This window comes from Hemicordylus capensis, chromosome 6 (genome assembly GCF_027244095.1).
Source record: "Hemicordylus capensis ecotype Gifberg chromosome 6, rHemCap1.1.pri, whole genome shotgun sequence".
NCBI classification, from domain to species: Eukaryota; Metazoa; Chordata; class Lepidosauria; order Squamata; family Cordylidae; genus Hemicordylus; species Hemicordylus capensis.
The window spans coordinates 10,694,285-10,757,451 of record NC_069662.1 but is presented as its reverse complement, the minus strand read 5'-3'; the positions used below and the strand labels follow the sequence as shown (position 1 = coordinate 10,757,451).

The following is a 63,167-nucleotide window of genomic DNA, read 5'->3' as shown; positions in this document are numbered from 1 at the left end:
TCACGATCAGAGTGATCAGAATCCATACTATAAAGTTTCCAACATTCTGTTTGCCACAGATACTGACAAAGGTGGTGGGAATGTGCAGGAGCCAGTTTGGCTCATCCTCTTGGAAGCTGTGAACTGGCTCCAACGCTGGCGTTTTAACCGGTTCGATAGGCTGCAGGGGGCTCATTTAAAATGTAGGTGAGGAGCTCCATAGCAGCTCCCCACACCCCACTGCTCCCCCCACTGCTGGTGCTCACTTTAGAAACAGCTGTGCAGGGCTGCTTCCAGAAGTCTCTGCACAGCATAGCACAGAGGCTGAAGCAGCAGCACTGCTGCCTCCTGTGGCCATATGTAGAAGAAATACCGATGGGGGGGAGCAGCGGGATGGGGTGAGTAGGTAAGGCGCTCCTTATCTGAGTTTTAAAGGAACCCCTCCCAGGCCTGTTGTGGAGTGAATGAACAGTTCTTGCACATCCCTTATAGATGGAATAAGTCCTGCTTACAAGATAAACATGCTTTTTACAAGTTTAACCCATGTTCTGGTACAAAATAAATTTGCCAAACTGTGTTTGAGTTTCAAACGTGAATTTTGATGAATCTATTTTTTGCTGCCTCAAGAAAAAAAGGGGGAGGAGATATTAAAGCTTCATAGCATAAAATGATATGAAAATTCTAGGATGATATGGAAATTCAAGCCCATGCTACAAGGTTGAGCAATAAATGTGGTGCAACAATAAATGCCGCAAAATGTTGTGCAATGACGTTGCAGAACAATGTGCAGCAACCATGATTAGAGAGAGTCTAGAGCAATGATGATACAAAAATTCTCCAAAAAGAACATTCTAAGGAAGCAGATTTAAGCTAGACATTAGAAAGAATGTCCCAACTGTAAGAGCTGTTTGGAAAAATTACAAATCGTTTCAGGAAAAACTATCCAAGATAGGAAACTCGCACTGGAGGCCAAGATGGAGAACAATTACACAGCAACCATGTATTTCACCTTTACACTCAGATAGCTTGGACTAACAATAAATGTGGTTCATTGTTTTTTGTCTGGGTGTAAACTGCCTTCAGGTTTTTTGATTGGCAGTGTATAAAACTAAGCAAGCAAGCAAGCAAGCAAGCAAGCAAGGAACCGCATATGAGGATAGATAAACATAATGATATTGAATTAATGTAGGTTAATGCCTATATCCATGCCACTATTTTCAATACATTTTCAATACATTTATATGCAAGTGAAGAAATAGACACATCAGGAGCATATGACAGAAACCACAGGCCAGCTACAATTACTTTAATTAAGACTCATTGGAAACAATGGAATAACAGTCCCACAACTGTCTTCATTCCGATTGTTTACAACATGGATAATGTTGGCTGGGTCAGGACTATAGAGCCATTAGTTCTTTTTCCTTTGGTTCAAATCATAGGAACATTGGAAGCTGCCTTCTACCTATTCAGACCACTGGTCCACCTAGATCAGAAATGTCTACTAGAGATGTGCAAACAGTTTGAAGGCAGTTCGCTTTGAAGTCAAACTGGTTCATTTCAACAGTTCCAGGATCGAATCGACACCCCCTCCCACCCGCCGTTTATTCTGATCCTGGACCATACCTCCACACACCGACTGGGGGCGTTTGCGATTATTTTTTAATTTTTTTTAACCTATCTCCAGTAAGCCCAGCAAGCTCAGCAGAGAATAAAACATGGCAGTGGAGCCTTCATTACATTCCAGGATCATTTCTTTAGTCATGGAGTGCATATCTCAATCTGAGAATGGTGGGGAAGTTGCCAGCCACACTGTACAAATGGTGGTTTGAATGAGAGAGCAGGAAAGAATGATGGAGTGGGCCAATCCTTCCCCCTCCCATAACCTCATGCTGGACCATGATTTGGTGGCCATGAAAGCAAGAACTGCAATGGTGGTTTTGGCTAACACATAAGAAACTGCCACAGTGAAGATGAATGATACCAAAAGCAGCTTGTCGAAGGAAACATGTGATACTCTCAGGCTTGCCAGTGAACAACAAAGCACAAAGGAAGGACAGAAGGAGGGAGAGGAAATGAGGGGAGTTTAGGAGAGGGCCCGGTTGTTGGCTTTGACAATGGGAGTGTCCTTGTGCTTAATGAAGATCCTCAGCACAAAAGCTGTGATGCAAGTAAAGGACAGAGCAAAAATGCTCAAACCTTTGGATCCCCAAAGGTTCTTCATGAGTCAGAAAGGTGATGGTTTTGGGGATGGAACAATCCTGGTAATTATTTGGATAATGGTCCTCTGCACATGGAATACAGCCATCCATATCTCAAAAACAAAATGTGGCTTTATATACGTGCTCATTGAATTTATAGTGTACTTAAATTATAAAATCTCAACATTATAAATCCCTGTGTTGATACACTATTTGCAATTTCTTCATAGAAACATATTTAAAGGCAACCATATTCAGGATGGTCACGTGGCAACACAGGTCAAAGGTCCAAGATCAGTAAAGTTAACTCAGTCCTTTCAATGATGTCATCCTCTACATTTGGCCGGACTACACCCTCCTATATTATCTGGAATTTGTTGCAAGAACAACACAGGAGGGAGAATTCTGTTGAACTTGCATAAAGGGGCATCGCAGTGTTGTATTTTGTGATGACATCATCAATTCAAGATGGTGGATGCATGAATGTTTGAGGTGGGGTTGGGTTAATGTTTGAAGTGCCTAGCTTATTTGTACCAGAGCTTGAGATCTGAGAGGACATTAAACTTTCATATCCCATAAATAAACCTTGACACCCCAGCACAGCATCCCTCCACTGGCTGTTTCTGGTGTCAACCATTTGTTTCTTTTTAGATTGTGAGCCCTTTGGGTTCAGGGAACTAATTTATTTATGTATTGTTTATTTTCCTATGTAAACCGCTTTGAGAACTTTGGTTGAATTAGTATATAAATTCGTAGTAGTAGTAAATGTGTTCCAGAACCCATTTCATGATATCAACTGTGTGTGTTCCCTGCTATCATCTTTGGAATATGGATGAATGAATGATGGAGTGCTTTATAATGACATAATTATCTCAATGCCATCTTCCACCTATGTATGGTGCACCCTGTTCCTCCAGACAAGGCTCTAGTGACTCCTGTTTTACTGTAATCTGCATATTGCATTTGGCGTTTAACAACCAAAACCGCATCCATGTGCTCATGCTAACTCTCAATCAAAATTGTACTGAAAGGAAAGTAAGCTTAAGAGTCCAGAAAAAGGAAGGAGGTCCTTCATTATTGTGAAGGTCCTCCATTATCCCAGAATGCATTGCAGAGGAAGCAGAGCAACAGACCATGCCAATGCTTGAGGGCTCTTTCCCATGGCCTTGCAAGACACAGCACTCTATGGACACTGGCCCCACGAGCTGCAAAACCCACTGTGTGCACCCACACAACCAAAAACAAAGGCAGGGCCGCAGACATTTCTGTCCTACCTAGGTGAAGGACAGAGTAGAACATCTGGGTAACCCAGCTTGACAGGCAGTGGGGAGGAGGGTGTTGCAAGGATCCAGAGGAGTCTTGGTACCCAGGTTAACCCTCTCCTACCAAGAAACAGCTGCTGGTGAGGATGACCTTATTGTGTATTTTCAGCTTTATGCCCGAGAAAGGGATTTAGACTTGGGTTCTCTTTCCTACCAGTACTGATCTTACAATCCTCAAACAACTATACAATACTTCTCAAACCTGCTCATGTATGCAGGTGTGGCTCTGATGACTCTGGACATGCTCAGAATAAACAGAAGAAGAAAGGGGTCTTACAACACGGCAGAAGCGTAGAGGCACTCAGCACATGCTCAGTATCAATGATATTGATGGACAGAAGACATATAAAGCAAATTTCCCAGAGGGAGACATGCAGTCAGCACTTACTGAGGAACAGATCAGGGTGATACTAAATACTGATGCATGAACTGGCATGAGGTCAGTCTTGTTCGTACTCAAACTGGCCTGGTTTGAGGGCTCCCCCATGAGCTGGACCAGTCCCAGTTTGGCTTGATTTCAAGTCGAAACTCCCAGGCCAGTTTGTGGATGGTTTGGGGTGGTTCTGGTGTGCATGGCATAGTTAAATATTTGTTTAAATGTCTCATTTATTAAATGCTAATTTATTAAATATTTGTTTAAAGATCTTCGAAGCTGGGGGTCATTTTATGGCCACAGATAGCTCTCCTGCTACCCAACAATGGCCATTCCTTCCCCAGCAGCCTTGCACAGCTCAAGTGGTTTCATCCACCTGTCCCTCTCTGAACCCTCTACATGACCCTCTATGATTCGTTGGAGTGTTGCAAGCCCTATTTGCAGCAATCTAAATGGGTTGCCCAGTTTATAGTGCCATCGCGACTAAATGTGCTTGTGAACATACTTTTTAAACAGATTCAATTTTTGAGACCAAAGCACATAGTTCCCGTCTTGCTATCCAGTCCCCTTTGTCTTCTAATTACCAGAGGGTGGGACAAGAGCCAAAGTAGAAAGCATCCCCCAATGTGACATTTTCCTCTGACAGGCTTAGAAGCCGGGCAATGGCTTGAGCAGCTCAGAGACATGTGGCATGACATTTGCTCAAAGACGCAACCAGTGAGAACCGTGACAGGCATGGAGGGGTGGGTGGGTCTGGTCCGCCCACTCTATGGTTTGTTTGTTTGTTTGTTTATTTATTTATCTATCTATTTAAACCACTTGTATGCCGCCCAAAACGCAAGTCTCTGGGAGGTTTACAACAAAACAATAAAAACAACAGACAAGAAGATTCAAACAGCACAACAATTTAATATTTAAAGTGTTACAACTATTAAAAACAAAATTAAAACACTATCTGATTAAGAGCCTGGGTGAAGAAATGCGTCTTGCTGCCTTTTAAAAAGTTGTAAGAGATGGGGATCCTACGCTGCCTTCTATCCTCCCCCCACTTCTCTTCCCCCAGTCGCCATCTCCCCCTGCCACTTTCTACCACTGGCCAGCTACCTGTTTCTCCTGCCGGCTGGCTGCCACTTCCTCCTGTTGCCTCCTCTGGACTGTCACTGGCTGCCCTCACTGTTTTCTCCCCTGTTTTCTCCCCCGTTGCTATCTATTTGAAGCTGCCTGTGAACTCTCGTGAGAGCTGCCATGAATGGGATAAGCCACAGGTACGTCTTAGAGAAATAAATATAAAGAAGAAGACATATTTCATTTCTGAATTGGATTATGTGTCAAGGCAATCATAAATTTTTTTTCCTGAAGGCTACAGTCCTTCAATAGATTGACCAGCAAAAACGGCACAAGTGGTTTAAATCAGTGTGGCAACAGATGAGCATAAATTGAAGGAATTGACATAGATTCACTCCTAGATTAATGCCACAGTTTGCAATACATTTAGACCCAACCCAAGACTTACATGCCTATGGCAATAAACCAAGGCCTTGATCCTGCCGCAATTGAATGAACAATGAAGTAGAGAAGTCACAATTGAATTCACACCTAGAGTTTACAATAGGACCTCCTTATGGATAGTTTTGGTTGGATCAGGACCATAAAATCTTTAGATCTTTCTTCTGATCAGCTCCCTCCTTTGGTTCAAATTAGGCCGCAGTAAAATTACAAAACATTTTGGGAAAAAGATACAAGAGAGTAAGCCAGCACTGGAGGCCAAAATAGAGAATATTTCTACGGCAACCATATATTTTCCCCTTGTGCTCAAGTAGGCTGGAAGAAAGGATAACCAAACGCTGCAAAAGACCAACATACTGAAGGTGATAAACTTGGCTTCGTTAAAGCTGTCAGGTAACTTCCTGGCCAAGAAAGCCAAAATGAAGCTCACTGTAGCCAGGAAGCCCAGGAAGCTCAGCACAGAATAAAACATGGCAGTGGAGCCTTCATTACATTCCAGGATCATTTCTTTAGCCATGGAGGTCATGTCTAGATCCGGGAATGGTGGGGAAGTTGCCAGCCACACTGTACAAATGGTGGTTTGAATGAGAGAGCAGCAAAGAACGATGAGGTAGGCCAACCTTTTCCCCACCCATTTCCTCATGCTGGACTCTGGCTTGGTGGCCATGAAAGCCAGAACCACAATGGTGGTTTTGGCCAGGATGCAAGAAACCGCCGCAGAGAAGATGATGGCAAAAGCAGCTTGTCGAAGGAGACATGTGATCCTCTCAGGCTTGCCAATGAACAACAAAACACAAAGGAAGGACAGAAGGAGGGAGATGAGGAGAGTGTAGGTGAGGCTGCGGTTGTTGGCTTTGACAATGGGAGTGTTCTTGTGCTTCAGGAAGATCCTCAGCACAAAAGCTGTGATGAAAGTAAAGGACAGAGCAAAAATGTCCATACTGATCCCCAAAGCTTCTCCATGAGTCAGAAAGTTGATGGCCTTGGGAATACAAAAATCCTGGCCATTGCTTGGATAATGATCTTCTGCACATGGGATGCAGTTGTCCATGTCTGAAAAAGATTATATATATATTATTGCAGTGGAATGTACAGTGCCTTGCAGTATAATCTGAGCATTTATAATCTGAGCATTATAAAGACCTGTATTAGGACTGTTAGTTCTACATCTAATGTTCCCCATTACTGCATGGAAATATTCTGCCATGGGTAGAGATCCAGCTCTTATGTCCAAAATCAGCAGGAGAAACCCAGTTCTGTCACAGAGGGTGGATTCTGTAACACAAGGCCTCTTTCTCAGCCTTCAATATTTTGGATTGGGGCTTAGCTGAGATTCAGAATGGACTTGAAGGGGTTCCAGCACCCTAAGCCTTTACCTCCCAAAGTTGCTTGCTTTCCATTAAGCCTCTGTTTGTCTCTCTGGCTTTATCCAGAGTCTGGCTACAGCCGCCTCATCATTGGCTTTGATATCCTTATATACCACACCCTGACTTCCTGGCCCCTCCCCTTCCTCCCACTTTTTACCTATTTGAGCTTCCTCTCTTTCCATTGCCCTCTAATGGGGGTATTTTTTCTTCATCAATTGGCCCTGGTTCATGTACCAGTTTTCTAGGCTTGGATCCTGCCCCCAGCATGCTCCTCATTCAGGAGCGTTTGTGAAGAAAGGGTAATGGCAGCCAGAAGTGGAACAGAAAAAATTGAGACTTCATGGATTGTTGGGATTTTTTAAAAGGGAGATCAAAGCCATTGCCAGCATGCCTAGATGTCTTCCCATGCACAACACAAACACCACAGGTAATATCTCTTACCTTTTTGGTTGGAAATTTTCCCTTCTGGGCATGGAAGGCAATCATAGCAGCAAAATGGTTTCCCTTCTGCCTTTGTCCTACTATAGCCAGGATGGCAATGGTCATTACACAGAGAAAGGGGCCGTGCCTGTCCATACATGAAAGAGGGCAGTGTTTTATTTTTGGGGAGTTGAAATCACAAAGGTTCATAATCTCACTCTACACCCTTTCCTCTGCATTGCTGGTTCACAAGTACAGCATAGGGGAGAGGAGAGGAGGGTTAATAGACACTCTGGCCAATGAAACGATTGTGTTCAGAATGGCCAATGTGGTTAGTCTTCACCAGCTATTTCAGACTGGGCTTCTTACCTTCTTATCAAATGCTTCCTTTCTTCTTAGAGAGTAGATGGAAACATCTCTCAGTCTCCACAAGCTCGAATGTATCCCAAATGACATCACAAGATATTACCTCCATCACCTCAATGGATAGAGCACAATCAGATTCCAACTCAGAGAGGAGATGAGCAACCTCATCGGCAAAGAATTTGGCAAAAACATCACAGCGGCCTATTGGAAGTTCTTCCTTCTCCTGTTTCTTCAAAAGGGTATGGGTGATCCCCAATAATGCCACTAGACAGGATTCTCCCAATGCAATGAGAGCAGAGAACTAAGCAGATTCCACCACTCTCATGATGGAGATATGCTAGGTCTGCTCTGCTTGCCAGTTCAACTGAGGCATTGCTGAGTCACTTGGCAATAATTTTTCTACTCCCACCTTATTAAAGATTTCATATCCTCACACTAGGAACCGACCTTCACTGTCTGAAGGTCCCAGCACAGCTTAAAGATGCTGAATGCTGATTTTCAGCCTAGAAAAAATTCTTGAGCAACTAAATCTCTATCCAGAACTTCATGTTTTCATCCAGTATCTTATCGAATGGAACACAACAAATTAGTGCTGGTAGCATTGGCCCACTGTGGAAATGAATGGAGACATCTTCAAAGATACACAGATCCTACCTGGTTAAATCTGCTGGGCCACTGAATGTCATCTTCATGAATTGTGAACACCTGGCCTGTGGGACTATCTGGTTCTATCTTTCCCACTCGGACTCTACGGAAAGACTGGTTTGGGAATGTGACCCAGTTGATGATATCCAATCTAGCAACTAATTCCCCATTTTCATCAAAGGAAACCTTTTCTCCAGCACTGTTGTTAAATGATCCACTTCTCAGAAAGTGATGGAGCTGTTTTGGGGGTGCAGAAAAGGAAAAACTTGCTAGGATGTACATAAAAATGTAAAAAATACATTAAGGGATGTTGTTAGTGGTCGTGATTAGGAATTTAATGCAGCCTTAAAGTAATAGTTCTACAAAGAATGCTATAGCTTCTATCATCATCACTATCACCACTACTGGCTATTAAAGATCATGGCTGTTTATGAAGAAAATCCAGCACAATGAGATACTCAGCTAAGGCTCACATGAAAACATTAAAAATTTATTTCATGTGTCTACAAAAAGGCTGGTAACTGGTGTACTTCTAATCTCCTAGTGCAATTTGCATTCACTGCTACAGTTAGGTCACAACGCAGAAAAACCGCTCAACTTTTCAATTTAGAAAAACACGCTTGTCTTTTCAATAGAACTGGGGCAGTGAAAGAAGATTCTATCATGACTTCATGCTTTTTTCTTATCTAGTTGGTGTTCTGACTACTATCCCCTTTCCCCCCCAAAACAGGCAGGAAGAAGGGTTGTCAATTGAACCAGAGCATCAGCTGTACAGATGTGCAGAAAACCGGTTTGCCCGGTTCGGTTCATATTTGAACCGCGTTCAAACCAGGAGGGGGAGGTTCGGTTTTTCTTTTGCTCAACCCCCCCCCCCCCCCGGTTTGGTTCAGATTTGAACTGGTTTGAACTGGTTTGAACCTCCAAAAGTGAGTAGGGTGAAGCTATACATTTGCTGCAATCCTCATTATTAAAAAATACTTTAAAAATTCACCAATAATCAGAGGAGTGTCCAATTGCCTTGGGGTTTTGTGCCCCAAGCTGCTACAGAATAAAGGATAATTGGCTGGTTCGTGTCACATTATAACCTTTGAGAAAAAATATAAATATATTTCAAAATTTCATAAAATATCGTATGAGTGTCCGATTGCTTTGGAGTTTGGATGGTAGGACATTTTGGATGTCCAAACTAGTGTGAACCAGTTTGAACAGGTTTGAATTGAAACCCCCCAGTTTGGTTCGAATTCAAACCTGCAGCTCGAACCTGATGGCTGGTTAGTTCGAATTTGAACCATTGAACTGAACCAGTTTGAATTCGAACTGGTTCAAATTCAAATCGGTTCGAATTTGAACCAGTTTGCACATCCCTAATTAGTTGGACAGATGAAGTCATGACTGCACGGGAAGACAAGTAAAAAAGAGAGGAAGGTTCCTAGGTTGCTTCTCGTATCCATCTGTCCTGTCACTGTTCCATGTCAGAATTAGGATAGACCTATAATGGTCAAGGACAGACAAGTATCCCCAGACTCATGAGGGAAAGGGCACCCGCTCGCTGAGAGAGAGCCTGCACTTTGCTCTCCCTTCACCACCTCTTTGAAGAAGAAGAAGACTGGGAGGTGAGGAGGAGGGCCCATCTTCACTTTTTGTCCCAGGGCCCACTCCAACCTTTCTACTCACCCAGTCAGAGGCCCTTCTCTGAATGCTCTCACTATCGGAGCCAAAGCTGGTAGCTACACTTGAATATTGTCATACCCCAGCTTCTCTGATGGTGGTGGCTTTGCCTCACCCCACATTGCAGTGAAAGCCCATGGGGAGGGTGACCAATTGGATAGTTGGTGGAGGGTAGGTGGCACCCTAGAGGCAGCTGGCACCAAAAGCAGACTGAATCAATCAAAATTCAATTCAAATTCAATTTAAACTTTTGGACCAGGTTGACTAAAAATTGAAACAACATTTTGGAATTGGATTCACATTTGAAATGAATCAAAGAATTCATTTTGTGCACATCTCTAATGTCTGTGGTTTAGCTGCTTTCCTGTTGCTCTGCTCTTTTTTGTGCATCAGCAACCTTGTAGCCACAAGAACTCCATTTAAAAGTTATTCTGTCTGCTTACCTAACTTCCAGCCCTCTGTTAATATTTCTCAGCACAAAGAAGTGGAAATATTTATCAGAAAGGTTTCTTGGGCTGCTCATATTTTGTTCAGCTTCCATGCCTAACTATAATTTGGTTAAGGGTGACCAAAGATAAGCCTATGTATATGAGAAATACAACTATTATGGATTAATGAAAAATCTGTGAACAGAAAATTGAACATCTCCTCCCCATATTGCTTAGAAAGGCAGGGCCTTTTGACCTAGCCACTTCTTGAGCAATACCAACTTATTTTAACTCTATCTTAACTCCTTCTTAACTCAATTTTAAGTGGACATCAAGAGGATGTACTATGATATAGAATGATATAAGATTATGTATAATGATATAAAATGAAATAAGCATTTTCCTATGATAATCTTCCATAAATAAACTTTATGCCTCCCCTCTGCTCTTTGATTTGAACTTTGCTATTGCTTAAAATGTTGCTAAATCTGACCAGAGTTAGTAGTTAACATTAATGAGTTTTACATTGTTGGTAAATAGTTCAACATACTGTAGGTTGTAATGCTTTTTTTGTTAGTTGCTCTCTCTCTCTCCCTCCCTCCCTCCCTCCCCCCGTCTCTCATACACACACATATTTCTTGAGATGTGTGAAAATATTTTTATATTCCTGGGCTTCTGAGTTTGGATACATCAATTGATTTATTGACAATAAGTCAATGAAGAGTTGATTTATTGTGCTTTTGGATGTTTGGAGGTCCCTTTTAGATATTTACAACCAGGGGCGTTGGAGTGGGCCCAGAGACAAGATTTTAAAATGGGCCCCTCGCTAATATACACACACAAACACATTTCACAATATATAGTGCACTCACACTCACATCCCCATTATGAATAAGAAATTCGGAACATACCTGCTAATACCAGATTTTTGCATTGAAAATCCTGTCATTCCTCCTCTCTCCCTTACAAAGGTGTTGCTAGGTAATTAAAAGAACCAGAGGGTACAACACGGGTGGGTGGGGAGTCATGTGAAGTGCCTCTGGGGGGCCCTTGAGGCACTGGGGCCCCAAGACAACTGTCTCCCCTTGCCTAATGGTAGTTACGCCCCTGTTCACAACTCACACATAAGTCTTGGCAATATAAATTTTAAAAAAAAGAAAATGAAAGAGAGGTGATTAAATCACCTTACATACTGTAAAAGTATCCACTTGATTATGAGTGTAATGATTCTAGAAGACTTGACATTCTAAGTTATAATTTTGCCATCCATAATAAATTCACTAAAACAGGTGTATCAGATAACTAACTGTAGAAATAGTTTGATTGTATTTATATTTATGTGCTACCATTCTTCATAAGACCCCAAGTCAGTTAACAAGAGAAAATAATAAAAAGCAATAAAAGATAAAAAGAGGATAATACAATAAAACAGAATAAAAAGATAAAAGCAGAACAAAAAGTAGCTAAAAATAATAAAAAAATCAGCCGGGACAGTTCATTGGTCAAAAGACTGAATAAAAAGGGCAGTCTTCACTTTCCTCTTCAAAGCTGCGAGAGAAGGAGTCATTCAGGCCACATCTGATAGTGAGTTCCACAGCCTGGGGGCAATAACGGAGAAGGCCCTATCCTGCGTAGTTTTGACAAAAGGGTCTCAGTAGCTGTTGCTATGTGGAACACAGACCTCCCGGTTGATCTAGTCAGGTGAGTAGATTCAGCTGGGAGCAAGAAGTCTCATGGAGGCAACAATAGTCCTATATCAGTAAATCAATGCTGACTAAGCTTTTCAAATCAGTCAGTCAGTCAGGTTATTTCAGTCATTGACCAGAGGCATCATTAGACATAACAGAATGTATGGTACATAAAATATATCAAAATTTAGCCGCTGAATTGGTGAACTTATGATTAAAACTAGACCCATCTGAGCACCATATAATAACTGCAGGTAAACCCTGGCAACGAATAATTTGATGGCAGCTGGGATATAAAATGCCCCCTTGGTAAAATAAAAAGATCTAATCACGTGTGCTGAAGATTGAGCCTTCTGCACGATGTAATTTAGATGTGCCTGTCAATGGCCCAGATAATGGAAGACCAAGCCAAAAAAATTAAAAATTTTGACTTGTTCCAGGAGATGACTATTTACTCGCCTTATGTGCTGTTTGGGGGCACTTAGTAAAAACTAGCACTTTGATTTTTTGATGATTTATTTCAATGCGCTTTTCAGCACAATAGGAACTAAACAATGAGAGGGCCCATCCCAAGCCCACAGGTGTCTGAGACATAATGACCATGTCATCGGCATACAGCAAGATGGCAATATGCTTATGCTCCAATTTAGGGGGATATATATAGTAAGTCAGGTGCTAAATACTAGCATATAGCTTGGCAATCATGCTCAATAAACTAATCGGGTGACAATTTTATGGGTGAACTTGGCATCCTTTTTTATAAATAGGGACTATTATTGTGACGCCCCAGTCCGGGGGGACTTTGGCAGTGCTGTTTATAAATGCTGTTTATAAAGTCCAAAACAGGCACCCAGCAGTCCTGATATTCATGTATAATCTCAATATTGATGCAGTCACTTATCAGGGCTTTGGCAGGTTGCAATTGTTTTATCAGATTTTCAATTTCTACACAAGAAACAGTGGGCCAAATGGGCAGTGAAGAAATGACTTCCCGGTTGATCTAGTCAGCTGAGTAAATTCAGCTGACAGCAAGAAGTCACATGAAGGCAACCATAGTCCTAGAACAATAAACTAATGCCAACTAAGCTTCTCCAAAACTGTTTATACAGTCTAGATTCTCTTCTTGCTCTCACAGATACAGATCAGGGATTACCTGCCATGGCAGACGATACAGAATCTTCAGTCTACCTGCATCCATCCTTCCTCTCTGTTTAGATTTAGATGAATGCATGGCATGCAGAGCATGTGCCACAGCATGGACAGCATTGTAGACACTATAGCTGTGACTGGTCATGCTCATCTCAAAGACTGATCCAGGAAGAGTCTCCAACATCTCCTCCCCAGTGCAGATTTCCTCAACCGTCTCATCTGCAATGGAGTTGGGGAAATGGCAATTAAATACATCTTCCCAAAAGACCCCAAGAAAGCCATCATCTTTCTCCGAGGTGGGGTTTCTCATCTGAAGAAATTGCCAGAATCCTAAAACCTCTTGTGAGTGCAATGCAAAGGAAAGAGCACCATGGAGGGAGTGGTTATCCACAGTTCTTTGAAACCCAAGTGATGTGAAATCCATCTGAGCAATCATAATCCAGACTTTGCCTCTTGTCTTAATTGGCATATTCTCCGAGTCTGCAAAGTTGTGCATTAGTATAAAAATCAACATGGTCTGTATTTCACCATATATGACCAATGCATTGGCAGTGCTTCCTGAGAGAGTTTTCATTTTTTTTGATGCCTCCTCCACTGTTTGATAGATATCATTGGAAAAAGCCAATGTTGCAAATGTTTCTATAAAGTCAAAGCAGATGCCTCTCTCAAGAAACATGTGCAATGTATCCTGTACAAATCTCTCTCCATTGTCATCATCTAAATAAAAAACCCCAATCCATGTCCACCCAAAATGCAGGAGTAATTTGAGGATCCCTTCACATTGAAGAGCCACTTTTGGAAACATCCAGTAGAGGAAATCAGCTTCCATGTCATTTTTCATTATTTGAGTGCAGCCATATATGAGCTGTTTTTAAAAAAAAAGAAAGAAAGAAAGGAAAAATTATTTTTCATATAAAAGCTGGATTTGAGTTTGTACAAATGCACTCTAGAAATTGTTATCTTACTGCAGATCTTCCATGCTAAAAGGACGGAAGTAAGGCATGTGGCTAGCTGCATTCAAGCTTAGTTCTGTATCACAGGAGAAGAAGGCAGAAGTTCTTGATTTTCTCCCCTCCTCCCAAAACCTCTTTGTATTGCCAGAAATATGTCCCCGAGGGCTGCTCAACCCTTAAGAATGCATTCCTGGCTGTGAATAGGGGAATTAAGCAGAAATCGCTTCTCCCTTTCCTGAGTTCTTTATAAGTCACAATAGTAGTAGATCCATCTACTGCAGCACCATGTTTTGCTTAAGGACCAAACATATATTTATGAAGTACAGAAGCTGGACATGTAGGCTGCTGCTACTCACCTGCATCTGGAATTCCAAAGTGCAAGGCTTATGAACTCAAACATAGCCAGCATGATGAGTAGCCATTTACAGACTGTATCATATCTCCCTTGGGTAGTTTTTCTGAATTAAAAAGCCCCCTGTATATTAGCTTTCCACATAAGAAACATTCTCCAGCCTCCTGATCACCTTGATTGCCCTTTTCTACACATTCTGCAGCTCTACAATATCAAAGGATATTGTAGCTGTGAGGACCAGAAATATAACTTGTATTCCATCTGTGGATGATACGGAGATTTGTATAGGGGCATGACTATATTCACGGTTTTCATTTGCATCTGTTTCATGATGATCTCTCTCACTGAATTCAGCATTTACAGACCTTCCAAGCACTAGGTTGATGATTTCCTTGAGCCATTCTCACAATCACTCTCATGATTAATTGCTACCAGTAATTCAGGCCACATCAGTCTGCACTGAATGGAGTTTTCACAATGGAGAATTAGAAGTTTACCTAATAAACAACCCTTTACACTTACACTGATTCACATTTGTCATGTTCTCTTTTTGACCAGGTTTGCCTCATTTATTCAAACCAGCATAATATACAAGACTGTACAAAATATTTATGACTTATATGGCATAGAAATTAATGAACACCTTCAGTTGAAACATCAACACTTTTTGAGCACAAGTAAAAATGGAAAAGGAAAAGTTGAAGGAAAGAGAGGAAGAGGTTGACCAACAGTAAGGTGGGTGGACTCAATTATGACAGCAATGAATGCACCACTGAGAGACCTTAAAGGCCAAGTTGAAGACAGATCACCCTGGAGAGAATCTATCTATGTGGTCACAAAGAGTCAACACTGACTTCACGGTACTTAATCAATCAATTAATCCATCAAATCTGTAAAGAAACTCAACTTTCAACTTAAGCCACAGTATTTGGATTACTGAATAAGAGTAGAATGCGGAAGCAACAGCTCCTCTAAATATACTGGCATTTCTGTGCCAGTATAATTTGTAATGCATTGTTCTGTTAGAAGGAAACTCCATAGAAGCTGTTACCCAATAAACTAGAGAGAAAGAAATGGGTTCCAGGATGAAGGGTGTTATGTAAATGCAACTTATAAATATATAAACACATACATATGTACATCTTCTTCTAAACTCCCAACACCCATCTTACCTGTGGAATCTTGTAGATGCAGAGATTCATTGCTATGTGGAGAGAGACCTCAGAATTCGGTCCCCCAATTACTGCTAATGGATTGTTCTGAATGTCACATTTGTAGTTTGGGATGAATCTGTTCTTTGTGCAGAGAAGTTCCAGTGAAGCATGAACAGTCCACCTTCGATTAAAATGGCTATTATAGATGTCGAAGCCGAGGGTGATGTTGGATAAGATCTCAGGATTGTCATTGATCTCTTTGACAGCAAATACCAAGGCCAAGATGTGCTGATAATTCTGAGTCAATGCTCTGTAAGGAGAGCAGGAAATCTGCTTCAGAAGAAGATACTTGCTATAGTTCAGTTCCGAATCTGGGTACTAAAAAAATGTTTTTACTGTTTTTCAGTGACTCTTAATGAATTTGAATTGTATTAATTTTCAATTGCTTTTCCTAGCTTATCTATCTTGTTTTTATTATTGTGAACTGTCTAGGCACTCTGAGTTAGTCAATATAGACATTTAATGAATTAATAAAATAACAACAATAACAATATATATTTCACATTTAATCTATTTGTCCTGCTTTTGGGGAAGCATTAGCACACACCACTGGAGGAGGGGATGTACACATTTCAATTCCACACTGGAATTGCTGTGAAGGATTCTACTTTGTCTATCATGTATGATTGCTCTCTCTTTCTCTTTCTCCCCACACTCACACATACAAGATTCAGAATGTGTAACCTCTGCTAATTGGGAAACAAGCACTTTCCTAAATCTCAACCTGAGACATGAAATGCTATTCAAAGTAGGGCTTTAGAGTAGTCCCATTGGTCATATAAGATGCCTCCCCAATTTTTCCAAACTGCATAACCCACAATCGTATATTTTGCTTCTTGTTACTCGTAGTGCCTATATATTGTGGAGGAGAGTCTCTGTCAGCTCTACACTGGAAAAAAAAAAGTTAGTCCTTACCACAATCTTTCCACAGCTGCAAAAGATGCAGGCATATTTGCTTTTGTTGAGGTCCACCAGTTTGCTTCCCAAGGTAAAGAACATCTTCCATCAATGTGAAGAATGTGCCTGCATAACAGCACCGCCATATTTATTTGACTTGCTTGGCATGTATTGCCAGAAGGGACAGCATCCTCCTCAGAAACCCGACAACTTATCAACTGTTATGTTTGATGTAGCACTGCAGAAGATGCTGCACAAGTAATGCTCAAATACCTCTAAGGAGTGCCAGCTTGGCAGTGACTTTTCTCTCTTCTTGTGTGGCTCTTTTATTGAACCTTAATTTACTTGTGATGGCCTGAAACAATTCCAGCTGCATTTTTCCATGGAGGGAAGTAGGACCATCCCGAATATGCTGCTTGCATTTCCTACAGAACTCCATGAATTGCATGAAGCACAAAAGCCAGGATTATCAGGCCAAAATACTGTTAGGTCAAGGGGCTTCCACATTTGTGGTTTTCCTCCCACAATGACTCCCATTCCATTGCTTGAATTGCATTAAATTGCCTGAATGCACATTCAGTGCCTTGCGTGGTTTCCCTGACAATGAAGTGGACCACAAGCATAACGGTTCCTCTAATGTGTCTAATATGCTTGCGTAGCAGCCAGGCGAGTGCCGCAGGTGGGGCAGATCCCTAACCACATCCCTAACCACAAGGGATGCCAGATGGGTTGCCACTGCTCCCCACGGTGTCCAGGTGCCAGAGCTATTGGCCGTTAAGACATTTAAAGATATATCTTACTCCTCCCCATGCCCCGTGCTGCCCTCGCCAGCTGCCAGTGGCTTGTGCTGTTGCTCAAGCACAATCTTACACTATTTGCAAAACTACACAATCACACATGAACAATGGTCATAGTGCTATAGAAGCATGATTGTTCAATCTGGCATATTAGTGAGCAGCACTCTTGCACAACAGTGCCAGCAGTCTTTTAGAAAAGCCCATTGTACACTGAAGGTTATGTCAGCCACCATTATTATTAGTAAGTAATATGATGGGGTTGCACTCCCCCCGAAGGAACAGGTATGTGGCTTGGGAATGCTTCTGGACTCACACCTCACTCTGGTTTCTCAGGTTGAGGCTATGGCCAGAAATGCCTTCTAACAACTTTGGTTGATATAACAGTTGTGTCCATTCCTTGATGATAATTATTTCAGAACTGTGGTGCACCCTCTGGTAACCTCTAGGCTTGACTACTACAATGAGTTCTACGTGGGGCTGCCTTTGTATGTGTTTTGGAAATTTCAGTTGGTCAATAAATGCAGTGGCTAGATTGCTCTCTGGAGTTTCTCGGAGAGACCATATTATGCTAGGTTTAAAGCAATTGCATTGTCTACCAATAGGTTTCCGGGTGAAATACAAAGTGCTGTTGATTACCTTTAAAGCCCTAAATGGCATAGGACTGAGTTACCTTGGAGAGCGCCTTCTTCTGCATGATCAAGTAATCTGGCACTTGGACCATGCAGCCACAAGCCCCTGCCAATGTTAGGCTCCCCCACCCCTGGCCGGGTACCCCCAAATCTCATTTGGTTACCAAATCTCTGTTTTTTAAAAAATTGTTACCACAGTGTGTGGAGCAGTTCTTCTTCCCCCTCACACCTCCCACAGTGGTGGCAGGGGCCAAAGCGACTTTGGACCCATCTGTTTGGGCCAGCATCTGCTTCCAACTGTGAAGTGTGCCTGCGCTGCTGAGAGATCGTCACAATCCCATGACCTCTAACACTTAAGGTGAATCATTTTAGCTTCACTTTTAGTAATCTGTGACTGTTTTAAATTGTTAAGTGTTTGTTTTATTCTGCTTTTATTTTATACACTTTTGTGAACTGTCTAGGTTGGAGTCAGGTGGTATATTAAATAAATAAATAAATAAATAAATATTTGCAATATTCATGTGCCACATTTCAATAAATATTTCTCAAATCAGTGAGTTGACATTTCAAGAAGTATGAAGAAATAGCTTCCTGACCAAGAGGGCTCATTATATAAAAGACGCAAACACACACACAAATAGGGCCCTTCTCCCCTTTCTAAATATAAAGGGTCATCACTTTCAAAGGGGGTGCCTATTTGCCCAGTTATCAGGACAAGTAATCTCAATTGCCCAAATAACCAGGACCTTCTTCAAATATTCACACTGATTAGAGGAGGAGATTTGGAACATGAAAAATTAATTAATCTACTATTACTATTACAATCACTATTCATCATCATCATCATTATCAGAAGAAGGAGGGGAGAATACAATACCACTCATTCCAGTGCCAAACTTATAATACATATAAGGAAAAGCCAATTTGGAGGACTGGTCATCCTGACATTATTATCTGGTGCATTATATACATTTAAAATAAAAGAGCTACTCCTTACAAAACATCATCATAAAGTTCAGAAGAGGGGCGCTTTTCAAAAGTTGCTTGAGAGGAAAACACATAGATCTGAGAAATGATGCCAATGATGAGGAGGTCTCCTGACTGATAGAACTTGTGAAGAATAGGAAGAGGGTCAGAGATAGTGCAAGAAGCAGCTGGAGCACTCCTTGCCACAACAGGCAGACACAAGACAACAAGTACCACGAACAACACAATCCTGATGAAACATCTCCCTTCTAGGCAGCAGTTCACCTCGCCCCACATTTTCATGTTCCTCATTGGCCTATCCTGTTTTGGTTGATGAGAAGCTAAAGGCTGCACAATATTTTAAAAAATGTTGATAACTTGATTTAAACTTGTGCATCTTAAGAACCACCCCTGAATACTACAAGATATATTTATAGAGTCCTTATGTCTTGTTTCTTTAGTGACCACTGGAATTCCTGTGGGATTTGGAGGATTAGTTAATTTGAAAATTGCAAGGAAGGTAATTGTCTCCTCAGAATTGAATACTCTTTTGAGTATACTCTGAAGGAAACATGTTTTGTATATTTCAGCAGAAGTCTTCTTGCTTCCTTGCAACGAGACAGCAAGAGACACCTGCTCTTCTAATGTCCTACACTAAAAGAAGACAAGAAATATTTGTTTCTTTGGCTCCATTTGCATGTCACAGGAAACTGGAGTTAAAGGAGCCTGAGGTTGACTTTCCTGTACATTCGAAATCATGAAACCCTATACCTGTCAGAAAAACAACCTGAGGTTTCCCTTCTCAAGCTCCAAATTGAAACCTCGGGCTTTGGTTAGTTTTGCTGCTTCTACCTGAGGTTTGCAGTCACTACCATTATATCTGAATACTCGGCTACAGGCCATGTTGGCTGTAACTAGAGTTGAGGGAGGAAGCTCCACCCTCCCCTCTCTCTGTGATTGGCTATTGGGGCTAGGGGTTTGCTCGGAACTGGCTGGCCCATTTTGGTTTGAGTCCGAACTGGACTCAAACCAGACCATGCCAGTTTGGTCCTGCACCCCTTTGAAACACCCCCCGGTTCAGTTTGGTCTGCGGTGGTTAACAAACAGGGGTGTAATGATAGGGGGAGCAGGCAGGGGACATGCCCTGGGCGCCACTCTAGTGGGTCATGTGGGGGGTGCCAAAAAGTGGCATGCCCCCTGACCCCCCTGGATCGCACGTCACGGTGGCGGGCGGCGGGGGGAGTGAGCGCGGCGGTGGTTGGAAGCGGCAGATCGCCGAGTGCAGTGGTGGCGGGCAGCGGCGGATCGCCCAGTGTGGCGGTGACGGGCGGCGGCGGATTGCCCAGTGCAGCAGAGCGACGCCGAGGCCTGCCGCCTGGCCCGGCATCACTTCCCAACTGCACAGGCTGCACTGGGCGATCCGCCGCCGCCCGCCACCTCCACACTGGGCGATCCGCCGCCACCCACCACCGCCGCACTCGGCGATCCACCGCTGCCCGCCACCGCCGCGCTCACTCTCGCCGCTGCCCGCCACCGATGTGCTCACTCCGGCCAGCCCGGGGGGGGCGCAGGTATGTGGGGGGGCAGGGGGAGGGCGCAATTTCAGGGGCAGAGCTTGCCCTGGGCGCCGTTTCCCCCCGTTACGCCTCTGTTCATGGACCTTTTTAAATATAAAAAATAAAAAATAAATTTCTTACCTTACCCCCTTCAGGAGTTGTTGGAGGCGGCGGGAAGGTCTGTGGAGGTTTCCCCTCTCCCGCCGGCCTTCCTTGCAGCCAAAAAAAGCACATTCGGCCAGCTCTTTTGCCTATTCGGGCCTTCCCCCTCCTATGCAGTGGTCATTTGGGAGGCTGCTGCACCTGCAATTGGCCTCTGTGTGACCCAGGCCATGCAAAGGCCAATTGTGCCCCCCCAAAAAGTTGGGGGTGTTCGGTCTGGTGTCGGACTAAACAGGGGATGTTTCAGTTCCACCCCAAACCTTTGAACTGAACAGGTTCGATGTTGAACGCGTTGAACGTCAAACCTGTCCGTGCATAAATAATTCTAGCAGTCCTACATACCAGAGGGAAACCCACACAGACAGTTCCCCTGCCTTTCTTCATTCCCCCTGACTGCAGTTCAGTTCTTGTTCCTTTCATCTGAACATGGACAGATAAATGTGGGGCGGGGGGGATGGAACTATGGTTCCATTGAACCCTCGATTCCACATTACGTGTGAATTGGCTGATGGTCTCAATGTAGGTTTGTTAAAATGGTTCATTCTGTCTGAAAAATTATTATTATTAATAATATATATATTAGGTATATGCAAAATTGGATCAGTAAACTCAGAAATCATCTGATTTCACCCAGATTAGGCCGGGGGTGGGGGGGTTATGACATGGTTCAAACCTGAACTTGCACAGCCCAGTTTGGATCAGATTTTTCTGACTGCATTCAGAAATAAATCAGTGCCTTCCAGAGCACCAAATGGCAGTGAGAATCTATTCTTCTATTTTTAGTGATCACAGCTGAATTTTACAAAACCCTTCTTCTTCTTCTATCTGCCCACCTGCCTGCCTGTGCATATCTGCTTTTTAAAAAGCTTAATAAATGTTTAAAGTCCATGTTTTACTCACAAATGGCCAATTTCTAGGTTTCTCCTATGATTCTCTGAAGTTATATCACTTTCCCTGCAATCCTCTGAAGTTAGGTTACCTTTCTTCGAGGTTCACAGTGAGTATCCCAGTTGCTTTGAAACATTGTTTTAAGCATTTTCCAATCCCAATCCCAACTCCAACTCCAACCCCAACATTCAGAAGAGCCCAAAGGATATTGAACCAATATTTGCAGGGTTAAATTAGATTGGGTTGGACCCAAACCTAAATTCAGAGGAAAGCAGGAAACTGAAATTAAATGGGGCAGGGGTTGGAACACCATTATGTCCAAAATGATGCAATCATGGTTTCGAGACCAAAGTGACCTGTGGTTTGCCTTGCCAAACTCAAATTTGAACCTTTGGTTTGCAGTAAGGTTCACTGCCGAGACCCCTGGGATTTGCTTCAGTGGCTGAGGAGCAGGCAGGGACTCCCCAATCCTGGAAGGTTTTGTTGGGAAAACATCTGCATTGCAGTTTACAGTTTGAAATTGAAACTGCCAGTTCACCAGTCTGGTTTCATGCTACATCTGAATTTGGCCATAGTTTTAAGCTCATAGGCGGAACTGGGGGGGGGAGGCAGGGCACGTGCCCTAGGCGCCACTGAGGTGGGGGCACCATGCCAGTTCCTGCCACCCCCACCCCATTGCCCACCTGCCCAGCCCCAGGGCCCCTCAGCCACTTGCCTCCAGCTCTGGCCTAGGATCGGAGCAGCCTGCAAACTGCAAAGCTCTTCTCTCCCTGCCTCTCAGCTGATCGGCGGGTGGGCGGGGCTTCCAGAGAGGCCTCCGAGTAGGCCTCGCTGAAGCCTGAACTCGGCAGGCCCCAGCAAGCCAGGAAGGAGGCTGGAAGAGCTCCCTGCAGCAGACCCTCCTTGCAGCAGACCAGACCATCCAGCACAGCTTTTGCCAGGTAGGCTGTGAATTCCTTTTTGTGGTTACCCTCATATATAGGGATCTGCTTGCCATAGGGCTTTGATATGGGTGGTGGGGTGAGACTGAGAAGTCTCTGAATATTTAATTTGAAACAGACTGAAAAATGTGCTGGCTTTAAAAACAAAAACTATCTAAGGCCTATAAGTGGCTTGTTTCATGTCAGAAAATTAAAAAAACTTCTGGAACAAATATTTATTTATTCTTTCTTTCTTTCATTCATTCATTTATAAATGCACTTATGTTCAAGTAGTTTTGCAACCCAGAAGGTCTGAGTGAGATCTGTGAAGTATGTGTTGTGCTTTTATTTCATTTTATTTTTCTTGTGTGTGAACTGCTCTCCAATAACTTGCAGGGAGCTTGATCCATTCCTGATCCTGATCCTGACTCTGACTCCAACCCTGACATTTAGAAGGGCTCAAACAATCCTGAACAAATATTTTTGGGGTCAGATTAGATTGGATTGGATTCAATCCTTACATTTGCATGCACGCACAGCCCTGATATATATGTACTGGCACTACAGTGACATTAGAAAATGGACTTTGGTAGATGTTTCCTCAACTGCAGAAGCACTGCAGTGTGGCGCACCTATAACATGCCTGAGGAGAAGGTAAACAGAACATTTCCCCATCGTGGGTGAGTTGCTCCTTCCCTCCCTACCATGCTGAGCCTGTCCTTTATCACTGCAAAGGAGGGAGGAAGAAAGGAAGGGAGGAAGAGAAGGGGTAGGAGGAGGAAAGAAGGGAAGAGGAGATGCCTTCCCTACAGAAGTGAATGGAGGCTAAGGGGGAAGAGCGTTTCTCCTTTTCAAGGTCATGATGATGTTTTGGAGTTATTGAGATGATTATTGAGTCATCTGTGGAGAATCTGTTGGAAATCTGTTGAGAACAATGACAGTTCAAATATGACACATTAAGAATTTTTAATGAAAATTAGAAAAAAAAATTATTTAAATTGTCTTTGAGCACCTTCTGGTGCAAAAAGTGTTGCATCCCGTTAATTTCAGTGGCAGTTCTTGTTCATGCAAAATGTAGTATCTGTAGGTAAATGGGAAGTATGATCGCCAGAATTTCTTCAAAGAGCTAAACATAAACAAATAATTGTTCACTAAGCATATTCCAAGCATATAAAAAGGAATGCATTCATCTAATTTAAGCTTCAAGGCAAAGGAGGGAGGAGGAGGGAAGAGAAAGGATGTAAGGAAGAGAGTAAGAGACAGAGGGAGGAGGAGAAGGAAGACAGAAGGCAGCATGAGGTGGATGCAAGTCAGGTATGAAGATACAGAAAGTGGTACAAGGCTATGGGGCGCTTCTCACAATCAGCAAAAATCAGGCTAGCAGAGGCTAGCCTGATTTTTGGTAACCGTAAGAACCACTGGGCTTGCAGCCAAGCCCGGTGGTTCTTGAGCGGGTAACCCGCTCGAGAACCCCTGCTAAAAAGCAGGTTTGCAGAGCGAGCGCTCCTGCAAACCTGCTTTTTGCAATCGTGAGTAGCCACGGCGTGCCTTCACGCCATGCCTACTCACAAGTAGACCCCGGGCCGGGAGGCAAAAAGCCGAGTCCCAGATCGGGGGTCTCCCCAGTATGCCCTGCGCAGTCGCACAGGGCATACTGGGGCTTGCAGGGGCAGTGTGGCCCCTGCTCCCCCCACCCCCCGGCTCTGTCACAGAGCCGGACATTGTGTGGGTGGCCGATCCGGCCGCCCAGGGCTCCCTGCTCGCTCATGAGTGGGGAGAGCGGGCTTAGCCCGCTCTTCCCGCTCACCAGGAAAAACTGGTTCTCACTGATCGTGAAACCTGGTCCTATGTGTGGCCCCCTGGAGGTGCATCAGAATAAAATCTGGCCCACCACCCAATTGATTTTGATGCCCTTGCTCTACTCAGCAGAACTGATTGATCAGTATCAGAGTGATCAGAATCCAAATTATAAAGTTTTCAACATTCTGTTTGCCACAGATACTGACAAAGGTGGTGGGGATGTCCACGATCTGGTTTGGCGCATCTTCTTGGAAGGGCTGAACTGGCTCCAATGCTGGCATTTGAACTGGTTTGACAGGTTGCAGCGGTCTCATTTAGAATGCAAGTAAGGAGCTGCGTAGACGCTCCCCACACCCCACTTCCTTCCCCCCTGTTGGTTCTCACTTTACAAGCAGCTGTGCAGGGCTGCAGGGCTGCTTCCAGAAGCCTTTGCACAGCGGCTGAAGCAGCAGCACTACAGCCTTGTTTGGCCATATATAAAAGAAATACCAATGGAGGGGGGAAGCAGTGGGATGGGGTGAGCAGGTAAGGAGCTCCTTACCTGAGTTCTAAAGAAACCACTCCCAGACCTGTCGGGGAGTGCATGAACAGTTTGTGGACATCCCTAATAGATGGTAGATCCCTAATAGAGTGCTGCTTACAAGATAAACATGCTTTTTACAAGTTTAACCCACATTCTGATATAAAATAAATTTGACAAACTGTGTATTTGAGTTTCAAACATAAATTTTGATTCATTTATTTTTTGCTGCCACAAGAAAAAAAGAGGGAGGAGATATTAAAGCTTCGTAGCATAAAATGATACGAAAATTCTAGAACTTTACAGAAATTCAAGCTCATGCTACAAGGTTGAGCAACAATTGTGCAACAATCACTACAGAAGAATGTTGTGCAATGATGTTGCAGAACAATCTGCAGCAACCATAATTATAGACAGTCTAGAACAATGTTGATACAAAAATTCTACAATAAGAAGGTTCTAAGGAAGCAGATTTTAGCTAGACATTAGGAAGTATGTCGCAACTGTAAGAGCTGTTGGAAAAATTACAAAACACTTCATGAAAAAATATACAAGATAGGAACATCGCACTGCAGGCCAAGATGGAGAAGATTTCCACAGCAACCATGTATCTCACCTTTACACTCAGATAGCTTTGGCTAACAATAAATGTTGTTCATCATTTTTTGTCTCGGTGTAAACTGCCTTCAGATTTTATGATTGGCACTCAGAGGCCTAGGGCAAGCACTGAAATTGTGCCCCCTGTCCAAACATCTGACGCCCATCTTTCAGATAACTTTACCATAATATCAGCTCAAAAATACAAGTCAAGCTCAATCTTTTAATATTTCAAAAACTATTTAGCAGTGGATGTAGCCAGACCAAAAAATGCTGGGAAACTACACATTTCAGTATGCTGGGGCTCATGAAATACCCAAATACTATGTGGAGGTGTACTTGGAAAACTAAACAGAAGTGCCTGTCTAAGTCTCTACTGTGCATTGTAGCATCGCTATTACATACGTTTTAAAAAGAAATGGAGATTTTGACTTTTCCCAGATACTCTGAAAATAATTAAAGGATATGCAGAGTCAACTGTGTCACTGTTTGGAATATCGTCTAGTAATTCAGAAAGACAGTTAAAATGAGATCAAGAAACTCCCAGTGGGCCTTAATACTAAAGATTTTACACCGATTCAAAGACAAACTCACCATTAATAGCCATATTATTAAGACATCACATTTAATTCACTTATCACAAGAAGCAAAGTAAAAGCAAATGAATACAATCCTAGCTCATAAGCTTCAGCTCAGTATTCACAAGCCAAGATAGTGCCCATCTGAATATGTGACTTATATTACATTTAAAAAATTATTATTATTTCCCTGTAGCCCCTTTTGGGGGCTTCCTAAAGGCCTTGAGGGGGTCTGCAAAGGTTCCCTCTCACCCTGATGGCCTCTAGGGCCTTGCAGGGACCATTGGAGCATGTGTGGTGGCCATTTTTAAATTTTTTTTTAAAATGGCTGCTGAAAACAAAATGGCCTCCGCACATGCTCAAATCACCTCTGCAAGTCCTGGCATGGCCTAGGGCCTCACAGAGGCCATTTGAGCAAGCGTGGTGGACATTTTGTTTTCGGCAGCCATTATTATTATTATTATTATTTTATTATTAAATTCGATTTCTATACCGCCCTTCCCAAAATAGCTCAGGGCAGTTTACACAGAGAAATAACAAACAAATAAGATGGAACCCTGTCTCCAAAGGGCTCACAATCTCAAAAGAAACATCAGATAGACACCAACAACAGTCACTGAAGGTAGTGTGCTGGGGGTGGATAGGGCCAGTTACTCTTCCCTTGCTAAATAAAGAGAATCGCCACATTAAAAGGTGCCTCTTTGCCAAGTTAGCGGGCAATTTTTTTTAATTTTTTAAAAATATTTTTTTTTATAAATGGTGCCCCATTCAAGTGGCGCCTGGGGCATGTGCCCTGCCTGCCCTATCCTAGATACGCCCCTGTTGGCAGTGTATAAAACTAAGCAAGCTAGCAAGCAACCATATATGTGGATAGATAAAGATAATTATGTTGAATTAATGTATGTTAACTCCTATTTTCATGCCACTATTTTCAATACATTTTCAATACATTTATATCCAAGTGAAGAAATAAACACTTCAGAAGCATATGACACAAACCACAGGCAATGATCTGGCTACAAATCGTTTAATTAAGACTCATTGGAAACAATGGAAAAACAGTGCCACAACTGACTTCATTCCAATTGTTCACAACATGGATAACTTGGGCTGGGTCAGGACTATAGCGCCATTCATTCTTTCCCCTTATCAACTGCCTCCTTTGGTTGAAATCATAGGAACACTGGAAGCTGCCTTCTACCTATTCTGACCACTGGTCCACCTAGCTCAGTACTGTCTCACAGACTGGCAGTGAGTTCTCCAAGTTTGCCAGCAAGAAACTCTCTCAGCCCTATCTGGAGATGGCAGGGAGGAAACTTATGCATGCAAGGAGGCAGGTACTCTTCCTAGAAGGGCCGAAACCCAAGGGGAATATCTCACAGTAATCACACATGTGGCCTGCCATTCAGTCATATATGAGCTTTGTGTTGGTCATTGGCCTGCATCATGGTGATGGAAACATGGGTGCTGGCTACTCCAGGGGTGCTGGCGTGGCAGGCCTCATCTCTGACCTACCATAATCCACCACCCAGATTCTGCACCTTCCACTCACCCACTGTCACAAGCTCACTCTACTGAAGAAGCCAACCAGAGATTTATGGCACAATAGCCAGTTGGAATTGTAGCTCAAGTTACAGCTTTACTGATAAATGGTACGTTTTAACAGTCTCCCCATGAATACAGGAACGAAGAGTTAAAGCACCACAGACTGAGTACATATCTGATAACCCTGGCTTTCCAGTAACTTTAGAAGCCCAAACTCCACAGTCAAAAAATTCTCCAACACAAGCTCCAAGCAGATTAGACATGTTGTTTCCAACTGTTTGTTCAAGGCACAGGCTGCCAAATTTATAGTCAGCAGCTACACTCCACTCCACCCCGGCCGGCGGCCATAGATTCAATCCAGCTCCTGCTGTCTTCTTGTCATTTGACTTCTTCTCTGTAATTCCTGCTGTTGGCATTTTCACCACCTGCGTCCTCGAGGAGATAGTCACCATTCAATCTCTGGCTTAGATCCTGACCCTTCTCTCCAAAGATCACGTGTTGGCCCCTCCTGCGACAAACACTCGCCCTGCCCTGTCTCAACTACCTTCCCATTCAAATCACCGTTCTGCTCCTCCTCAGGTGCCTCCCCACATTCTAGTAGGCCCCCTGCCCCCCCACTCCTCTCCAATGTCCTCAGGTGGGGGCATGACACCCACCCCAATGCTCACCACAGATAGCAATGTGGTTTGGTGGAGAGCAGTTAATGCATCCTGCAAACGCACTCCTCTGCCTCGCTTAAGTACCATGCCTCAGTCCCTAGCAAGCCCCCAAAAGCTGAGACCAGCACACCCACCCACAGCCATCCACAGGCTCCACCCCACTCCACACTGCACCACTTACCCCACCCACTCTAATCCACTCACCCCACCTCACACTTCACCACTCAACCCAAATGCCCAGCGACATTTCTAGCCTGCCAATATCCATGGGTAGCTCACTATGGGGCCCCTTCTGCCCTGAACACCAAACTATCACTTCCAACCCCTACTGTCTACAGGCAGGAGCCACCTAATGGTGTACCAGGGAAGTAACATGCCTAGGGAGCAAGAGGTTGCAAGCGGTTGCTGGTTTGAATCCCCACCGGTATGTTTCCCAGACTGTGCCTCATTAATATATTGGCAATATAGGAAGATGCCGAAAGGCATCATCTCATACTGCGTGGGAGGAGACAATGGTAAACAACAACAACATCAACAACAAATATTTATATACCGCTTTCCAACAAAAGGTTCCAAAGTGATTTATTTACATAGAGAAATAATAAATAAATAAATAAGTAAGTAAGTAAGTAAGTAAGTAAGTAAGTAAGTTGGATCCCTGTCCCCAAAGGGCTCACAATCTAAAAAGAAACATAAGATAGATACCAGCAACAGTCACTGGAGGTACTGTGCTGCGGGTGGATAGGGCCAGTTACTCTCCCTCTGTTCAGTAAAGAGAATCACCATGTTAAAAAGGTGCCCAGGTAGCAGATCAAAGCTAAACCCCCTCCTGTATTCGACCAAAAAAACCCCTCACATGTCTCTGTGGTTGCCGGGAGTCGACACCGACTTGATCGGACAACTTTACTTTACTTTATAGGAGAGGCATCTTGGGGTTGTGGTGGACAGCTCGTTAAAAGTGTCAACTCAATGTGCGGCAGCCGTGAAAAAGACAAATTCCATGCTAGGAATCATTTGGAAGGGGATTGAATGTAAAACCGCTAATATGATAATGCCCTTATACAAAACTATAGTGTGGCCACACCTGGAGTACTGAGTATAATTCTGGTCACCACATCTAAAAAAGGACATTGTAGAACTGGAAAAAGTGAAGAAGAGGGCAACCAAGATGATCAGGGGCCTAGAGCACCTTTCTTATGAGGCAAGGCTACAACACCTGGGGTTATTAAGTTTAGAGAAAAGTCGACTTCGGGGAGATATGATAGAGGTCTGTAAAATCATGCATGGTGTGGAGAAAGTGGATAGAGAGAAATTATTCTCCCTCTCACATAACACTAGAACCAGGGGTCATCCCATGAAATTGATTGCCAGGAAATCTAGGACCAACAAAAGGAAGTACTTTTTCACACTTGTGGAATTCTGTGCCACAAGATGTGGTGACAGCCAACAACCTGAATGGCTTTAAGAAGGGTTTGGATAACTTCATGGAGGAGAGGTCTATCAACGGCTACTAGTCGGAGGGCTATAGGCCACCTCTAGCCTCAAAGGCAGGATGCTTCTGAGTACCAGTTGCAGGGGAGTAATGGCAGGAAAGAGGGCATGCCCTCAGTTCCTGCCTGTAGGCTTCCAGCGGCATCTGGTGGGCCACTGTGGGAAACAGGATGCTGGATTAGATGGGCCTTGGGCCTGATCCAGCAGGGTTATTCTTATGTTCATATGTAGGGCAGGCAAGTCACTGTGGTTGTTGCCACTGGACCACCAGACCAGGCAGTGGAGGACACAGCCCTTACACAAGGAGTTGTGTTGCTGTAGCCCCTGTGCAACTATGGACTTGGGTCTTGGAAAGTGGGGATAGACACGGCAACATAGATGTCCCCTCTGTTAGTGCAGGGGTGGTGGAGGCAGTGGCCAGTGGCCACAAATCTTATTGTGCATTGTGACCTCTTTGTTTTCTTTTCTTGAGGTGCTGCAGCTTCTCTCTGCACTGATTTGCAGTTTGCTAGTACCCACAGAAGCCCACCTGGTTGGAGATCCAACTGTAGGTAGCCTCAGTTTGGAAGCAGTTCTGCAGTTGAGTCTGCACCCACTCTCTGATCCAGAGCTATACAAGGACCTCTGCATGCCTATCAGTCCAGAGCTCCGCTCAGACATTTCTGGAGGCATCTGCAGCTTAATTGCTCCCCATAGTGCTTGCAGTGGCAGTACCACCAGTAGATGCTTTGGGAACAGAAGACTGCAGAGACTCCATGGCTGTTTAGAGTTTAGAGCCATGAATTCTGAAAATTCATTTTGCATTTGAATTTGGTCTGAAAATTCAATTTGAATTTGAATTGAATTTGGATTGATTGAATCCTGGTTTGGCTATTTTTAAAACCAATCACGGGGCCAGAATGGTTTAACAAAGTTGCCAAAAGGCTCTTGAATCAAATTTGAATTGAATTTTGAAATTCAGATTCAAATTGAATTGCCCTTTAAAGGATGATTTAATTCAAATTTGAATCACTCAAATCACCCAGAGTTGAATTGATTTGCACATCCCTAGTTATAGAGAGGAAGCAGGTGGGGACGTGAGAATGGCCAAGGTTGGCCTAGAAGGGCCCCTGGCCCAACATCTGTGCCCTATCCATAGGGTAGGACAAGGTTTCCCTCACCTACAAAACCACTCCTCCAAGCATCCCAGCTGGTTCAGAGTTAATAAGCAACCTTCTACACAATTGTGAGGCTCATGCAAGTGGAGGACATTGGGTACTTCCTATCATGGCATTTACACTAATGCAGAGATACACTCCATTGTAGAGTTATCTTTCGAGAGGAGGTGCAGGTGTGTTGCAATCCAGCTGTGAGCCTCCATGGTGGCAGCCCTCTATTACTGATCATCCTCACTTTTACCTGGTATCCTTCTGGAGAAGAGAGCCCTTGCTGTGGGTGCATTGGCACCCCCTACCAGCCACCAACTTCTATCTGATTGGGACCGCGGCGTAGGGATGTGCACGAAGTTTTTTCGGCACCGGCGGGGGTAGTCCTTTAAGGGCAGGGGAGGGTACACTCACCCCTCCCACCACATTTCCCCCGCCGGCGCTCCGTTACTTTTAAGCCCCTCGGGATGGCAGCATTTCTCCCTGCTGCCCCATTTTCATTATCGTCAGGAAGTGGCTGGAAGTAGCAAGCGTGTGCGCGCCTGTTGCGTGCACATGCATGCGCGATGGGCACACGCACGCTTGATACTTCCAGCTGATGACGAAAACAGGGCGGCAGAGAGGAACGCTGCCACCCCGAGGGGCTTAAAATAACAGAGCGCCGGCGGGGGGAATACAGTGGGAGGGGTGAGTGCAACCTCCCCCGCCCTTAGAGGACTACCGCCATCGGTGCCGAAGCGCCAAAATGGCCCCAAGAGCCGAAAAATTTCAGAGGCCTTCATAATGACCTCTGAAACATTTTGGGCACAAGCCTACCGCGGCATTGATGGTTGCTGGTGGTGCACACCTGTGCAGCAGGTAACACCTTTCCTTTCCTATGCCAGTCCACTTTTGTTGAATCTTGATGGAACAATGGCAGGGGTTGTTCTGAGGGGGGGCATTAATAATAAATAATAATAATAATAATAATAATAATAATAATTCAATTTCTATACCGCCCTTCCAAAAATGGCTCAGGGCAGTTTACAAAGAGAAATAACAAATAAAATGGCTCCCTGTCCCCAAAGGGCTCACATTCTAAAAAGAAACATAAGACACACACCAGCAACAGTCACTGGAAGTACTGTGCTGGGGGTGGATAGGGCCAGTTACTCTCCCCCTGCTAAATAAAGAGAATCACCAGGGTAAAAGGTGCCTCTTTGCCCAGTTAGCAGGGGTTCGCATTGATTGGGCCAGTTAGCATTGATTTGCCCAGTTAGCATTGCTGTGTTAGGTACAAAAGCACCAGGCAATTTTTGTGGAGCACTGCTCTCCATTGGGGGAGGGGCTGCTGGGGTGTGGTGCTGAAGCACAGTGCAATTTGGTGCACACCCATGCTTCTGCCTAGAGCTAGCAGCTTGGTTGGAGCGGTGGCTCCAAGCTCTCCCTGGGGGTGGGTGCCCTGTCCCTCTTTACAGCAGCAGAAAGCTGGGATGGCCAAAAGGGTTGTCTCTTTAAAATATCAGAATTTGTTACTTTTGCCAGGCAGAATGGGGAAGAGAGGGGAGGATCACGAGGTTGTGGTGCTATGGCCGAGAGATGGCCAGTGTGCATGGTGTGCATAGAGCAACCATGTCCCAGGGCGGGTCTGTGCCACTGTCTCTATGATTATGGTTTCAAAAACTGCACGTCCAAGTTTGGGCGTAACTCTTCAGCAGCCAACCCAGAGATTTTGGCAGGAAACCTTAATGCAAACATAAGGTTCAAATGTGAGTTTGGAGAGAAAGGCAAACAGCAGGTTGTTTGGGGCTCAAAACCATGGTTGCACAAATTGGGACATAATGGAGTTCCAACCTCTGCCCTGTTTAACTGTGGTTGCCTACTATGTTTGAATGCAGGGTGGGGTCCCACTCAATCTAATCTGACTTTGCAAATGTTGGTTCAGGGTCCTTTGGGCCCTTCTGAATGTTGGGGTTGGAGACAGAGTCGGGACTGGTATCAGACCAAGCTTAAAACAATGTTTCAAGGCAACTGGGATACTCACTATGATGAATCTGGAAGAAAAGTAACCTAGCACCAGAAAATTGCAGGGAAGAGATGTAACTTCAGTGCATCACAGAAGAAACCAGGAAATGAGCCACTTGTGAGAAAAAAATGGATTTAAAAACTGCAGGGGGACTGCAGAGAGGAGGAGGAACTGGTTGTGTGGGCTTCCTTCTAGTATGAAGGGCAGCCTCAACAGCCAATTACAGATGGAGAGAGGGAGGAGCTTCCTCCCTCAACTCTAGTTACAGCCAACAGAGCCTGCAATCCAGCATTCAGATATAAGATGGCAGCTATAAACCTCAGGCAGAAGCACCAAAACTCGCCACAGCCTGAGGTTTCAAAATGGAGTTTCAAAATGGATACCTCAGCTTGCTTTTCTGATGGCACTGGGATTTCATGAATTCGTCCATATAGGAAAGTCAATCTCAGGTTCCTTTAACTTTCCCATGGCGTGCAAACAGGACCAAAAAAAACTTTTTTGTTTTCTTTTAGTGTAGGATATTTTAAGGGCATGTGACTCTGGCTGTCCCATTGCAGGGGAGCAAGAAGACTTCTACTCAAATGTACAAAACATGTTGAAGGAAACATGTTTTGTACATTTTAGTAGAAGTATTAAAGAGAACTTGTAATTCTGAGGTGATAATTAACTACCCTGCATTTTTCTAATTAGCTATGATGATTACTTCTTCTTCTCCAAATCCCACAGGAATTCCAGTGGTCACTAAAGGAGCAAGACGTAAGGACTCCATAAATATATCTTGTAGTATTCAGGGGTGGTTCTAGAGATACACAAGATTAAATCTATTTTTCAACATTTTTTATGTTGTGCGGCCTGAGCTTCATATCAGCCAAATGTGTGTTTGTCAGGCCACTGAGGAACATTCAAATGAATGAAATAGTGAGCTGTTGTCTAGAAGGGAGATATCCAAACATGATTGTGTTGTTCATGGTACTGATAGTCTTGTGTCTGCCTGCTGTGGCAAGGAGTGCTCCAGCTGCTTCTTGCATTATCTCTGACCCTCTTCCTATTCTTCACAAGTTCTATCAGCCAGGAGACTTCCTCATCATTGGCATCATTTCTCAGATCTACGTCTTTTCCTCTCCAGCAACTTTTGAAAAACAGCCCTCTCCTGAACTTTATGATGACATTCTGTAAGAAGTAGTTCTTTTATTTTTTAAATGTATATCATACACCAGATGATATTCTCAGGTTGGCCAGTCGTACGGATTGGCTTTTCCTTCTGTGTATTGTAAGTTTGGAATAGGAATGACTGCTTTGCATCCACGCCTTCATTGAAAGAAAGCATCCTCCCCCCTCCTCACTTCCCCCTCCCCCTCCTTGTAATATTCCATATTCCAAACCTCCTTCTGTAATCCATGCCAATCTCTAAAGAATGTCCTGGTCATTTGAACAATTGGTATTATTTGTCCAGCTACCTGGGCAAAGAGCCCCCCCTTGAAAGTGATGATCCTTTAACACTTTCAAAACAAACCAGTTCAGCCCAACATAAAATCTCTGCAGTGGCTTTGCTCTCTCTCTCTGTGTGTGTGTGTGTGTGTGTGTGTGTGTGTGTGTGTGTGATACAGCGAGTCCTCTTGGACAGGTAGTTATTTCCTCATACTTTCTGGTATGTCAACTGAACTGACAATTGATTGTTGAAAAGGGACACATGAATATTGTAATAACTACAAATAATTAGCTGAACCCGCACAGATCATCTGTACATTAGGAGTTTGGGTGCACTTGGAATACACTCCCACCACCACCTCCTGCCCCAGTCTCTCTTTTGACTTCCATCCCACTGCCTCCTGCCCCAGTCCCTCTTTTTGCCCTTTCTCTCCCCGCCTGCTGCCCCAGCCTCTCTTCCTGTCCCTGCTCCCTCTGTCTCCTGACCCAGTCTCTCTTCTTGCCCTCCATCCCAGGCTGCAATGGGTGCCGTGGCTTCACCTTACCACCCATTCCCCTCCCACCTCAGGCTGCATCGGGCGCCGCGGCTTTGCCAACATCTGCCTCCCTTGGCTGGAACTCTCACAGGACCTCACGAGAGTTCCACCAGGCATCCAGACGCCTCTGGAGGCCGTTCCCTACGGGGTCAGCCATAAGAGAATTAAGTATATAGATAATGGTGGCTGACATGTCACTCAGCGTACCATGGGCTGTTCTAAAACAATGCTGGCACTGTTGTTCAAGAGGACTCTTGCACTAATATGCAAATTTGAGCAATCATGCTTGTATAGCAAAAAAATCCATTGGCAACTATGGCTGTTGAATTGTGCATGTCATGCTAATCATGAAGCACTGTAGGAACTGCAGGCTGCATGTTTGGAGGGTCCCTACTTCCAGGCCACCACAAGTTAATTAAGGTTCGATGAAAAAGCCACACAAGAGGAATGAAGAGTCATTGCCAAACTGGTAACTACTGGAGGAAGTTGGAATTTATTTGGGCAGCATCCTCTGCAGTGCTATATTTGTAAGTCGAACCTAACAGTTGATAAGGAGTTGTTGGGTTTCTGAGGAAGACACTGAGGAGAACAACTCATGTTCTCAGCCAGTCATGCAGTCACCATGAGGGGTTGGCATTGGGGGTGCAGGTAACTGCTGCACTTCCCTGAAGCAAAATACCATATATACTCGCGTATAAGCCGATCCGAATATAAGCCGAGGTACCTAATTTTACCGAAGAAACCAAAAAACTGATTGACTCAAGTATAAGCCTAGAGTGGGAAATGCAGCAGCTACTGGTGAGTTTCAATAATCAAAATAAATGCCAATAAAATTACATTAATTGAGACATCAGGGGGGTATATTGTAACCAGTATGTACGGTACTTTATTACAGGGGGACATTTTAGCACGGGCAGATAGATGACTCGAGTATAAGCTGACGCTGATTTTTTCAGCACGTTTTGGGTGCTGAAAAATTCGGCTTATACTCGAGTATATACAGTATATGATTATGGGTTATGTAGTTTGGAAAGATTGGGAAGCAACTCATATAACCAATAGGACTACTCTAAAGCCATATTGAGAATATAACTTCATGTCTAAGGATGAGATTTAGGAAAGTACTTCTTTCCCAGTTAGAAGAGGTTACACAGTCAGAATTGTGTGTGTGTGTGTGTGTACATACTACAAAAAGTAGAATCTCTCATAACAATTCCAGTGCAGATGTGGATTACAGTGAATTCTGAACATCACTTCTTCCAGTGGTGTGAGCAAATACTTCTTTTCACTCCCCCAAAGTAGGCCAAATAGATTTTAATACAGAATACTTATTATTATTATTCCTTGTTTACACAGTCAGACAGGTGTTATTGACTGGTTTGCTTGATCCAGACATCGAGTCCTTCCCAAGGACCTGGGATGGCTGAATTTTATTCTCAATGTTGTTGCTGTTGTTATAGATATCGTTGCAGAATATAAGCTGTTCCCAGTAAAGTTGCTTTTTGTAATTGGCTGATGGTGATTTCTGGGGCCCCTATGGTGTTGAGGTGCTCTTCAAGTTGTTTTCGAATTGCACCTAGGGTGCCAATTAACACTGGGATTATTTTGGTCTTTTTCTGCCATAGCCTTTCAATTTCAGTTTGTAGATCTTCGTATTTGGTGATTTTTTTCTATTTCTTTTTCTTCTATTCTGCTGTCCCCTGGTATTGCTATGTCGATAATTTTGACTTGATTTTCTTTCATCTCAGCTACAGTTATATCTGGTGTATTGTGTGGCAGATGTTTGTCTGTTTGTAGTCGGAAGTCCCATAATATTTTTACCTCTTCATTTTCTACCACTTTTTCAGTTTTATGGTCCCACCAATTTTTGGCTACAGGTAGCTTGTATTTTTTGCAGATGTTCCATTGTATCATCCCTGCTACCTTGTCATGCCTTTGTTTGTAGTCAGTCTGTGCCATCTTTTTACAACAGCTGATTAGGTGGTCCACTGTTTCATCTGCTTCTTTACAAAGGCGGCACTTGCTGTTTGCTGTGGATTTTTCAACATTTGCTCTTATTGCATTTGTTCTTAGTGCCTGTTCTTGTGCAGCCAGTATTAAACCCTATGTTTCTTCCTTCAAGTTGCCATTCTTAAGCCATTGCCAGGTCTTGGTGATGTCTGATTTTCTACTTATATTTTGCAAATATTGACCATGCAGGGGCTTATTTTTCCATTGTTCTGCTTGGTTCTTGACTTGTTCTTTCTTGTAGGCCTGCTTTGTTTCATTGGTGTTGAATAGTTTCTCGTTCTTGACCATCTTAAGTGCATCTTCTTCACTGTCCTTTATATATTCTGCAAGGCCTCTTTTCTCCGCCTCTACAGTTTGATGGACTTGCAGCATTCCTCTTCCACCTGAGCTGCGAGGGAGATAGAGCCTATCTACATCACTCCTGGTGTGCAGAGCATGATTGATGATCATTATTTTCCTGGTCTTACAATCTAGCATCTCTAGCTCTGCCTGGGTCCAGTCTATTATTCCTGCAGTGTATCTGATAACAGGTATAGCCCAGGCGTTTATGGCATGTATGGTGTTCTCACCATTGAGTTTGGACTTGAGGATTTTTCTAACTCTCCTGATGCATTCACTTCCAATTTTTCTTTTAACATCAGTGTGTGCAATGTTATCAACCTGGAGAATGCCCAAGTATTTGTAATGTTCTTTCTCTTCCAGGTTCTTGATGTTGGTTCCATTGGGCAGTTCTATTCCTTCTGTTTTTCTTAATTTTACTCTGTTCATTATTAATGCAGCACACTTGTCTAGTCCAAACTCCATTGCTATATCGCTACTGAATATACGGACAGTGTTTTGCAGTGATTCAATTTCTGACTGGGACTTTCCATACAACTTCAGATCATCCATGTACAGCCGATGGTTGATTTGACTTGATGTTTTAGATGTTTGGTATCCAAGGCCTGTTTTGTTTAGTATTTGTGAAAGTGGGGTCATGGCGATTAGAAATAACAGAGGGGATAGTAAGTCCTCTTTAAAAATGTCTCTTCTAATGCTAACCTGTCCAAGTGTATAGCCATTGATTGTTAACTGTGTACTCCACATGCTCATTGCTTTTTAAAATAAATATCTGAATGTTTTTGCTGACACCAGTTGTTTCTAAACATTTTAGTATCCATGTGTGAGGCAATGAGTCGAAGGCCTTGTAGTCAATCCATGCCACACTTAGATTCGTTTTTCTTCTCTTGAAATTTTCTAAAATCATTTTGTCAATCAGCAGCTGGTCTTTTGTGCCTCTGGTGTTTGGGCAATTTCCTTTCTGTTCAACTGGAAGCTGTTTGTTAGTTAATAAGTGTTGCATTACTTCATCTGCTATTATTCCAGTTAATAATTTGAACATGTTTGGCAGGCAGGTTATCGGTCTTTAATGACTTGGAACTGCCCCTTTTGCTGGGTCTTTCATGATGAGATGATTTTTCCCAGTTGTTAACCATTGTTCAATATCACCTCCTTGCAAAATGTGATTGAACTGTTTTGATAGTTGTTTATGAAGGCTTGTTAGGTGTTTAAGCCAAAAGCCATGCAGTTCATTGTCTCCTGGTGCAGTCCAATTTTTAATTTTCTTTGACCTTTCACTTATTAATTCGGGTTTATATTAGAGCTTGCATTTGTTGGTTACATTTTTCGTCCTCTTTCACCCAGCCTGCTTTTTTATTATAATCTATTGGATTGTCCCATCATCATCATCATCATCATCATCATCATCATTATTATTATTATTATTATTATTCTATTTACACACAGTCTACCAGATACTATTGACTGGATTTGGTACTTTAATTATCGTGTCCTTTCCAAAGGACTAGGATAACTAAGGAAAAGTGGTTATGGTTGTTGTTGTTACTATTGAAATTTCTAGAATTCAGAGGTTCTAGAGAGTTCACAATAAGAAAAACAATATAAACAAGATAAATATGCTATTAAGAACAATTTAAAATGTAAAATGTTCATAACCATTTAAGAGTCACTAAAAACCTAACTGAAAAGTGATTTTAGGGCTCTTTTACTTGGTACCCAAATATGGAACTGAACTATAGCAAGTGTCACGTTCTGAAGCAGAGGTCCTCCTCTCCTTACAGAGCATTGACTCAGAATTACCAGCACATCTTGGCCTTGGTATTTGCTGTCAAGGAGATCAATGACAATCCTAAGATATTATCCAACATCACTCTCGGCTTCGACATCTATAATAGCCATTTTAATCAAAGATGGACCATTCATGCTTCACTGGAACTTCTTTCCACAAAGAACAGATTCATCCCAAACTACAAATGTGACATGCAGAACAATCCTTTAGCAGTAATTGGGGGACCAAACTCTGATGTCTCTCTCCCCATACCAACGAATCTCTGCATCTACAAGATTCCACAGGTAAGATGGGTTCCTGGAACAGGGGAGTTTAGAAGAAGATTTACATATGTCCTTTTAAAATATATGTATACATTTACTTATTGCATTTACATAACACCCTTCATCCTGAAACCCATTTCTCTCTCCCTATTTTATTGGGTAATAGCTCCTTGATTCTGTTATGGAATCCCCTGTTACAGAGTTCCATTTTATGGATAATGTACTACAAATTATACTGGCACAGAAACATCAGTACATTTAGAGGAGTTGTTGAGTCCATATTCTACCCTTTTTCAATAATCCACATAATTCTGGTTTACGATGAGAGTTGAGTTGTTTTACCTTTTCTCTTGTGCTCAAAACGTGTTGATGTTTCAACTGAAGATGTCCATCAGTTTCTATGCCATGTAAGTCATAAATACTTTGTACAGTTTTTTATATTAGCTGGTTAATATATGAGGAAAACTGTGCATCAGTTTCTGAAAAAGAAAATGGCAAATATGAATCAGTGTATGTTTAAAGGGATGTATGTTAGGTAAATTTCTAGGTGTGCATGCGCATTGGGAAAATTTTGTTCAGTGCAGACTGATGTGGCTTGAGGAGTTGGTGATGATTAATCATGAGAGAGATCTTGCAATTGTGGTGGACGGCTCAAGGAAATCATGAACCCAATGCTTGGAAATTCTGAAAAAGCCAAATTCAATGTCAGGGGTCATTATGAAATGGATCCAAAAGAAAACCATGAATATTGTATTGCCCCTATACAAATCTATGCATCACTGTAGTTAGAATATAGTTTGTGTTTCTGATCACCAAAGCTCACAAAATATATTGTAGAGCTACAAAAGGTGTAGAAAAGACCAACCAAGGTGATCAGTCTTGTGCTTCTGAATACCAGTTGCATAGAAGAAACAGCAGCAAAGAGTTATCTGCCTACAAGTCCACCTTCTGTACTTCAGAAATATCTCTTCGGTCCTTATGTGAAACTAATTTCTGAGGAGAATTTATGAGGAGATTTTACCGGTTCTGGATGGGGTTGCACTCCCCTTGAAGGAGCAAGTATGCAGACGCAGTTTGGGAGTACTAGTGGACCTGGCTCTGCTTTTGGAAGCTCAGGTGGAGGCAATGGCCAGGGGTGCCTTCACACGGATTCGGCTAGTGCTCCGACTAGTGCTCCAGCTGCGTCCCTTTCTCGAGAAGGCAGATCTGGCCACGGTTACTCATGCCTTAGTCGCTTGACAGCTAGATTACTGTAATGCGCTCTATGTGAGGTTGCCCTTGAAGAATATCTGGAAACTGCAACGAGTGTAATATGCGGCAGTTAGGGTTTTATCTGGAGCTGCCTGGTGGGAGCACATCACACCCATTCTGAAAGAGTTGCACTGGCTGCCAGTTCATTTCCGGGTCCAATTCAAGGTGCTGGTTTCAACCTTTGGAGCCCTTAACGTTTTGGGCCCGGGATACCTGAGGGACCACCTGCTCCCAGGGGTTGCTGACTGCTTGATGAAGTCATCTGAGGGGACTCTTCTCTGGGTGCTGACAATAATGGACGCTTGGTAGTCGTGCACTCGGGACAGGGCCTTCTCTGTTGCTGCCCCCAGATTCTGGCATGCTCTCCTGGTGGGTATCCGCTCCTCACTCTCCATCACAGTTTTTAGAAAGTGTGTGAAATCATGGCTTTTTACCCAGGCTTTTATATGATTGTCTCCACTGCTGCTTCTTATATTTTGTACTATCTTTATGCTTGTGTTTTAATTTATTATTATTATTTTAATCAGATTTGTTTTTATACTTTGTTTTTATCTGTTGTATTGTTTTTATGGCTGTTTTTATATGTTTTTAGCTTGATGTTTTTTATTGCTTTTTTATTGTATGTTTTAATTTTTGTAAATCGCCTTGGGGTTGTGTTTTTAACGAAAGGCGGTATAGAAATGTAAAAATAAATAAATAAATAAATAAATAAATACTTTTTAGCTCAATATTTTAAGGTGTCTTCTTTATAATCGTGTTTTTAAATTTTATTGTGAGCTGCCTTGAGATTTTCTTAATGAAAGGTGGGGTATAAATTTAACAATAAATAAAATAAAATAATTTCTGGAATAGCTTTGACTGCTACTACTACTATTATGACTTATATTCCACTTCTCAATAAAGGTTCCCAAAGTGATTCACATAGAATAATTTTTTTTTTAATGACTCCCTGTCCTAATAGGGCTCACAGTCAAAAAAGAAACACAGCATTGACATCAGCAAGAGAGATGCTATGCTGGAGTTCGTTAGAGACAGTTGCCTTCCTCTTGCTTAATAGAAGAGATCCACCACTTTAAAAGCTGCCTCTTTGCTGGATCCAAGAGGATATTTATGGGGATATAAAACATCCTTGTTTAGAGTAAAGCAGTGCCATTTGCCATCTCTTGCCATTTCAGATTATCACAGTACGTAACAGTGGAAGCTCAAGACTTCTGTATACCTGAGAAAGGGTGCCAAATTCCAGCCCCATGAACACACACCCTCTGCTCCCTCTTATCATTGCTTAAATGTGGGGGGACACAGGAACATAGGAAGCTGCCATACTGAGTCTGACCATTGGTCCATCTAGCTCAGTATTTTCTACATATACTGTCTGGCAGTGGCTTCAAGCAGGATCGATTCCCAATGCTACCGGAAGATGAAAGAAGGGGAAAGCGGGGGGCAATGGGGGATTTCTCTGGTGCAAACATGTCCTCAAATGTTCAGCAGCTATTGGTTTTCTCACCACGTGTAGGCTTGCACATGGAAGATATTTGTACTTGTCCAAGAGCCAAGTTAAGAGAGGTTTTTTTCTTTCTCTCACATGAGCTTAATCTGAGACAAAGGCTGTAATCCGCTGCAGACATATTTACCAGGAAAGAGCTGGTGTTGGTCATCTCCTCCTTCTCCTCCTCTTTCGTAGAGAATATACAGAAAATATGGAAAACTCAATGTTGTCAAAAACTCAGTGAAGACAAACAGGAAACCTGTTTGGGATCACAGTTGGGTATAGGGGCCAAAATCTTCCGGGAGTCTATGAGGGAGAAATCAGAGCAAGCCCTCGCAGCCGAGCTCAGGAGGAGGGAGAAGTGATTTCTACTTCATTATAGTGTTCTCTCTAATTATACAAATATGTGTAAGGAATGAATTTTGTTCTGTGTGGCAGGATCAAAGCAGTTTGTGCACATGCGCATTCAGAGTGGGGCCTCTCTGATTCGCCGGAGCAAGATCTAAAATTAACTGAGCAGCCATCAAAAAATGTGTGAGTGCACACACACGTGCACACCTTAGAGGGAACAATGCTTCATTCCCCTCTACACAGCCAGGAATGCATTCCTGAGGGTCTCACAGCCCTTGGTGACATATTTTTAGCAATATTAAAGCTTTGGGAGATAGGGGAGAGAAGAAAAAACTGCTGCCCTCTCCTCCTGTTATGCAGAACCAAGCTTCAATGCAGCAAGGCACCTGCCCTTCTTCTTTCCTTTTCGCATGGAAGAACTGGGGCAAATATTTGAATTTGTAGAGTGCATCTGTACAAACTCAATTCCAGGTTTTATATGAAAAAAAATCTTTTCCTTTGCTCTTTATTTTTAAAGCTCATATATGGCGGCACTCAAGTGATGAAAAACGACTTCCTCCACTGGATGTTTCCAAAGGGGATTCATCAATACAAGGGGATTCTCCAGTTACTCTTGCATTTTGAGTGGACATGGATTGGGTTTATTTATTTGCAAGATGACAATGGAGAGAGATTTGTACAGGATAACTTGCATATGTTTTCTGAGAGAGGCATCTGCTTTGCCTTTATAGAAAGAGGTCCACCATTTGCTTTTTCCAATGACATTGCTACAACAGTGGAGGTGGCATTGACAAAAATGAACACTGTTTCAGAAAGCACTGCCAATGCATTGGTCATATATGGTGAAATACAGACCATGTTGGTTTTCATACTAATGCACAACTTGGCAGACTTGGAGAATATACCAGTTAAGGCAAAAGGTAAAGTCTGGATTATGATTGCTCAGATGGATTTCACATCACTTGGATCTGAAAGAAGTATGGATCTTCACTCCCTCCATGGGGCTCTTTCCTTTGCATTGCACACAAAAGAGGTGTTAGGATTCCGGCAATTTCTTCAGATGAGAAACCCAATTTCAGAGAAAGATGATGGTTTTCTCAGGGTCTTTTGGGAAGATGCATTTAATTGTCATTTCCCCAACAACATTGCAGATGAGAAGGCTGAGGAAACCTGCACCGGGGAGGAGAAGTTGGAGACTCTTCCTGGATCTGTTTTTGAAATGAGCATGACTGGCCACAGCTATAGTGTCTACAATGCTGTCTATGCTGTGGCATATGCTTTGCATGCCAAGCATTCATCTGAATCTAATCAAAGAGGAAGGGTGGATGCAAGCAGACGAAACCTTCCGTATCAACTGCCATGGCAGGTAACCTCCTGATCTGTATCTGTGGGAGCAAAAAGAGAATCCAGTCTCTGTTTAAAAGTGGCATTGGAAAGCTTAGCATTGCTGTTCCAGGACTATTGTTGCCTCCATGGGACTGCTTGCTCCCAGCTGATGCTACCTACCTGACTAGATCAACTGAACATTTTGTTTTCCACATGCTGACAGCTGATGAGACCCATTTGTCAAGTATGCAGGCTCGGGCCTTCTCAACGATTGCCCCCAGTCTGTGGAACTCTCTCGCGGATAACGGCGACATTATTCACTCCCTCCCAGCCTTGAGGAAGAAAACAAAGACTGCCCTTATTTATTCAGGCTTTTGCCAATAAGCTGTCTCTGCTCTTTTTAAATTTTTAGCTACATTTTGTTCTTTTAATGTATATATTGAGTTTTATTGTTTTATCTTCTTTTTAATGTATGTATTGAGTTTTATTGTTGCATCTTGTTAACTGCCCTGGGGTATTAAGAAGAAGCATACTATATAAAAATAATCATACAAATTCTACCATCAGCTAATTGATACTCGTGCCCACATTAAGGCTATAGTGAATTTATTATATTCGACACAACTATAACTTAGCAGTTCAAGTCTTGTAGAATTGTCATAACATATTCAAGGGGGTACTTTTATATGAGGGGATTTAATCACCTCGCATATTTGTTTGTTTGTTTTAATTGGCTGAAGTATTGCCAAATGCTATGTATGTATTGTAACAATTTAAAAGGGACCATCAAACATACAAAAGTACAATAAATCAATATTTTTTGATTTATTGTCAATAAATCAATTGATGAATCCCAACTCAGAAGCCAGGAATATTAAAATGTTTTCACATATATCCAGAATAGAAGCCAGCTAACAGGAAAGCAATGCAATCTACACTGTAGTACAGCTAATAGACAGCATAAAAAGAATACATAAATTTGGATCTACGTTGAATAAGATAAGAATGGAAAATTAAAGTTAAACTAGCTGGGCCAGGTGCAGAGCATCTGCGCCTCCGGCCGGACCACCTAATGCCGCTCCCTGCCCCCACCCCGGCACACCCGGCTTTCTGGATGGCAAGTCAGCTGGCCGCTTCTCACCCCCCATGATTTCTCTCCCCACTCCCACTTCTCAGCCCCACTCCACAGTTTCTGGCTGGCGGGCTAGCCGTAAAGCCAGCCTGCCATTTCCTCCCACCTGCCCTCTCCTGGTAGTGGCTGCCAACTCCTGCTCCCACTGGCTGGGTCAAGCTTGCCTGCCGTCACCGCCTCCTGTTCCCGCCAGCTAGCCTGGCCTGCCACCTCCTCTGGCCGCCTGCCAGCATCCCTACGAACACTCAGGAGAGCTGCCACGCATAGAATTAGCGGCAGGTACGTCTAAGAGAAATAAAAATATAGATGTTAAATGATTTAACTATAACCAATTTAAACTCATGAATGTTAACTAACTCTGGTCAGCTTTTGCACACCACCATAGAAAACATTTTAAGTAATCTCTAAGTTCCAATCAGAGAGCAGAAAGGAGGCATAAAATTTATTCATGGAAGGTTTTCATAGGAAGATCCTTATTTCATTTTATATGGAAAAATATACAATGATAGCTGCAAATTAGGTAACTAGACAAGGTAATGTTGAAATGGGGTAAAGATAAAGCGTGCCGTTGAGTCAGTGTGGACTCCTGGCAACCACAGAGTACAGTGGTTGTCTTTGGTAGAATACAGGAGGGGTTTACCATTGCCTCCTCCCACGCAGTATGAGATGATGCCTTGCAGCATCCTCCTATATTGCTGCTGCCCTATATAGGTGTTTCCCATAGTCTGGGAAACATACCAGCAGAGATTCGAACTGGCAACCTCTGGCTTGTTAGTCAAGTCATTTCCCTCTGCAGAAAATCACCTAAATCACAGACATCATCATGATGTGTCAGTTTCAGAGGCAACACACACCCAAAGTCATTCGGACCATCGATGGGCAATGGTGAAGGTGATGAGGATAGCAGCTATAAGCTTGTTTGCAGAACTACAACTTTAACACTGCATGCAAATTCCACTAACCACAACCCTTAACGTATTTTTACATTTTCATGTACATCCTAACAAATGGATCACTTTTCATCACTCCCAATACAGCTCCACCACTATCTGAGACGTGGATCATTTAACAACAGTGTTGGGGAGAAGGTTTCTTTTGATGAAAATGGGGAATTAGTTGCTGGATTGGACATCATCAACTGGGTCACATTCCCAAACCATTCCTTCTGTAGACTTCAAGTTGGAAAGATAGAACCAGAGGCTCCCCCAGACCAGGTATTCACCATTCAAGAGGATGCCATTCATTGGCCCAGCAGATTTAACCAGGTAGGATCTGTGCATATTTGAAGATGTCTCCATTCACTTCCACTGTTTCCAGCTCTGTTTTGTCATATTTCAATTGGTAAGATATTGGATGAAAACGTGAACTTCCAGATAGAGATATAGTTGCCCAAGACTTTTTCCAGCCCCTAAACAATCACCCAGCATCTTTAAGCTCTGCTAGCTGTGCTGCCCTCCCGGCAGTGAAGTTTGGTCCCTAGTGAGAAGCTATCATCTTTTCAAGAGGGTTGTACTTGAAAGATTATTGCTGAGTGATTCAGCAACCCACCCATTAGAGCTGAACTGGCAAACAGTGCAGACCTAGTGCTTCTCTCTAAGCATAACATGGGCTCTTTAACTATCCTTTTGAAATAGCACAGTTGCACAGGATCACCATCTTATACCAAAGACCACTGCTGTGTAAGGGGGAAAGGAGAACAATTCAGAGCACAGTGCTCTGAAATATGAATATAAAATTACTGGAGGTCCTGTAGTCTCAAAAGGTGTGTGTGTGGGGGGAATCTAATGTAATCAATGGGACTACTTGGGAGTAAAAATCATTACAACATCAAAAATCTTGCCACTACTACCACCAAGGGAAGCCCTAAATAGGGGACACACATGCAGGAGAAGATACAAGAAACCCCTCAGATCTAAGGTTGGCTCTACCTTTATGTTCTTGGCAAAAGACTCCAGTAATACCCATGGCCTTCTTAAACCCTCACAAAGCAGGAGCTCCCTGGTGTCCTGCCATTTTCTTGTCCCAACTACAATGCATTTTCACACATATTCTAGAATACCTGTAAGGAGGCAAAATGCAATGTTTTCAGGTTCAATGAAGGCCAGAACTGCCCTGAAATTTTGGGTTGGGTATCACCATGCCAAGACATTTAATAAGAAGGTAAGAGACCCAGTCTGAAATAGCTGGGGAAGACTCATCTCATTGGCCAGTCAGCACAGCTCATTTCATTGGCCACAACCACAGAGTCTGTTCACTTTCCTCTCCTCTTCCTTATGCTCATCTTGCATACCAGCAATGCAGAGGAAAGGGTGGAGCATAGGATTAGGAGTCTTTGTGATGCAAAGTCCCCCAAAATAAAACACTATCTTTTTTCATGTTTGGACAGGCACAGCCCCTTTCTGTGTGTAATGACCATTGCCATCCTGGTTATAGTAGGACAAAGGGAGAAGGAAAGCCATTTTGCTGCTATGATTGCCTTCCATGCCCAGAAGGAAAAATTTCCAACCTTAAAGGTAAGAGATGTCTTGTAAAGGTCCTATAGACTATATTGACTGTGTGTGTGTGTGTGTGTGTGTGTGTGTGTTTTCATAGCACAGTGATTAAGCATCTCCCCATTGCTTAAAAAGTTATTGGCAACTCAGTGGTGATTAGGGATGAGCACAAAACTGCCTGGTTCAGTTCAAGTTCGAACCAAACCCAAACCGCACCGGACCAGTTTGGTTTATTTATTTTTATTTATTTTATTTATTCAATTTCTATAACACCCTTCCAAAAATGGCTCAGGGCGGTACAGGCCCTTAAACCCTCCCCCCCGGTTTGGTTTGTGGGGTGTTTGATGAACTTTTTTAAAAAAAAAACTTACCCCCCTCTGGGGGTCTTCTCCAAGGTGGCAGCAGGGGATCTGCAGAGGTTCTCCCTCCCCCTCTGGCCTTCCTTCTATTAGAAATCACCCAGGTTGAGAATATTCGGCCCCTTCTGGGCCTATTTCCTGGAGGGTGGTCATTTTAGAGGCTGCCATGCCTGCGCAGTTGGACCCTGCATGGCCTGGGTTTAAAAAAAAAAAAAATGTTAGTCAAACCCCGGAACTTGGGTGTGTGTTCAGTTCAGGGTTGAGCTGAACCAGCATGTGCCCTGGCTGCCCCATCCCTAGATACGCCTGTGGGTAGGAACGACACTGAATGGCTGGGGGTGGGTGGGTGGGTTTGTCTGGGTTCGGACCAAATAGTGGGTTGTTTGGTTTGACCCAAAACTGTTGAACTGAAATGGTTCAATTTTGAACCCTTTCAATATAGGAACATAGGAAGCTGCCATATACTGAATCAGACTATTGGTCCATCTAGCTCAGTATTGTCTTCACAGACTGGCTGCAGCTTCTTCAAGGTTGCAGGCAGGAATCTGTCTCTCTACCCTATCTTGGAGAAGCCAGGGGGGAAACTTGAAACCTTTTGCTCTTCCCAGAGCGGCTCCATCCCCTGAGGGGAATATCTTACAGTGCTCACAATTCTAGTCTCCCTTTTGTATGCAACCAGGGCAGACCCTGCTCAGCCAAGGGAACAAGTCATGCTTGCTACCACAAGACCAGCTTTCCTCATGGGTCAAGCCAGGCAGGAATCTGTCTCTCTACCCTATCTTGGAGAAGCCAGGGGGGAAACTTGAAACCTTTTGCTCTTCCCAGAGTAGCTCCATCCCCTGAGGGGAATAACTTCCAGAGCTCCCACTTGTAGTCTCCCTTTCATATGCAACCAGGGTGGACCCTGCTTAGCTTTAGGGGACAAGTCATGCTTGCTACCACAAGACCAGCCATCCTCTCTGACATCTAACCTGTTTTTGCACATCCCTAACATCTATGCACAGGAAAGAAAAGTATGGTGTAGTTGTTGGAGCATTTTAAGAATAGGACTGGGGGTGAACAATCCATTGTGAAATGGAAAATTAGACATTTGTTTTGGTATTTGTGTTGTGCTTGGGAAGAGATCTAGACATGGTGGCATCAGTTCTGATTTCCCTTAAAAAAACAACAAAAAAACACCAACAAGAACCCATGAAGTCTCAAGTCCCCCCTACCATTATTGTGTCTGGTTGCCATTATTTGGTTTCTTTTGTCCATAATCCTGGGCCAGATGATGAAATAAAAATACACCCTGGAAGTTCTTTTTACCTGCCTTTTAGTTCAAATCTTCTCTGGAGTGGAGGTGTGGATTCACATATCGGCCAAATTTACCCTGAGGTCCCTCTGAGGGATCAGGGAGCATTTCACACACGATTTGGGTTTTTCATTAGGATTTAGAGTGTAGCCTCATTTATATCCAGGGGGTAAATCCACTTTTGCATTGGTTTTGGGGGGCAACTTTGAATTCACAGTAAAGCCTTGCAGAAAACCCATGATAAAGTCTGGGATCTGGGAAAGTTCCATGATAATTTTTCTTTAAATAGAAAAATTGAGGATTGTTTGGAATGTTAACAAAATTTCTTGCTCATATTCTTCTCCCAACATTTTCATAGAATATAGAAGGGAAGTAATCCACCCAAGACTAGAAGATGTACTTGGGCATGATCAGTGGGAAATAGGTGGCTGGGATGGGTTGGGAAAGGGCTTGTTCTGTTAACTACATACAGAATACAGAGAGGGTGAATACAGAGAGCGGGAAGGGGAAAAAAAGAAGCTCATATAGGGAAGAGGAAGGAGAAAGGGGCAGGACTAGGAAGTCAGGGTGTGGTATATAAGGAGAGCAAAGTCAATGATGAAGGGGCTCTAGTCAGACTGTGAAGAAAGCCAGAGAGGCAAAAAGAGGCGGAAGGAAGGCAAGAAAATTTGGGAGGTGAAGGCTAAAACGGCTGGGATACTTTCACTCCCTTTCTCAGGTTCAGTTAAGCCCAAAACCAAAATAGTAAAGCTGAAAGAGAGGCCTTGTGATAGGACTGAGTTTCTCTTGTTGATTTTGGTCATAGGATCTGGGTTGTTCCTTCTCCATCCATGGCAAAATATTTCCACGAAGAAATGGAGAGCATCAGATTTAGAACTAACAGTCCTAATACAGCACTTCATAAGGTGCAGATCATAATATTTCTATGCACTGTACATTCCACTGCCAGGTATATGCCATGAATATTCTTTTTCAGACATGGATGACTGCATCCAATGTGCAGAAGATCATTATCCAAACAATGGCCAGGATTTTTGTATCCCCAAGACCATCAGCTATCTCACTCATGAAGAACCATTGGGGATCAGTTTGAGCATTTTTGCTCTGTCCTTTACTTTCATCACAGCTTTTGTGTTAAGAATCTTCATTAAGCACAAGGACACTCCCATTGTAAAAGCCAACAACCGCAGCCTCACCTACACTCTCCTCATCTCCCTCCTTCTCTCCTTCCTTTGTGCTTTGCTCTTCCTTGGCAAGCCTGAAAGGATCACATGTTTCCTGCGACAAGCTGCTTTTGCCATCATCTTCTCTGTGGCAGTTTCTTGCATCTTGGCTAAAACCGCCATTGTAGTTCTAGCTTTCATGGCCACCAAGCCAGGGTCCAGCATGAGGAAATGGGTGGGGAAGAGATTGGCCTACTCCATTGTTCTTTGCTGCTCTCTCATTCAAGTCACAATTTGTACAGTGTGGCTAGCAACTTCCCCACCATTCCCAGATCTAGACATGACCTCCATGGCTAAAGAAATGATCCTGGAATGTAATGAAGGCTCCACTGCCGTGTTTTATTCTGTGCTGAGTTTCCTAGGTTTCCTGGCTACAGTGAGCTTCATTTTGGCTTTCTTGGCCAGGAAGTTACCTGACCGTTTTAATGAAGCCAAGTTTATCACCTTCAGCATGTTGGTCTTTTGCAGTGTCTGGTTATCCTTTATTCCAGCCTACTCGAGCACAAGCAGGAAATACATGGTAGCTGTGGAAATATTTTCCATCTTGGCATCTAGTTCTGGGTTACTCTCTTGTATCTTTTTCCCAAAATGTTTTGTAATTTTGCTAAGACCTGATATGAACCAAAGGGGAGAGCTGATAAGAAGAAAGAACTAAAGATGTTATGGTCCTGATCCTGCCCACGTTATCCATGAGGAGGTCCTATTATAAACAATGGCAGTCACAGAGCCAGCCGAGCAGCGGCCTGGGTCCAGCCCCAATCAAAGGCCCCCTCCACATATGCCTGCGTGCATGACCTCACGTACATGGGGTGTGGCTTTGGCTCCAGAGGAGCCCAGAGCGAACTCCCCCCTCCCACACCCGGGCCGCTGAGAGCCCGGGCGAACTCTCCTGCAGTTATTTCAGGCAGCGCTGACTGCCTGATAGAAAGTTTTTCCCTTTTTCTTCATCTCTGAAGGGAGAAAAATGGGAAAACATCCTATCAGGCAGCCGACGCTGCCTGAAATGACGAGCTGATGAGCTGAGAGCTCGCTTGAGCTCTCAGCAGCCCCAACCACACCCCTTTGCCGGTGACGTCACTCCTGAAGCCTTTCCAAAAGGATACCATGGTCAATGGTATCAAAAGCCGCCAAGAGATCGAGGAGAACCAGCAGGGTAGCAGTGCCTCTGTCCCTTTCCTGATAAAGGTAATCAACTGGGGCAACATAGTCCATTTTGGTGCTGTGACCAGGCCTGAAGCTGGACTGGAATGGATCCTAATAATCAGCTTCCTCCAAGCATGCCTGAAGCTGAGTCGCCACCACCTTCTCCAGTACCTTGCCAAGTAAGGGTATGTTAGCAACTGGGCAATAGCTATTCAATACTTCTAGGTCTAGGGAGGATCTCTTAAAGAGGGGCCACACCACCACCTCTTAAAAGCTGACAGAACAGCCCCCTCCCACAATGAGGAATTATTATTTGTTCATTATGTATGAACAAATACATAATGAACATTTATGTTCAAACATTTATTTAAAATATTCGTATACTGCCCAAAACCTGGGTGGTTTACAATTAAAATCATTTAAAAGATTAAAAACATTTAAAAACCAGTATGATAATTATTTAAAACTTTAAATCTAATTAAAAGCCTGGGTGAATAAATGTGTTTTCAGTACCTTTTAAAAATTTGCCAGAGATGGGGAAGCTCTTATTTCAACAGGGAGCGCATTCCAAAGTCCAGGGGCTGCAACAGAGAAGACTTGTTCCCAGAAGCAACCAGATGGGTTGGTGTCATGGTGCAGACTTCTAACTCAGAAGAGTCAGAGGAGGAACGGGAGTATTTGCCTGATAGTGAGGGCTCAGAGGCACAGCAACAGGATTTGGCAGGGAGACCAGACTCTGGAGCTCAGGAATTGGAACAGCTGCCAGACATGAATCCTGATCAGGAGGAGGCTGGGATTTAATCTGTCTTGAGAAGAGGTCTCAAAAGGAAAGCTCAGTAGGAGACATGCAGGCGTAGGAGATAACAAGAGAGGAAGCAGAAGTGCTGACTCAGGGAAGCCTGATTGGCTGCTGGATCTCTTGAGCCATATATCAAGCAGTCTGTGATTTCCACCGATGCTGTTAGCAACTTTTGCTGACCGTGGACCATGTTCTACTTTGGATTCTCAACTTTTCCGAGTTCCAGTTTGCCCTTTTTCTGTTCTTTCCTGCTCTGTGTTCTTGTTCTGTTAATTCCTTGCTCTAGTGTCCTTTGTTGTTTTTTCATTCCTTGCTCTGTTGTTTTCTTTTCAATTATTACTCAGTTATTGTTAGAGGGATGGTACCTAGTTCAGTTCAGGGGACTTGATTCATTTACTATTTTCTTTGTGAGCCTTTTGTTTTCCTTCGTGCAGCTACGTTCTGTTAACACACAGGGGGAGTGCTGAAGGGGGTTGTAAATCCTGTTGGGTTAGCCGAGCTAACAGATTTATGACAGTTGGCGGCAGCCGCAGGCAACCCTTTCCCAATTAACCCACCAGGCTATAGCCTTTCGACTAGCTCTTATCAGCTATGATGCCCAAGGATCCAGGAGACACATGGTTGGCTGGACCCTACAAGCAGCCTGTTCAAATCCTCAGACTGCAATAATTGAAATGGATCCATTGTAACTCCCTAAAAGCCTGCCTGGAGGCAGTGATGGGCTGTATGAGGGATAACAAACTGAGGCTGAATCCAGATAAGATGGAGGTACTCATTATGTGGGGTCAAAACTCGGGAGATGATTTGATCTCCTGTTCTGGATGAGATCACACTTCCCTGGAAGAGTGGTTAATTGGGAGAGGTTTGCCTCCAGCTGCCACCAACCCATCTGTATGGTGCATGGCGATTCTTCTGAATGACTGTCATATCGGGCATATTGTGTGCTAAATGCCTATCAGTTTGTATTCGAAAATCTGGAAGGATTTTTGCCTCTTCATTTTCTGTGACCTTCTCAATTGGATGAATCCACCAATTCTTGCTTGCTGGTAATTTGTAATTCTTGCAAAAGTTCCAGTGGATCATTGCAGCAACTTTGTTGTTTCTTTCCTTATAATCAGTTTGTGCAATTTTCTTACAACAATATACCAGGTGCCGAACCTTCTCATCCACTTCCTTGCATAACCGACACTTACTGTCTTTCTGGGTCTTATCCATTTTTGCTTTTTAACATTTTTCGTAGTGATTGTTCCTGGGCTGTAAAAATTAGACCTTACATTTCTTTCTTCAATGTCCCCTTCTTTAACCACTGCTGTGTTGTGCTATTGTTGACTTTTGATTGTATGTCATTAAAGAACTGAGCATGCAATGGTTTGTTGTGCCATTTTTCTCGTCGATTCATCATCTGCAGTTTTTTGTATTCATCTTTCGATTCTTTTATTTTCAACATAATGAAGATGATGATGATGGGTTGACTGTCCCATTTCCTGATGATGATGACATGAAGAAATAGATTTGGGTATGTCATCATATTGATAACAACCTGCTGCAAATTTCCTGATGATTTCACTCAGTGGTTCCATGTACAGTGCTGAGAAAGGTTTGTTGTTGCCACCTCATTCATAAAAGGTTTGTTAAACCCTAGGATGATCTGCATGTTATCACAATTTTTATCCAAAAAATAATAGGATCCTAAGCTGAACTCTGATAAGAGAGAGAGGCAACCTCATTGAATAAACAACACAGGCAAAAAGATATATTTTGAATATTCACCCAACAGAAAGTTTCAACAACAAGTGATCACATCAGAGATAACTAACATCATTCTATCCTTCTATATCTATTCAAATTTGAGTCCCCACACCTGCATTCTTAAGTCATCCAGTCCAGTGGGGAGGATGTGTGCAAGAGTGGCTCCAGATGGGGAGCAGGTGCCCTCCAGACAAATTGTTTGCTCCCCACTGCCACCAATTTATGTTTCAGAAATATCATATGGAATACAGCTTAGCTCTCCCACTCAAGAAGGAAAAACACGTTGTCCCTCTCTTCTCCACTCAGGCCTGGCAAGCAGCACTTGGAGATTCCTGCTGTCAGGAAAATGCTACTGCTGTGATTTGGGAATTGACAGGGGTGGGACGTGGGAGTCCTGTGCTTATGCCGGCTGTCTGGCTCTCCAGTTGCCACCATGGCCAGGGGCCTCACATACTCATTCTCTGCTCACAATTTGCCCTCCCTTGTCCTCAGTGCCCTGTTGCTGCTAAGGACAATGCTGGCCCAGGTCTATGTGCCAGAAGTAGCAGCAGCACCACCACCACCTTGGGACAGTGCTGGTATCAGACTCCTCTCTGAGGTGTAATGCTGCAGACCCTCCTCAGCCCAGGTGGGCTGCCACTTGGCTCAGCGGCTTCCCATGCCCCATGGCCAAGACAGAAGGAGAATGGGCTGGGCTGGGGCTGGGCAGACTGAGAAGCCCCCCCAAATGTGCAGACTCTGCACATGCATGGAGACCATCTGAGCCCTGGGGGGACAGGGCATCTGACCAGAAAAGCCAGCTTGCCAGGTCCCAGGCTGAGGTGTGCACCAGACTGGGTGAGACATTCACCATGCTGGCAAGCAGCAGCAGATGCAGGAGGTAGCCCCTTTGTAGCCACCCTCATTCATCAGAAAAATGTGTGCTGCAAATGGTCCACCGGACCAGGTGAGTTGGTGGGTGGGTGGAGCAACCGGGCAATGTCCCAGGAGCAGAAGAAGTTCTGGGTCAGCAACTGTGCCCATCCTGGCTCCCCTACAGCAGTGGATGTAGCAAAGCAGCCCCAAAGCATGATGCCTCCCCGATCATGCTTTCAGATAGAATGAGATTTTTACTTTGCAGGGCTTGCAAAGTGTCCAAAAAGCTTAAATTTTGATTTGTCTGTCATGAGAACACTATATTATTATTATTATTATTATTATTATTATTATTATTATTATTATTATTATTATTATCATGCTATTTACACACAGTCTACCAGATGCTATTGATTGGATTTGGTACTTTAATTATCAGGCCATTTCCAAGGATCTAGGATAACCTTGAAAGCAGTATATTGAAAGCAATATACATGCAAACAGTGGTCGATTTGAATACAATAGCTAAATATCATTATAAAGAGTAATAGTAAAGTCCAACATGAATAGAAGTTCTGATGGCTGAAGTCAAGTCAGAGCAGTTGCATATACAGATGACTGGAAATTGCATGAATATTTTGTTTCGTAATCATCTTCGTAATCATCAAAACACCCAATGCTCAAAACAGAAAATTTTGTAGCCGAAACAAAACATCCCTGTTTCTGATACAAAACATTTTGTTGTTTCGGCTGTTTTGGAACTCCATTCTGCAATCACAAAAAGTCTTTCTCCTTCAGTCTCCATTTTGAGTTTTGACATCTGTTCACATTTCCGGCCCTTCCATCCCGCAGATCGGCCACCGAAAGCATGGGGTGATCTGCTGGCAATTGCCTCGTTATTCCTTTTAAGGAAATTTAAGGGTAAAATTTACCATTGGCCAGTGGGGCAGTGTGCACACTGCGTGGGGCAGTGTTCATTTCATTGTTGTTTCACACTGTTGTGTTTAGCTCAAATGCATTTCTGGTGGGGATGTGGATGTGCATGACCTTTGGAAATCTGCCTGGTTCTTAGCAAAGCTCTGTTGTTGTTGATGATGTCTGTGTTGATGTTATTTGGGGTGGCTTGGGGGCAGAAAGGGGGCTTTGGGGGCAGAAGAGTGGGTCAGGTGGTAGTGCCCCAATGGGTGCCTGCTGCCACCCAGATTCCAAAGGAATTGGGAAAAGGGCTGATTTTTAAATAATTTCTGAAGTTTACATGTCTTTGGGGCAGAGTTGGGGAAGAAAGGGGGCCTGAGGGGCAAAACAGTGGGTTGGGTGGCAGTGCCACAAGGGGTGCCTGTCCCAACGCAGTTTCCAAAGGAATAGGGCAAAGGGCTGATTTCTTAGGAATTGTTGAAGTTTACGCATCTTTAAGGTTCTCCCCTAGGGAATAATAGAGCTTTCAGCAGCCCCATAACTCAACCTGGGGGGCACTGAGGTGGCTGGGAGTGAGTGGTGGTGTAGTGCACATAGGTTGCAAACCACCCCCATGGGTTGCTAACTCATGGGGTGCTGGGTTCTGTTGTTTCTGAGGTGTTCTGAGTATAGATTCTCTGGTAGCATATGAGATTATCAATGACAAACCACGAATCCACTCTCATATGCTACCAGAGAATCTACACTCAAAACACCTCAGAAACAACAGAACCCAGTACTCCATGGGTAGCAACCCATGGGGGTGGTTGGCACCCTATGTGCTCTACACCACCACTCGCTCTGGGCCACCCCGATGCCCTCCAAGTGCAGTTATGGGGCTGCTGAAACCTCCATCATTCCTATGGGCAGAGGTGTATCTAGGGAAAATAGCGCCTAGGGCAAGCACTGAAATTGCGCCCCCTGTCCAAACATCTGACAGCCATATTTCAGATAACTTTACCATAATATCAGCTGAAAAATACAAGTCAGGCTCGTTAATCCTTTAATATTTCAAAAACTATTTAGCAGTGGTCTTAGCCAGACCAAAAAATGCTGGAAAACTACAAATTTCAGTATGCTGGGGCTCATGAAATACCCAAATACTATATGGAGGTGTACTTGGAAAACTAAACAGAAGTCCCTGTCTAATTCTCTACTATGCATTGTAGCATCACCATTACATAAGTTTTAAAAATCAATGGAGAATTTGACTTTTCCCAGATAATCTGAAAATAATTAAAGGGTATGCAGAGTAAACTGTGTCACTGCTTGGAATATATTCTAGTCTTTCAGAAGGACCGTTAAAATGAGAGAAAGAGAGCAAGAAACTCCCAGTGGGCCTTAATATTAAGGATTTCACACTGATTCAAAAACAAACTCACCATTAATAGCCATATTAGCAAGACATCACATTTAACTCACTTATCACAAGAAGCAAAGTAAGAGCAAATGAATACAATCCTAGCTCATAAGCATCAGCTCAGTATTCACAAGCCCTGATTCTCTGTACATAGTGCCAATCTGAATATGTGTACAGTGTCTTATATTATATTAATTTTTTAGGTTTTATTACCTGTAGCCCCTTTGGGGGGCTTCCTAAAGGCTGGGGTTTTTTTTGCAGAGGTTCCCCCTCACCCCGCTGGCCTCTAGGGCCTCGCAGGGACCATTTGAGCATTCCCGGTGGCCATTTTTAAAAATAATCTTTTTTTTTAAGGCCACTGAAAACAAAATGGCCACCGTGCATGCTCAAATGGCCTCTGCAAGGCCTGGCATGACCTAGGGCCTCACAGAGGCCATTTGAGCATGCATGGTGGCCATTTTGTTTTCGGCAGCCATTTTAATTTTTTTTTTTAATTTTACAAAATGACGCCCCCTTCAAGTGGCTCCCGGGGCATGTGCCCTGCCTGCCCTACCCTAGATACGCCCCTGAATAGCAACATTGTACGTGGAAATCTTCCTACTAGCCACCAGCAACTCTTCCCACTTTGCCATGTGAGTGCTCCAGATGATCATAGACTGATGTGAATGGCCACATCATGAACTGTAGAGAGTAAAGTACCAGCACAGGGGATATAAATAGTATCCTTGAGTCATCATTTTGCCAGTGAAACTCTTTGTGGACTTTGATGGTAAGTAGTAGAAATAATGTTAGTGCATTAGAGAATTACAGGGGAAATGATCACCTATTCAGAAGTACACATTTTTTGTGACATTTCGGAACAAACATGTTTGTCACAGCTCTGTCAAAGTCTTTTCTGGTCCTATTCTAAGGGCAGCAAAAGATATGAGGGTTATTAATGACCCATAGTGAGAAAAGTCACCAAAAAAACCAAAGCCTTCAGAAAGGGGTGGGGGGGACCTAATCCTAAAAAGATACCCGATACTATGATCAGTATGGCAAAAAATTTGGAAGGTACCAATTGGGCCAATATTCCACCAAGGGGACATTTCAAAATCCAAAAAGGAACTTCAGATCTCATGGATTAACCGATGCTTTTTAAAATTCTGTACTGACAACACAAAATGATATTTACTGGTTCTATTTTGCAGTGCGAAATATATTGGTCACTTGAGTTATGCATTAATAGGTAGGGATGTGCACGGAACCACCGGGCGCTGGTTCAAAAGTGGGGGGTACCTTTAAGGGTGAGGGAGGGTGCCTAGATTATTGCCGGCTGCACCCGGAAGCACTTAGGGTCAGAGGCTGGGCCAGTGCTTCCCAATGTCTTACTCTCTGCCCTGCCAGTTGCAGCCAGCAATAATTTGGATGGGCAATCCGCCTGTCCAGCAAAGACAGAGGAATCGTCTTTGGGAAGGTAAATGCTAGCACCCTTCCTCCTTGCTCTCCCTCCAGCTCTTTCTCCCCAGTCATGAGAAAAGGCTCAATGTGTCTCTAGATACTTTTCAAAAGTTGTCAAAGATGTCCCACCTTGTTCAGTTATAGCGACACCCTTGCCACTACGGGGTCTGAATCATTGCTGCAGAAAAGAGTTTAGTTATGTCTCGGAATAGTTTCCGCTTCAAGAAGCATGAGAAAGGGCTTCAGAAGTCTACTCTAAACATCTGGAACACTGCAGCAGAAAACCGATATATTGTGGGGATGTGCCCAGACCGATTCGTCTCCTCTTTCGTTTCCAGATGGTGCCGAACCAGCTCAGGCACATGTCTCCAAACCGGTTTGGCAGGGCGAAGGTCGGGTTTTTTACCCTTACCTGCTCCTCCACCACCCCACCACTTTTTCAGGTGTGGTGCTTGTTTTTCAAAAGGCCATGTGTGGCGGCAGTGCTTCTCCCAGCAGCCTGCATGTGGATCAGTATGCACATGGCCATCGCGCATGCATGGCAGCCATGTGCGTGCCGACACCATATGCAGCCTGCTGAGAGCAGTGCTGCAGCCACTTATGGCCTTTTGAAAAGTGAGTGCCACACCCAGAAAAGCAGTGGGCAGTAAGGACCTGCTTACCTGCTTTTTAAAGGACCCAATTCCCTCCTCACCCATGGCTGCCTGAGCTGGTTCGTGCCCATCCCTATTACGTTACATCTCAGAATAGTGCCATCTTCCAGATTTCTGGAGCATGAGAAGGGGCTTCACAGGCAAGGGTTGCCATGTGGTAAAGCAGCCATGAAACCCTGAGGGTTCTCAATTGCCAGCTGAGACCTCCCATATCACTCCATAAAAAGCTTATGACTATACAATATACTTTAGCATACAATGCACAGCTGTCATTTCGATACTGGCTACTAGAAGGTGTCATGAGCTTATTCCTTGCTAACTCAAGGAAAAGGAAACCGCTGGGGGTGGGGGGGATACTCTGATCAGTTTTCTCTCTGTTCTGTTAACTTCCTCCCTTGCTCAGATGTGAGAGGGAAACCAGGCTGCTGCAACTGCTTAGGCTTTTCTTTGGGGTCATTTCCCTTGAGTGGGGAGGGAAGGAAGCCTCACTCCAGCCTCACTCCAGCCTCACTCCAGTCCCTTCAACTTCTTTTCTGTGTGATCTGAACCCCTTTCAAAAGGTCCCAAACAGGAGTCTGCACACTTACCCTCAAAAGGAGATGCACCCAGGGACTTTCTGACAGGACACCGAATTAAGCCCATATTAACCCCAAAGAGGCAGGGCATAGAAACCAAGTATTCTGTTCATTTTGCTTTTGAATATAGTGTATGCTGTGTGACAAGTGAGGATGGTGGCATTGTTGGGGTAGTGAGGCCTTTCTACCATCTTCTGCAGCTGGCCTTTTTCAGCTGCAGCCTTTTCTGGTCCTCAGTAAAACAATAGGAGATATATCGGCTGGAAAGACCCCTGAGTAAACAAGGCCACCAGAAAACTGAGGCATTGGTCTCTAATAAGAAAGGAAATGAGCATCTTTGAGATAGTGGGGAATGCCACCAGATGCTAAGTGGTGGCATACATGTTGAACCTGTTCTCATGACCAGAGATTCCTGGGTAGGAGGGGCTTAACCCAGGAATCTGTGGTCATCTAGGGCACTGGGCATCCTCCTGACCCAACATTTCTGAACCTGGGTAGCCCAGATCCCTTAGCCAGGTTAAAATTGAGGTAGGACAAAAATGGAGCCCATCCGACCTTTTTTTGGTCAACTGTGCTGCTGCACTGTTTTAAACTGTTCCTGGCCATGTTTATAGTAGAGCCCTGTGGTTGCGAGGTGAGACAGGGTGAAGCTGCTGCAGTACTGAGGGCTGCCTCTCCTCTGCTCATACAGTGCATTGTGGGATAGCTGGAGGCCCTAGCTTCTGATATTAGCAATGAAGATTGCCACTGACCTGTTTGTGTGGAAGCATGAACTGCAAGACTGGAAGAAGGCTGTGGCTGACTGGAAGGCACAAGGTAGGAGAGCACCTTCCCTCCAGCCTACCCCTATATGGTCATGCGAACAGCCTCACATTCTACCTATTCAAGACATTCTGGCATTTGACCAAAGGTCAATTGCAAACTGGAAATGCAATCAAAGACCAAAATGTAAACAAACACGTAGAAAGAAATTGATGTTATTACTGCAAATAACTACAAATGTAAACAGTGGCCAATACATACATATAAAACATACATACACGATGAGTTTTCTGGATAGCAACTCATTTTGATACTTTATTAAACAATAATATGTTTATATAAATTGCCAAACTAAAAAATACAATGATATAGCAAAGGTGAACCCACAGGGCTCTACATTTCCAAAATGAAGGATATATTGAACTAGATTCCTCCACATATTCCTAAAATGGTATCAAAATCAAGCAAATCACTCCCATGACAAGTTCTCATTGGAATTTTTAGCTCTTGAATGCAGTCCTACCACTGTGTGAAGCATAAACTCCAGAATGAAATATAATAATACATAAAATGAGACACTTATATTCCATTTAACATTGCCCTAATTTGCCACCTAAGCTGAACCACCTCACTCCAGTGCTGTGTAGAGGGAAACTCTCAGAAACTCCCAACAGATAAAGCAGCTTTTGAACACAGCATAGAGGAGAAGACACAGGCATTTTTGTTAGTATTTTTTCTTTATTAGATGCTCCCTTTTGTTCAAATTCCTCCTCAGCACAATGACAAAGCATTTGGGGAAAAAGATGCAGCTTAATAACCCAGAACTGGAGGCTAAGATGGAAAAGACCTCCACAGCCACCATAGACTTCCCCTTGGTGCTCAGGTAAGCGGGGACAAAGGACACCCAAACACTGCAGAAGATCAACATGCTGAAGGTGATGAATTTGGCTTCATTAAAACTATCTGGTAACTTCCTGGCCTTTAAAGCCGCAATAAAGCTCACAATGGCCAGAAAACCCAAAAAGCTAAGAACACAATAAAACATGAAATTTGACCCCACATTACACTCCAATACTATTTCTTCAGTCATTGCATGCATGTCAAGATCTGGGAATGGGGGAAAGGTTGCCAGCCACACAATACAAATAATACCTTGAATAAGCGAGCAGAAAAGAACAATGGAGTTGGCCATCCATTTCCCCAACCATTTCTTCATATTTGATCCTGGCTTGGTGGCCATGAAAGTAAGAACCACAATGGTCGTTTTGCCCAAAATGCAAGAAACTGCCACTGCAAAGACCATGCCAAAGGAAATTTTTTGAAGAAGGCACATCATCTTTCCGGGTTGGCCAATAAAGAGCATAATGCAAAGGAAGGAGAGCAGGAGAGAGATGAGGAGAGTGTAGGTGAGGTTTCTGTTGTTGGCTTTGACGATGGGAGTCTCCTGGTGCTTAATGAAGATCCCAAGAACCAAAACTGTAATGAAAGCAAAGGAAAGAGCACAGCTGGCCAAACTGGTTCCCAGAGGTTCTTCATAAGACAAGAAGGTTATAACTTTTGGAATGCACCCATCTTGGTCTATGTTTGGATGATGATCTTCTGAACACTGAAAACAGTAATCCACATCTGTAAAAGAAAACATGGATTTTTCAATCTGTCAGTCCTATAAATAGTGCATTGCTGTTAGGCATGTGCCCAAAACGTTTCGGAGGCCATTGTAAAGGCCTCCAAAACTTTTCAGGCTAGGGGCCGCTTCGGCGTTTTGACGCCAGCGGGGGTAGAGCTTTAAGGGCGGGGAGGGTGTACTCACCCTTCCCGCCGCACTTCCCCTGCCGGCGCACTGTCGGTTTTAAGCCCCTCGGGGCGGCAGTGTTCCTCCCTGCCTTGGAGCACTTGCACACGCGCACTCGCGACTTCCAGCCACTTCCAGCCGAGGCAGAAACAGGGCGGCAGGGAGGAACGCTGCCGCCCCGAGGGGCTTAAAACCGACAGTGCGCCGGCAGGGGAAATGCGGCGGGAGGGGTGAGTACACCCTCCTCCGCCTTTAAAGCTCTACCCCTGCCAGCGCCGAAGATCGTCATGCACATCCCTAATTGCTGTTATCAAGGTACAATATTACAAGGTCCTTCATGAAATCTGATAGACAATTAAGCTGTTCTCACGCACAGCCTAACCCAGGCTAGGGATGCTCAGACTGGGTTATGCTGCATATGAGAACTGCTGGGACAGACCTGACCCCAGTGGGCCAGCACCACCTAGCCCAGCAGTTAGCTCAGGGAATGAGCACTCCCTTAACCTGAGCTTGCTGCTCGTGTGATCACTGAGGCTATGCTTAGTTCCATTGGACACAGAGATGGACACCTAGAGTGCCCATCTCTTGGAGGAATCCCCCAATGCATCATGCATATTGCGTATTGCATTGTGGGATTCCTGGTGGCCAGAACAATTAGTCCCAGCCTCTGTTTACCAATGCTGCTGGAAGCAGTGCAGAGATTCATCCTCATTGCTCCCTGCAGCACTGGTCATGTGGGTGCATGGCTTGCATGCTGCCCCAACTCTGAGTGGTTATCTGGGGGAAAGTAGGTTAAACCCTGCCATCTTCCCCACACCCCACCTGCCCAACCACGCACATGGAGTCATGTGAATAGCCCCAAGGTTTTTGACTTCTCAATCAAGGATATTTGCAAGAAATTGTAGGCATGCCAGAAGAATTGGGATAACAGTGACCAGAGGAATCTCAACTGAAGCCCTTACAATATCTTAATTCTGTACTCTTGCTAACAAAAAAACCAGAGTTATCACTACCTCTATT

At 43.6% G+C, this 63,167-nt stretch overlaps 3 protein-coding genes across 3 annotated transcripts in view; 1 reads left to right on the top strand and 2 right to left on the bottom strand.

Moving 5' to 3' along the window:
• Window positions 1–5,505: 5,505 nt before the first annotated feature.
• LOC128330815 (vomeronasal type-2 receptor 26-like) lies at window positions 5,506–27,938 on the bottom strand. Its single transcript, XM_053264182.1, has 7 exons — window positions 27,577–27,938; window positions 18,952–19,119; window positions 15,590–15,767; window positions 13,117–13,977; window positions 8,189–8,416; window positions 7,190–7,316; window positions 5,506–6,434 (listed from the first exon to the last, which is right to left on the bottom strand). Exons 1-7 carry the CDS (start codon window positions 27,936–27,938, stop codon window positions 5,533–5,535), a joined length of 2,826 nt encoding a protein of 941 aa, XP_053120157.1. The 3' UTR covers window positions 5,506–5,532.
• A 5,877-nt stretch (window positions 27,939–33,815) lies between these two features.
• Window positions 33,816–50,720, top strand: LOC128332074 (vomeronasal type-2 receptor 26-like). The gene is made up of 6 exons (XM_053266332.1): window positions 33,816–33,958; window positions 38,995–39,172; window positions 42,757–43,605; window positions 45,735–45,962; window positions 47,084–47,210; window positions 49,819–50,720. The coding sequence occupies exons 2-6, from the start codon at window positions 39,080–39,082 to the stop codon at window positions 50,718–50,720; spliced, it is 2,199 nt and encodes a 732-aa protein (XP_053122307.1). The 5' UTR covers window positions 33,816–33,958; window positions 38,995–39,079.
• A 10,359-nt stretch (window positions 50,721–61,079) lies between these two features.
• LOC128330814 (vomeronasal type-2 receptor 26-like) overlaps window positions 61,080–63,167 on the bottom strand; it is a 13,128-nt gene continuing 11,040 nt past the window's right edge. The window contains exon 6 of the mRNA XM_053264181.1: window positions 61,080–61,981. Coding sequence (XP_053120156.1) covers window positions 61,080–61,981 — 902 coding nt within the window. The remainder of the gene's footprint in view (window positions 61,982–63,167) is intronic.

What these genes read in the sequence shown, in the direction of transcription:
- LOC128330815 (XM_053264182.1), bottom strand. Translation starts at nt 27,938, where the DNA reads ATGGTGACTATCTCCTCGAGGACGCAGGTGGTGAAAATGCCAACAGCA. An exon ending in TACCATTTATCAGTAAAGCT is followed by an intron (nt 19,120 to 27,576) that starts GTAACTTGAGCT and finishes TGTTGTGGCAAG; the next exon opens with GAGTGCTCCAGCTGCTTCTT. An exon ending in TGTATCGTCTGCCATGGCAG is followed by an intron (nt 8,417 to 13,116) that starts GTAATCCCTGAT and finishes CCCCCAAAACAG; the next exon opens with CTCCATCACTTTCTGAGAAG.
- LOC128332074 (XM_053266332.1), top strand. Translation starts at nt 39,080, where the DNA reads ATGCAGAACAATCCTTTAGCAGTAATTGGGGGACCAAACTCTGATGTC. An exon ending in GGCCCAGCAGATTTAACCAG is followed by an intron (nt 45,963 to 47,083) that starts GTAGGATCTGTG and finishes ATGTTTGGACAG; the next exon opens with GCACAGCCCCTTTCTGTGTG. An exon ending in AAAAATTTCCAACCTTAAAG is followed by an intron (nt 47,211 to 49,818) that starts GTAAGAGATGTC and finishes ATTCTTTTTCAG; the next exon opens with ACATGGATGACTGCATCCAA.